Genomic DNA, 72,089 nt, shown 5'->3' on the forward strand with positions numbered 1-72,089 from the left:
CTGTAGGGAGTGGTGGATTGTGTTGTATGTTCTAGTCTGTAGGGAGTGGTGGATTGTGTTGTATGTTCTAGTCTGTAGGGAGTGGTGGATTGTGTTGTATGTTCTAGTCTGTAGGGAGTGGTGGATTGTGTTGTATGTTCTAGTCTGTAGGGCGTGGTGGATTGTGTTGTATGTTCTAGTCTGTAGGGAGTGGTGGATTGTGTTGTATGTTCTAGTCTGTAGGGAGTGGTGGATTGTGTTGTATGTTCTAGTCTGTAGGGAGTGGTGGATTGTGTTGTATGTTCTAGTCTGTAGGGAGTGGTGGATTGGGTTGCATGTTCTAGTCTGTAGGGAGTGGTGGATTGGGTTGTATGTTCTAGTCTGTAGGGAGTGGTGGATTGAGCACGGCTCAGCTACTGCACAAACAATGGTTCCATAGAAACTAGTGGCAGTAAGAAAGCCATTGTTCTGTATTGTGTCTTACACAGCCAATGAAGAAAGCAAGTCAATGAATATCAGTGGAGTGGATATCTGTTGAGAATGGATATCTGTTGAGAAATCACCTCACTGTCAGCAAGCTATTTCTTCAAAGGTAGAAAGCCACATGCTGTTAAAGTAGTACATCCTCAACATTGAACAGGAGCCATTGACAACACAGCTGAGGTTATTTTCCGGCCATAAAACACTGTTTGAGGAGAGAGGCTTTGCCTTCCATTCCTATGAACAGAGAGAGAGGAAGAGATAATCAGAGTAATATTCCAATCAGTAAATGTCCTAAAATATTCATGCTCCCCCCCAAACACACACACTTGTAGCACTCTCCCCTGGCTATGAGAGTCTACAGTAATGCAGCTCGTCAGATAGACTCTCCTGGTTTGATGTGACTTGATTTTAGGAGAAAATCTCCTCTTGGATGCAACTGATATTGACCCTCCTGTGGCATATTATGATTTGCAATTGGCAATTGCTTTGGCAATTGTGTGGTACATTCCTTTGCTGGAGCCCATGCAGGAAATCTGAAATGTCCCCTTTTTGGATCAACGAGGATGAGGAAGAAGTGCAAAGGGGGGAGAAAGGGTGTAGTGGCGTCATTGCTCACTAGGGGGAGCTCTTGGTCTCTGGCAGCCTGAACAGGGTCCCCTCTTATCACCTGTGTTCATCAGTCCATGCCTACTGAACACTTGGCTCTGGGTGGAATCAGCCCACAGGCACAGATCTAAGATCAGCTTACCGTGCCACATTCCTAACTTTAAAACATAGCAGGGAGAAATACAAAAATGAGCTCAGATCAGTGTCCAGGGGCGACTTTACCCCACTCCAAACACTGACCAACTCATTGGCTGTTTTTCAGTACAATCCTTAGAAACACAGACCTCTGAGGACCAGGCAAGGAATACTTTTATATGACATATTTATGAGGGCTTTATATGAGACAGAGAGAGAGAGAGAGAGAGAGAGAGAGAGAGAAAAGAGAGAGAGAGAGAGAGAGAGAGAGAGAGAGAAAGAGAGAGAGACAGAGAGAGAGAGAGAGAGAGAGAGAGAGAGAGAGAGAGAGAGAGAGAGAGAGAGAGACAGGGAGAGAGAGAGAGAGAGAGACCCCCATAGACTGCCAGCAATCTATCAAGTCCTTTCAAATCAGTGATAGCAAATAAAAACACAGAGGAAACGGCTGTTGTGTAAGAGTATTGGGATGAATCCATTTTATTCCATTAGAAGTAAAAGTACATCCAGAATAGTAACCAATGCCTCACAATATGTGATGCGTCATCAGTGTACCACTCACCACAATGGGCACTCTAAAGTTAGATCTCAGACATAGCACTCCATTCAGTCCATCCAGGCCAGTGTACATATAGCATTAGCATCTATACAGCCTTGTTCTTTTTTTTTCTTCATTAAATTAAATTAGATTTCAATAGAATTCCTACATTGATCATCTAATAATGCACTACACTTTAGATAAAGCATGTGCACTATTCCAGGCCAGAATCCACTTAAGTTACAATATATTTGTCTTGTGTATGAATCACTTTCTTTGTATGTCTTGCCTGTGAATGTGCGTTTTGGTACTGTCTGACGTCACGTACAGCTCCGCGGATGTGGGATCTTTTCCATCCAGCTTTATCAGCACATCGTAACAAAGGAAACAACACACAAAAAGGAAACTAAGATATGTGTAACCTATGTCATACTAGGCGAGATTTGAACCGGTGAACTGTGTTTGATGTTTCTCTCTTGGCCGCTAGGGGACGCGTAAGGTCTGTGGTTTACACCTTGTGTCGATAGAGGCTCAGAAATATTGCAAACAAGTATCCCTGTTTCGTGTGAGCGCAGTTTAAAAAAAGAGTAGGCGCAGAGGTTGTTGGCTGCATGAGGAATACTCACACTGTGGTGCGTACAAGCCTCATCAGAATATACGTGATTGACTCATATCTGGCCTATTCATCTTGCATGTCCATACATTATCCTCAAACAAATAGTCTACACATCAATCAATGACAAGCATCTAATTAACTATTGTGTTCCGTATTCCTAAAAAAAAAACAAGAAATGGTGTGTTGTGGTTTTGTTAAAAACAATAAAACCCCAACCCTCCTCCCCTCTTTCAAATGTATCTTCCTCGTTAGGTATTCAGCTCGATCCAGCAACTAGGCGGGGAGCGTCACATCACAGAGAGCGCTGTCCACTGTTAACAGACGTCCCAAACGTCCAATAAGGAGTGAGCTCTGCTGGTGCCCGAAGATCCCGTTGGCTGGTAGAGTAGGTGCGCTGCGGAAAAAGCGAATAGTTGAGTGAACAGCATTCAGTTGTCGGAGAGGAGACCGCAGCAGTGTGTGCGCTATAGGGAGCAGATATCAACGGAGAGAGAGAGAGAGAGAGAGAAAGTCAGACAACAGTGGCTGTTTGAGAATAGGCATAATTAGAAAAAGCTCATGACAAAATGCATCGATTACGTGCATGGTACGGATTATGATGTTTTAAAATTGATATATGCATTTAGAGTAATCTCCTCATCACTTAAATAGCACTCCGCATCATTGGAATGTGCACTGCTGCCATAAACGGACGCATCTGAAGTAGCCCAGAGCTTGTTGATTTGGCAGTGAAGACAGGCTTTAGGGTGTAATCAGACCTGCATTAACCATCACAAACAAGATGGTCCACGGTTGACGGGACTACTAAAATACAAATTTTTTTCTCCCAAAGCCTTATACATTTTGGGGACTTTCCTTGGACTAATGGTAATGGGAATTGACGCGTTAAATAAAAAAGGATAGAGATTTTTTTCCAAAGTACACTTGTTCTTTGGCGATGATTGTGCTATTCCTTCTTCTGTGTATTACAAATGGAGTGGTCTCGCAGATACGCTACTCTGTGCCGGAGGAGGCGGATCACGGCACGTTCGTAGGGAATATTGCCGAGGACCTTGGACTGGACATGACCAAAATCGCCTCGCGGCGCTTCCAGGTGGTGCCTAGCTCGCGGACGCCGTACCTGGAAGTGAACATGGAGAACGGGATTCTGTTCGTCAACGAAAGAATTGACCGGGAGCAGATCTGCAAGCAGAGTGCCAGCTGCCTATTACACCTTGAAGTGTTTCTGGAGAACCCACTTGAGCTGTTCCGCGTGGAGATAGAGGTCGTGGATATCAATGACAATCCGCCCAGCTTCCCCGAGACCGACATCACGGTGGAGATTTCAGAGAGCGCTACCCCTGGTACCCGGTTCCCTCTTGAGAGTGCATTCGATCCGGACGTGGGCTCCAACGCGCTGCGCACATACGACATCACCACCAATAACTACTTCTACCTGGATGTGCAGACGCAGACCGACGGGAACAAATTCGCAGAGCTGGTGCTGGAGAAGCCGCTGGACAGGGAGCAGCAGGCGGCCCACAGGTACGTGCTAACTGCTGTGGACGGGGGGCAGCCTCCACGGACAGGCACTGCTCTGCTGGTGGTCAAAGTGCTGGATTCTAACGACAACGTGCCCGTGTTTGACCAGCCGGTGTATTCGGTGAGCCTTCAGGAAAACGCACCGGTGGGGACCCTCGTTATCCAACTGAACGCCACCGACTTGGACGAGGGGCAGAACGGGGAGATAGTGTATTCATTCAGCAACCACATATCCAGCCGCGTCAAGGATCTGTTCGCCATAGATGCGCGCACTGGACGAATCGAGGTGTGCGGCGAGGTGGATTTTGAGGAGAGCAGCTTATATCAAATATTCGTTCAGGCGAAAGATCTTGGACCCAATGCAGTGGCTGCACACTGTAAAGTTCTGGTGAAAGTGACAGACGTAAATGATAATGCTCCTGATATCACCTTTAGCACCGTGACTGAGTCGGTGAGCGAGAGGGCAGCCCCAGGTACCGTTATAGCCCTGCTGAGCGTGACGGACAAAGATGCTGAGGAAAACGGAAAGATTCATGTTGAAATCCTCGGTGACGTCCCGTTCAAACTCAAACCCTCCTTTAGGAACTATTTCACCATTGTAACAGACGGACCTCTAAATAGGGAGAATGCTGACTCTTATTCAGTGACTGTAGTTGCCAAGGATACAGGGACCCCTTCCCTCGCAACCAGTAAATCAATCAAAGTGCAAGTGTCGGATGAAAATGACAATGCGCCAACGTTTACGCAGCCCATATATGATGTTTATGTGACTGAAAATAATGTGCCAGGTGCTTATATCCACGCTGTGACAGCTTTGGACCCAGACGTTGGACAGAACGCTCTAATTAGTTACTCCATAATGGATTGTGATATTCAGGGTATGTCTGTGAAAACATATGTGTCAATCAACGAGGAAACTGGCTACCTTTACGCACTCAGATCATTCGATTACGAGCAGCTTAAAGACTTCACTTTCATGGTTCAGGCGAAAGATGCAGGTAGCCCCGAGCTCTCCTCGAACGCGACGGTCAAAGTGATCATCGTAGACCAGAATGACAACCCTCCCTCAGTCATTGCTCCTCTGGGTAAAAATGGCACTGCGAGAGAGCCGCTGCCCCGCTCCGCCGAGCCTGGCTACCTGGTGACCCGTATCGTCGCCATGGACGCAGATGACGGCGAGAACGCACGGCTCTCCTACAGCATCCAGCGGGGGAACGAGAACGGCATGTTCCGTATGGACTGGAGGACAGGAGAGCTGCGCACTGCCCGGCGCGTCTCAACCAAGCGGGACCCGAACCAGATGTATGACCTGTTGATAGAGGTGAGGGACCACGGCCAGCCACCCCTCTCCTCCACCGCCAGTGTGTTCGTGGTGCTGGTGGACAGCGTGGTGGAGGACCACCGGGAGAGGGGCACCGCCAAGTCCAAGGAGACCACTCTGGACCTTACCCTCATCCTCATCATCGCCTTGGGCTCTGTCTCCTTCATCTTCCTCCTGGCTATGATCGTGCTGGCCGTGCGCTGCCAGAAGGACAAAAAGCTAAATATCTACACGTGCCTCACCAGTGATTGTTGCCTTGGGTGCGCCACATGCTGCAGCAGGCATGCGCGAGCCCGCAAGAAAAAGCTCAGCAAGTCTGATATCATGCTGGTGCAGAGCGCCAACGTCACCGGGGCCGGTACAGCCCAAGTGCCCGTGGAAGAGTCCGGGAGCTTCGGCTCTCACCACCAAAACCAGAACTATTGCTACCAGGTATGTCTGACACCGGAGTCTGCCAAAACCGACCTCATGTTCCTAAAGCCGTGTAGCCCATCTAGGAGCACAGACACGGAACACAACCCGTGCGGGGCCATAGTGACAGGGTACACTGACCAGCAGCCTGACATCATATCAAACGGCAGCATTTTATCAAGCGAGGTAAGAGTCCTCTCATACCTTCGAACCCCAAAAACCCACAGCGTGTAATTGCTATCAGTTTAATGCATATAGGTTGAGATAACCGCAAACATGCTTGTTTCAAAACATTCTCACTGCTGCAATTAGTATGTAGATAAAAATGTAATCAAAAATAAGATGCATCACGCATTGCCAGGGAATTTAATTAATTAAGCATCCCTAAAATTGACGATAACTTCCTGTATGTTGCATCACCCCATTGTTTAAACAGAGTCCTCTACAAATATGTTTGTTATTTTCCATGACACATAATCCTGCATATCCTGCCATTAATTTCCGGAACGGCAATTCAACCGAACATGATTGCTAGTTGCTGACATGTTGCGGTCGGCAGTCCTGCGGGAGATAGATTATCATTGCAATAGTCATGATTGCATGTTTATGTTTTGCTCAGAAGTGGTTTTGAAGTAGGCTGGATTTGGAATAAGATAAGCATAAATGAGGCTAATATATGGGCGCCTTGAAGGTGTGTGTGTGTGTGTGTGTGTGTGTGTGTGTGTGTGTTACTGTTGTCTGCGCAATGACCATGTCCCCTGTGAGAACACACACATTACGCACACCAGTCACGATCGTGCTGAGTCGCACTGAAACAAAGATCAGTCTATAGTTGCGCTAGCCTGAATAGGTGCACCACTTCATTTTCTCCCTGGCAGTAGGTATATCTATCTATGCTCTCGGTTAGGAGGCCTAAAACGCCACCTCTCAAAATATAGGCCAATATATATATATATATTCCTCTTTGATTTAGAGGGGTTGGGTTAAATGCGGAAGACGCATTTCAGTTGAATGCATTCAGTTGTACAATTGACTAGGTATCCCCCTTTCCCTTTACCAGATTTAATTGTTGTTATTTTGTGTTCTCATGAACATCCTGTTTTGATTATCAAATACCACCACGTCCCAAACACAGGAATGTCCCGCCTATCTCTTTCAGACCAAACATCAGCGAGCCGAACTCAGTTACCTGGTGGACAGACCTCGGCGTGTGAACAGGTAAGGAGCACGAGCACGCACACCTGGTGGCCTGCGGGTGATGTGATTGAGAGTGTTGTGGCCATTCAATGCCAGAGGGGAGGGACTCTACAAACCACAAGCATGCCAACAAGACTCAACACCTAGGAATGGTTGTCTTTCTGGCGCTGCCCACCTGTGAATACACTCACCATCAATGATGATGATAATGAAGTGCAGGATAATGAATGCATGATGATGATGAAGACTGTGATATTGACATTTCCTTCATTTTTTTTGCCAACTTTTTATTTGTTTATTTTTTTTTACATACGTTTGAAAATAAATGAGGCCTACCACTATCTTCAATACACTTCAGTCTTCAATGTTCTTTATTCTTCCCCTATTCTGTGCCCAGTTCGGCTTTCCAAGAAGCGGATCTCGTTAGCTCTAAAGACAGTGGTCACGGTGACAGCGAACAGGGCGACAGTGACCATGACGCCACCAATCGAGGTCACTCTACGGGTAAGTTCATCCACCACCGTCCCCTTTTCAGTTCTTGGCTGATTGTGCGGCTTGTTGCTCTCTCGTCATCCAGCTCCGGTGGCTGCGGTTTCTCTGCTATCACCACTGTAAGCGACTCACTCACTGTGCGCTGCACGAATATCGGCTGCTTTCGGAGTTCCTGACTAGTCGTGTCATACTCATTCTCTCCATCTCAAATATTGAAAATGCGCTTAGGACTTATAAAATATTGCCTATAGTGTTTTTCTAACTATTTTGGTTTAGACAACTATAACAGTGGGCTGTTATTCGTATATTTTAGTCGTCCTGTGAATGTGAATTCGCTCTCCTGGCTGTAGCTCAATCTCGTTCATGTTTTGAGACAATGACGTTATGCTGAATTTAAGCCTGTTGTTAGTAAAAATGCAAGGTCGTTAATGAGGGTGGGCCCGCTGCTAGGGACCACATGGCAGAAACGTGACGGAATTCACAACGAGGACCGGTTGGCTTGTCATTGGACGGTGCGGTGTGGTGTGGGAACGGGACCAAATAGGTTGCGGCCGCAGACAAACAAACGATTCATTAATTGACTGCGCTGGGTGCTGACGCCCGCCCTAGGCCCCTACCACCGCACTGACCGCATTCCTGATTGCCCGTCAGCTTTTATCTGCTCTACCTAAAGGATCACATTCCGGGTTTTTACAATTGGTCTTCTCAGCTATGAATTCCGTTATCTTTTCATTAATCCGTGCGATTGCTTTGGTCCAGCCGCGTGTGTGTGTGTGTGTGTGTGTGTGTGTGTGTGTGTGTGTGTGTGTGTGTGTGTGTGTCAATGCCCATGGTTTTTTGAATAGCAACATGGTCAGCCCCGAGGGTGAACCCACATCATGCGAAATGAGCCATTAATGCCACTATTGTAAGCCAGTGGATATACACAGACGTTTTAAGGAAGCATCCTGTTTTATTTAGCCTACTTTTCTTTTAAAATTGTATCTGGTTAGCTTGGACTTCTTTATAAAGTCACTTCTCAGATTGAACACCTTTGATGTTCAACCAAAAGGTATTTATTTAGGTGGTTGACGTCTACATACGTTTTAGCCATATTAGATGCTACAGGCTAGTATTAGCTTCTTCAATACAGAGACTACAGGAGCTATACTTCCTTATTCAGAGAACCCTTCTTTACTTCATGTAGGGCTTGACCAAGCTCCTAATGCTAAGTGTTGACTCCATGGTGTGGTATTGAGTGGACTTTGCTGTCTTTTGCTTTTGACTTTGAGTATCCTTGTATGGCAATAGGCTACTGTTGCTTTGTTATGGAATTATCGGAGAGCTTAATGTCTTTAAAGAGATTAATTGCTGTGCATTTAGTCTTTGTTTGATTAGGATAATTGATAGCGCGGCTTAGCATCGTCTGCTTGCACAACACTTGGAAATCACTGCGCTTATTTGATAAGTGATAATTGAGTTTGCTGACATGTCGAAACCTCACGGTTTTTCTTAATTACATGTTTTATTTTCCGTGAAACATTCCCAAATTTAATGAGGACAGGGTGAACCATAGGGTAACTATAGCACTGTGATTGTCATTGAAAATGGTGATCATTCAGTTGAATAAAGGTTTGTTGATATTGGATGGACTAAGTGGAGTACTATTCTGGTATCAGAGATGACATAGCTTATCTTATATAGACTGTTATTATGGATACATTGTCACCATACTGTTTTGGAACTTTGGAATTGGCATTCCTTCCCACCTCACTATCCCCCTCTCCATCTTTCCCCCTCCCCATTCCCCCAGTTGCCGTGGCGAATCCCTCCTTAGGCCTGCGGTTCACGTTATCGCTGTGGTAACAGCTCGCTGATCAGTAATTCATTTTCAGACCTCTGCATACCAATTACCAAATGAAGGTTATTATCAAGACTGCTGTTTGCCCTGCTCGAGAGCCATGCAGAATCAGAAGATGGAGACGTACACAATAAAGTAGGGGGTCAGTGCATTTACAGACAGTCTCTCTCTCCCTTGAACAATCTTAACCCCCCCCTCTCTCTCTCTCTCTCTCTCTCTGAATAAGGGAGAGACGTGTTGACACAGTGCTTTCAGTGCATATTAAAGTCAGACTGATGTACTATATAGCCTTCGACTGGGGCTGTAATTCTTTTCTCATGTTTGATCGGTAAAATCGTTAAAGTACCACGGCCCAGAATTAATGTGGATATTCATTCACATCTTTTAATAAACCTTCAGCTTTATGAGGACAGGTCAATTCAATACACAGTGGTGTTTTTCCTTTCGTAGTTTTTTCTTCTGAAGATACACCTCATTTCCTAAAATGTCAAGAAATATCAAAAAGTCTTGTTCTGGCTTTGTAGCGGAGACGTTTCCCTCGGAGTGTGTGTGTGTGTGCCTTATCACTTCTCCAGACTCTAAATGCCAGGGCACGGGCCCTATTTAAAATGCAAAAGAGATTCATATTCAAAAGCCTCGTCGTGTGAATGTTGGAGATGGAAATATATTCAGTATCCAGGGTCATAGGTTATTGTCTCATTGCTTTGGTGAATATCTAAAGAAGTGCAGGTACCACTTGTTGAAATGAGGGGTAAATATATGGTAGAAAACACAGCCACACTATTTGGAGAGTCTGGATAGTCCATCTGTAGATGCTCTACAGGTGGTCATACTATCTGTTGATAAGCAACTTCTGGCTAAGGTTAGGATTAGGGTTAGGTTTAGAATAAGGGTTAGGGTTAGGATAAGGGTTAGTAGATAGTTATTTGAAATGTTACTGATAGTCTGTAGAGCATCTACAGATGGACTATCCAAATGAAGTGTTACCGAAACCACTCATTGATCTATTGCGTATGGAGTCTCTATTAGTAGATACATAATGCCATAGGACAAACTTAACGTTCTGTGCTGACACTCAACGTGATGGTGTATTTATGGATGTTTGTTAATATTTAATAACAAACTCTCTCGTTAGGAGCCTCGGCATTTTCCCCAAGAGGTTAGCGACGCCGAGCGAAATTAATCCGCTTTGTAACAGCAAATTCTCCCTATGCTGACCCGTGGAAACACACCCACACACACATACACACAAACACAGCAGTCTGAAGCCTAATCAGTCTATGTCATAGGATTATCTGAGGATACTGTTGGTGAGCAGTTTGGGTTTTACTCAGACACACACAACAAAGGACTTACAGTATGTTTGACTTAAACACGTAGACTGAACCATGGACTACGACTGATACATATTAAGTTTGGAAAAACCCTGGTTTTGCTTAATCCCAAAATATTAGTATTTATCCGAATTGAATCATACATTGATTTGATTTGTTATTCACGGGCTCACTTGCACATTCATGAGGAATGACCTCAGAATGAACTTCCTTTTTGACAGAATGCTGATGGACTCAGCAGTTGTTGATCTTGCAATCATTCATTTGATGTAATTGCATGGCCAGTTTGAAAGGATGTGAATAACCGAGGTAATCCAATGATTTTGAGCCCGCGGTTTCCATGAACCAATACCTTGGTCACAATAAGCTCTGAGAGTGTAGTATGGTGTATTGCATGTACAACTTCACTGTGTATTTTAGAAGTCTTGGTTGGTTTTCACAAAGGGCTGTTTTTGCTTGAATCTCTCTAGTGTATCGGTGGAAAGACGCGGGTAGAAAGACCTTCTGACCTTTCCCTGTGCATGCTGGGCTTCCTAGGGTGTTTTTGCTGTGCAGCGAGGCTGAGAGTTTATCTCTCACCACGTACACTGCTGTTTCATTAGATGGGGGCTGGCTTTGATCTCATATGGTGAAAGAGAGAACCATGTGACGAGGAATAAGAGATCTGAGTCTGCATGCGCGCACACACACACAGCAGCTCGTGTTTGTGTGTGTGCGTGTGCGCTTGTTTCTCCTGCTTCTTTTTTACCTTGTTTGAACATGAACGAAGTGTGCTTTTATGACCACTAGCTCTCCTCTCTCCCTCCTTCCCCCCTCTTCTTCTCTCCTCCCTCACTTCCCAGGCGCTGATCTCTTCTCTAACTGCACAGAGGAGTGCAAGGCTCTGGGCCACTCCGACCGCTGCTGGATGCCCTCCTTCGTGCCCTCCGACGGGCGCCAGGCGGCAGACTACCGCAGCAACCTGCACGTGCCAGGCATGGACTCCGTGCCCGACACTGAGGTATTTGAAAGCCAAGAGCAAACGGGCGATAAGTCATTCTCTACCTTTGGCAAAGAGACGCCCCTCAGCCACCTCTACCAAAACCACTACCAAAACCACCACAAAAACCACCTCCACCTCAGCCACCACCATGCCACCCACGCCAACCAAGCCACGCTAGAGAGGAGAGAGTTTGAGGCGCTTCTGTCTAGCACGCGAGCGCCTTACAAACCTGCCTATGTGAGTGAGTATCCGATTTGCACGGCAGCTCTGTAGCTAACCCGCTCTACTCTCTCAACCAACCGACCCTGATCTGACGATTGACTTGAACAATACAAAAAAAAAATAATCCAATTACCTTGTTCCCCCATTGGCTCGAAGTGCCATGAAATTCTTTCATGTCCGCTGACCCGTCTAATTCACCCCCCCTTGTCAGACTTGAACTAACTCTCTTCCTTTCACACATCTTCATTATCACTCTCTCTATCTGTGACGATCTTATCCTCCGTCACAGTCTTCTATATCAATTCACTCCCTCCTTCCACCACCAGCAGCCCCATCTATGTGCCTTTTGAATGTAATGTGCCATGATCAATTAGAGTACAGTTTGGAATCCATAAGAGAGCTTTGACATCGCTGAGACGTTGACATGATGTATAGCTCTGTCTCATTAAGGGCGAGATGGATGTGTTCGCGTACAAGCTGCTTCCCTCGCTCAGAAAGGGAATGGAAAAAAAAGGAGTGTTTTTAATCTGTTTAAAAGAATAGAGGCTAAGAGATTACCCTCTCGTTCGTATTCATCTGATGGTATTGCTCTAGCTCCTAGGATTAAAACCGTTTTAGATAATTGAGGAAAGCAGATGGAAGAAGAGGCATATTTCCATAAGGAATTTCTGTCTCGAAACTCCCTTTTGAAAGGGCAGAAAGAGAAGCATACTCATCACTGCAATTTGGTGATAATGCTTAATTATAATTTTGTCAAGCGCCGCCTTAAGTGTTCCCCGTTTCTTTTATCTCCCGACACAACACACTCAAAATGTTCAAACTGCTGGAGTCGCTCTCTCACCTACCACCGCTTTACACAGCCGCGGCATGCGGCAAAAGGCAAAACATTTGACAGTCATACCAGCATTTATATTTGTATCAAAGCACTACCTCTGATGAATACAGATGAGGTAGAGACTCCGTAAAGATAAAGATGGTACCTTCCTCTCTGTCTAAACCCCCTCCTCCTCCTCTCTGTCTCGTCGACTAAACATGGTCGTGGAGTTAATCACCACAAGGCATTCCTTGTTTAGGGGATGTCTGTTAGGGGGTCTGGTAAGGGGATAACGGGTGGGAATAGGGGGTCTGGTAAGGGGATAACAGGTGGGAATAGGGGGGATTGTCTCATGATACTAAGAGGCTGTGTCTTTCTCTAATCTGATAAAGTAATCCGGACACACAGAGCCCCTTGTAGCCAGAGACGGCGGCCCAGGCGGGGCCCTGTGGCGGATACCGGGTCGGTCATTACCCTAATCAAACAGAGATGACATAGAGCCGCTGCTAGCTGGGGGATTGTTGAGCTGTCATGGGGAGGGGGAAAGGGGTGCGGGGGGCGGGGTAGCTCCATTTGTTCCTATGTCCGGCCGTGGCCCATTTTGAGTTAAGACTCATTGTTGCTATCCTAAATAAATTGGGCGTGCAATATATTCAGAGACGCAGACCCATATTCCCACGCATTATCCATGAGTGATTTCACTGAGCGGATTGAAATGATTCTACAAGAGAACGAATGAAAGGGCTTCCTAATCTTCCTAACCTTGTTTCCTTGACTGTCTTACAACACTGAGTAAATAAATGAAGGTAGCTGTAGATGCACTGTCTGTAATCCATTCTCTCTCAGCAGACAAACTTGACCCCTAATCAGCATGTGTTCTCTGCTTGCAGCGAGGAAAAGGGTTTGCTAGCTCCTTTCGCGTGGACATACCAGAGACTGCATGACTTTGCACAATCAGTCAAAACGACAAAAACTAAATAGAGCATCAAGTTCCATTTCCTTAGCTGTACCACGTCTGACTGACATTCCTCCTACGGAACACGGAACTCTGTGGACAACATTCCCTCCGGAATTCTATTGGAACACTGCCGGCCTTGGATATTACTATCTATGGGACTCTGGAGGGGTTGGAAGTGGTGGGGACGGACAGAGGGACACGGTTAAGAGACGGACAGACAGACGGCTCTACACGAGGACCCCACCGCTCTCAGCAGGACTGAGACAGAGTTGAAAACAGAACTAATAGAGGGGGAGGAGAACGAGGGAGGAGGAGGAGTGGAACGAGGGAGGAGGAGAACAAGGACAGAGGAGGACGAGGGAGGAGGAGGAGGAGGACGAGGGAGGAGATGGAGGAGGACGAGGATCTCTCCTCTCTGATCTGCGTGTGCCTGTTTACAGCACTAATGTACATCTTTTAAGAAGAAGAGAAAAAAAACAGAAAAAAGAACAAACAAAAAAAACAGGAAACGGAACAACGACGTCACTGAGCCCTTTAGATGTTTATACTCACAGCAGAAGCCAGTTGTACAGGAGATCTTTGTGCATTTTAAATGCAATACCACTGTTTTAGACTTGACTGTTTTTCTATTCAGTTTGTGTGGTCAGGTGTCTTCTCCTCAGATCTACAGTACTTCAACTTTATAAGGAAAGATTGTGATTTTTTTTTTAGTTCTGCTTTTGCTTTTTTCACAACATAGTGAGTCTGGACAGTGACGGGCTTTGCCTTTGAATTCTAAGCTGTTCAGTAGTTTATATAATGTGTGAGAAGTGTTAACTGTACTCTATTAAAAAGCTTCAAAATGAATATAAATCTATATAAATCTATCAATATATACTTTTTCTGAAGGTATGCTATCTATTCGGTCGGTTTTTTATTGTGTGTAGACAGAGGTCCATACGCTGCTTAAAGTGCTGTAGAAGGCTTGGGAGGATCTTACAGGTTGGTGGCGTTCTTACCATGAAAACAGAATAGCCTTATCTTTCATGTGAAACCAAGTTTTCATCCAGTTTGATTATTTAATTTTTCACCTTTGGATATTGAAAGTTGAAATTCATGTCTATAAATAAAAAAGTGGTAATAATTTAGATTGAATTCCATGGTAATTCTGTGTTATTGTAACCAAAAAAGGGTCAATTAAAAAGAACAAAACAAAAAGTGGCCAAATAATGAAAGGTGTTGTACACATGCAGTGTAAAATCTAATATACACACATACACACAGTCTTACACACAAACACACCATAATGCCAACAATAAACCGAAAAATGAGAAATGTACGGTCTGTCTCATGTGGTTGATTTTCTATGACTTGGGTATAGAAATACATGCACAACGTCCAATCACAGCAGAGGAAATGGCGGATATGATAACATCTACAGTAGTCCCGATGTACATTCATTGTGTGTCAGTGTCGTTAGATAACTTCAATTCATATTTTACTCTGTAAAGTGTCACCTGTTTTATAGGAAACGTTAAAGTTGTTTTCACATTCTCTATTTCTCTTGATTTTACATGCACCCCGCTGGTGATGTGTTCGTTCTAGTGACTGATGCACGGTGAGGACATGTTATAATTTTCACAGAGTCTGAATGGAGGAAGGATGAAACTCCAGATGCACTTTTATTATTTAAATGTTTTATTTGACCTTTATTTAACTAGGCAATTAAGTTAAGAACAAAGTCTTATTTTCAATGACGGCCTAGGAACAGTGGGTTAACTGCCTTGTTCAGGGGCGGAACGACAGATTTTTACCTTGTCCAACGCTCTAACCACTAGGCTACCTGCCGCCCCAGAGTACAGGCTGCAGTTCTGGAAAATCACACTTTTCAGTTGGACACAATGTTCATTGGATTTCAGTGGAGTTCAACGCTTTGACAACTGCTACAGAGAAATCATAGAAAATATGTGTTACCCCTTAGGTGCTATAACAGCCTCCACTCTCCTGGGAAGGCTTTCCACTAGATGTTGGAACATTGCTGCGGGGAATTGCTTCCATTCAGCCACAGGAGGATTTGTGAGGTTGGGCACTGATGTTGGGCGATAAGGCCTGGCTTGCAGTCGACGTTCCAATTCATCCCAAAGGTGTTCGATGGGTTTGAGGTCAGGGCTCTGTGCAGGCCAGTCAAGTTCTTCCACACCGATCTCGACAAACCATTTCTGTATGGACCTCGCTTTGTGCAAGGGGGCATTGACATGCTGAAACAGGAAAAGGCCTTCCCCAAACTGTTGCCACAAAGTTGGAAGCGCTAATAATCTAGATTGTCATTGTATGCTGTAGCGTTAAGATTTCCCTTCACTGGAACTAAGGGGCCTTAGTTGGCACTATGCATTGAAGCAAGTAGCGTTCTTCTGGCATCCGTCAAACCCAGTCTGACTGCCAGATGGTGAAGCATCATTCATCACTTCAGGGAACGCGTTTCCACTGCTCCGGAGTCCAATGGCGGCGAGTTTTACACCACACAAGCCGACGTTTGGCGTTGCGCATGGTGATCTTAGGCTTGTGTGCGGCTGCTCGACCACGGAAACCCATTTCATTAAACTCCCGACAAACAGTCATTGTGCTGACATTCCTTCCAGCGGCAGTTTGGAAGTGGATAGTGAGTGTTGCAACCGAGGACAGGCGATTTTTACACGTTATGCTCTTCAGCACTCGGCAGTCCTGTTCTGTGTGCCTGTGTGGCCTACCACTTCACAGCGCACGAAGAGAAGCACGAGATTGAACTTCACTCAACTTTCTAGATTTCCCCCCCTTAGTTAATTAACACTATCAACGTTGCCCTTTACTGTGGAAATTTTGATTAGTCCAGTTATAGATAATTTGTAGTCAGCAATGCAGGAGTGATTGCTTCCAACAAGAGCACAAAATGTCTGCATTTCTAGACATCTTTGAAAAGTGAGTCAGGTAAAGAGCTTTTTTTTTGTCTTAAAGGGACAGTGTTGTATTTTGAGACAGGCTTGAATAAGCTAAGTAGCCAATAGGCAGAGGGTAGCATAATTTGTCTGATTTTCTGGAATAATGGGAATAATGGTACATTTTATTTTGTAAAGGGGTTTCTTGCATCAAACAACACAACATTTTCCTTGTCTGAAGGACAAGTGGATTAACAGGTTCATGTCAAGTCTCAGAATGTCGGCCTACATTACATTGAACACCACACATTGGCTGCTACTGTAGGCTGAATGAGAGAACAGCTATTTCCATGGTAAAATGTTATGTGATCCATTTTCTCCATTGTTTTTGATGGTAGGCCACTCTGGTAGGCCTACATTATGATCAAATAGCCACAATAGCCTAGTTGACCACTGTCTAAAACTGTAAAATAAAGCGGGCACAGCCTCAGTGTTCACAGTAAATGCGTGCCGGAAGTTGCAATAGAATTTTCACAACATTCAAGTTTGCGCTCAGCAGACCTGAAATTGTCTCAGTGATGTTTTGTTGTTGTTGAGGGAACATTGTTTGCGGCTGAGCCATTGTTGTTCCTAGATGTTTGTAGTGCATTTTAACTAACAGGCTGTGGCCACACGCTGCTTTCAGTCATCTGTCGGTCTGTTGTGTTTCCTCTCTTAAACCTCATCTCAAAAGTTGACATTCTTTTATAATCTATTCATTTCACACAGGATAAGTACTAAAGAGGGAATGGATGTCTTAAATCATATGGTGCGTGTTTAATCTTTCTGAATTGGCAGAAACGAGACATAAACAAGGTGGAAAAGTCCCTACAGATGGTGATTAACCAATAGCACAGTCTAAACGAGAGACATAATTACGTGTAATCCGTTCTAATCTCACATATTTGAATATTCATTGATGTTTTTCACCAGAGGTGTTCAAACCTGATAAACGAGGTATTCAAATTTATATTAATCTTTGGCTCGTACTCCACATCAAAAACATAACATGCACAAAATAGTGAGACAATATTTATTGGATTCATATTCATTTTCATTTTAAGTCACAATTGGAAATCTACATTTAGAAGAACAAATATAAATGAAATGAGTTTCAATCGGACTTTTGACAAGCCTTTATTTCAGCTTAATGAGGGCAGAACTATCTGCTCTGTTTAGATTTAGAAGGAAACTTTGAAGAGAACAAATGCGGTATAATCATATCTCCTTTCTTCCTAATTGGAACCCATTATATTTGACCTTGCTCACTCATGTTCATCTCTTTCATATTCCAAAAGTTTTATTATCCACGTGTGGTTATGCACACGAGTTTTCAAATGAGAAAACCATTAGAGTATAATGAAAGATAATTTAAGAACAAAAATAAATTACTTACAATTCCCAAAACAAGACAGAAGACTTAGAAAGGGAAAGAGTGAGCAAGAGAGAGAAACAGAGAGAAAAAAGAGAGAGAAAGCGCAAGAAAGAGAGTGCAAGGGGGAATGGCAGAGCGACAGTGAGAAAGAGGCAGGGAGACAGACAGAGAGAGAGAGAGAGAGTGGAGCAAGAGAGAGAGAGATAAATAGAGAGAGAGGAGAGAGAAACTGACATGCTTTTATATTCCCGGGGCATGCCTTATTAACCAATAGTGAGTTTCAAAGTAATTTATTCCACAAAGTCAGAGAGGATTAGAGAGTGTTAACTTTTATGTTGGAGTGCTCCAGTTTTCACACACGGACCAAAGGACTCAACACAATAGCTAGCTCTCAAACCCCCGTTCATCAATGCTGGAGAAATAAAAGAAATGATGACTGTGAACAGTGGCCTCCACGTTAACTGAAGGTTGATTAGAGGTATTCACTGGGGTTTAAAGTGTTAATTTTTTTGGTCAGAGTTACCCCGCTTTAGTCTACCAAGAGCAAACACAACCAACTGTTTTTGAATTAGTAGAAATACAACAAAACTATGGATCAGCATTTACGAAGATGTAATAACTTTAACTTGTAAGAACAGTTACTCTGATACACGTTTACCTTCAACGTTTTCGTTCTCTCATCACCAGCTATTGAAGGTAGTAACAGCCTGATCCCAACAGATATCCCCACAGAACAAAACACATGTTCAGGGCCTTTCTTCTTCTATCTCTACTTCCTCTCCCTTATCTAAAACCTTTTAGTCTGTCATAGGTGTCGTCACTCCATTTCTCCTCTTAGAAGTGCCGTATTTTGCGGCAGGAGACAGCATGGCAGGAGGTGACGGACAAGGAGAAAAGAGGAGGGTGGTGGTCTTTCTCCCTCTTTTTCTCTTTCTCTGTCTCTGCTTCCCTCTCTCTGTCTCTCTCTCTCTCTCTCTCTCTCAAGGTGTTGTTCACAATCTCATTGTGCTCCCCTCCACTGGGAGATGTTTTTTGAAGGCCCCGGCTCTTCTGGCGTGACGGCGAGATAGCGCTCTGTCTTCTGTCAGGGGAGAGGGGGTGAGGCAGAGTGTGAGGAGGTGGGGTGGGTGTGTGGTGGGTGGGGGCCATTAGGGACCTGTCGGGAGTTGGGTCGGGTCATGGTGGGACTGATGAGGTGCTGAGACAGGGATAAAAGGAGTAGGATCGGTATGCAGTGGCGTGGAGGAGTTTGGAAGCCGTAATTCCCAGGGGTGGTGGGCTTTTTGAAAATCCTGCAGGGGAAGAAAAGGTTAGATAACAAACTGTTGAACAGAGAGGCCCAGTCTTGCTGTTGAAAATTATTTCACCTTCTACTGTGAACTCTGTACCCTTCATCACATGCTTCTAAAAATAGACATTAATTAGAAAATAAAATGAACCCTGTATAGTTTTCCATATACCTCCTGATATATCTACACAGCCCGCTGCTTTCTCACTCGCAACAGACAGCAGGACAATGGAATGCACACACACACACACACACACACACACACACACACACACACACACACACACACACACACACACACACACACACACACACACACACACACACACACACACACACACACACACACACAGCTAGGGGAGACAGCTATCAACATAGGATCTGTTTTGACCACAGAACAGCCTCCAGCTATGTGGATCTACAGACCATTAGCCCCGTCACTGCCCCTCTCCAGGCCTCGACCAGGCCCCCCACCAGGCCCCTCTGACCCCTCTCTGTCTCAGCATGCCCCTACCCTGGCTCCATCAGGGGTGCCCTGAGGCCGGGGACAGAGTCCAGGGATAGGGGCTGGTTAATGTCAACCCCACTACTGAAGAGACAAACCAACACAGAAAACTTTTACTGTGTATCATCGTCTCATTGTCTCCTACCCCCCCCCCCCCCCCCCCCGCTTATTACGACTATATGTCTGTACATTATCATCTAGTCTGAGTCAGTCAGAAAGAGAGAGAGAGGGAGCGAAAGAGAGAGAGAGACAGACAGAGAGAGCAAGAGAAACAGAGAGAGAGGGCAAGAAAAAGAGAGAGGGAGCAAGAGAGAGACAGAGAGAGAGGGAGCAAGCAAGAGAAAGAGAGAGAGAGAGGAGGTAGGGAGAGTTAGCGAGAGATGGAGTTAGAGTTAGAGAGTGAGAAACAGAGAGAAAGAAGGAGGTAGGGAGTGAGAGAGTGGGTGAGAGAGTGGGAGAGAGAAAAACAGAAAGAGAGATAAAGAGAGAGAGAGACCATTGCCTATGCCCCTTCTGCCCACCCCAAATCAAATCAGTGTATTTGTCACGTGCGCCGAATACAACAGGTGTAGACCTTACAGTGAAATGCTTACTTATAGGCTCTAACCAATTGTGCAAAAAAGGTATTAGGTAAACAATAGGTAAGTAAAGAAATAAAACAACAGTCAAATGACAGGCTATATTCAGTAGCGAGGCTATATACAGACACCGGTTAGTCAGGCTGATTGAGGTAGTATGTACATGTAGATATGATTAAAGTAACTTTGCATATATGATGAACAGAGAGTAGCAGTAGCGTAAAGAGGGGTTGGCGGGTGGTGGGTGGCGGGACACAATGCAGATAGCCCGGTTAGCCAATGTGCGGGAGCACTGGTTGGTCAGCCCAATTGAGGTAGTATGTACATGAATGTATAGTTAAAGTGACTATGCATATATGATAAACAGAGAGTAGCAGCAGCAGCGTAAAAAAAGGGGTTGGGGGGAGATGGGGGGGGGGGGGGGCGGGGCACACAATGCAAATAGTCCGGGTAGCAATTTGATTACCTGTTCAGGAGTCTTATGGCTTGGGGTTAAAAACTGTTGAGAAGCCTTTTGGTCCTAGACCTGGCACTCTGGTACCACTTGCCATGCGGTAGTAGAGAGAACAGTCTATGACTGGGGTGGCTGGGGTCTTTGACAGTTTTTTAGGGCCTTCCTCTGACACTGCCTGGTGTAGAGGTCCTGGATGGCAGGCAGGGCTACCCTCTGTAGTGCCTTGCGGCCGAGCAAATGTAGTGCCTTGCGGCCGAGCAATTGCCGTACCAGGCAGTGATGCAACCAGTCAGGATGCTCTCAATGTTGCAGCTGTAGAACCTTTTGAGGATCTCAGGACCCATGCCAAAACTTTTTAGATTCCTGAGGGGTAATAGGCTTTGTCGTGCCCTCTTCACGACTGTCTTGGTGTGTTTGGACCATTCTAGTTTGTTGTTGATGTGGACACCAAGGAACTTGAAGCTCTCAACCTGCGCCACTACAGCCCCGTCGATGAGAATGGGGGCGTGCTCGGTCCTCCTTTTCCTGTAGTCCACAATCATGCCCCCCGCCCTTGTGGCAAGGTCCTGAACATAACAGCAGGATATATGCAATCAAGCAAAGTTAACAAACAGATCACCGACCACTTCGAATCCCACCGTACCTTCTCCGCTATGCAATCTGGTTTCCGAGCAGATCATGGGTGCACCTCAGCCACGCTCAAGGTCCTAAACGATATCATAACCTCCATCAATAAAAGACAATACTGTGCAGCCGTCTTCATCGACCTGGCCAAGGCTTTCGACTCTGTCAATCATCGCATTCTTATCGGCCAACTCAACAGCCAGGGTTTCTCAAATGACTGCCTCACCTGGTTCACCAACTATTTCTCAGATAGAGTTCAGTGTGTCAAATTGGAGGGCCTGTTTTCTGGACCTCTGGCAGTCTCTATGGGGGTGCCACAGGGTTCAATTCTCAGGCCGACTCTTTTCTCTGTCTATATCAATGATGTCGCTCTTGCTGCTGGTGATTCTCTGATTCACCTCTACATAGACAACAACATTCTGTATACTTCTTGCCCTTCTTTGGACACTGTTACAAACCTCCAGACGAGTTTCAATGCCATACAACACTCCTTCCGTGGCTTCCAACTGCTTTTAAATGCAAGTAAAACTAAATGCATTCTCAACCGATCGCTGCCCGCACCCGCCCGCCTGTCTAGCATGACTACTCTGGACGGTTCTGACTTAGAATATGTGGACAACTACAAATACCTAGGTGTCTGGTTAGAATATAAACTCTCCATCCAGACTCACATTAAGCATCTCCAATCCAAAATTAAATCTAGAATCGGCTTATTATTTCTTAACAAATCATCCTTCACTCATGCTGCCAAACATACCCTCGTAAAACGGACTATCCTACCGATCCTACCGACCATAGCAGCACCTGCCCATAGCACGCGCTCCAGCAGGTATATTTCACTGGTCACCCCCAAATCCAACTCCCCCTTTGGCCGCCTTTCCTTCCAGTTCTCTGCTGCCAATGACTGGAACGAATTGCAAAAATCACTGAAGCTGGAGTCTTATATCTCCCTCACTAACTTCAAGCATCAGCTCTCCAAGCAGCTTACGATCATTGCACCTGTACACAGACCATCTGTAAATATCCCACCCAATTACCTCATCCCCATATTGTTATTTTTTATTTTATGCTCCTTTGCACCCCAGTCTCTACTTGCACATTGTCACGATTCCCACCGACGGTGGCGCCCCCTCCTGCTCGGGTGGCGCTCGGCGGTCGTCGTCACCGGCCTATTAGCTACTACCGATCCCTTTTTGGTTTTCCCTTTTTTTGGTTTTGGGCACCTGTGGCCAATTAGCTATTAGAGGGGGTATTTAGTTCAGCTGGCCCGTCTGTTGTTTGTGCGGGATTAATTTGTGTGCATTGACGAAGTGTTGTTCGTCGGCTTTACCTGGTCGTCTATTTTGTATTTTATTCCCTATGGTTGGGAACTTTTGTTTATCCTGTGTGATTAAAAACACCACTCCCTGTGTTCGCTGCTTCCTGCGCCTCATTCCTCCTACCCGACTACTGAAGCCGTTACACACATTCATCTTCTGGAAATCTATCAACCCACTATTTAATTGCTAAATTGTAATTACTTCGCCACTACGGCCTATTTATTGCCTTACCTCCCTAATCTTACCTCATTTGCACACTGTATATCGATCTTTCTATTGTGTTATTGACAGTACGTTTGTTTATTCCATGTGTAACTCTGTGTTGTTGTTTGTGTCGCACTGCTTTGCTTTATCTTGGCCATGTCGCAGTTGTAAATGAGAACTTGTTTCAACTGGCCTACCTGGTTAAATAAATGTGAAAGAAAAATATTAATTATTTTTTTGGCTAATGTAACTTTAAATCAATGAGCCTCCACACAGTCAGTCAGTGCGGAAATTTGATCATTGCACCCAAGATGGAGCTACAACTGGCTTCAACATATATATCAACGAATTGGCGAGGGCACTAGAACAGTCAAATGTCTACTGTTTGCTGATGATCAGGTGCTTCTGTCCACAACCAAGGAGGGCCTACAGCAGCACCTAGATCTTCTGCACATATACTGCCAGACCTGGGCCCTGACAGTAAATCTCAGTAAGACAAAAATAATGGTGTTCCAAAAAAGGTCCAGTTGCCAGGACCATGAATACAAATTCCATCTAGACACCGTTGCCCTAGAGCACACAAAAAACTATACAGGCTCGGCCTAAACATCAGCGCCACAGGTAACCTCCACAAAGCTGTGAACGATCTGAGAGACAAGGCAAGAAGGGCCTTCTATTCCATCAAAAGGAACATAAAATTTTACATACCAATTAGGATCTGGCAAAAAATAATTGAATCAGTTATAGAACCCATTGCCCTTTATGGAAGTAAGGTCTGGGGTCCACTCACCAGCCAAGAATTCACTAAATGGGACAATCACCAATTTGAGACTCTGCATGCAGAATTCTGCAAAAATATCCTCTCTGTACAACGTAAAACACCAAATAATGCAAGCAGAGCAGAATTAGGCCAACACCCACTAATTATCAAAATCCAGAAAAGAGACCTTAAATTCTACTAATCACTTAAAAGGAAGCGTTCCCAAACCTTCCATAACAAAACCGTCACCTACAGAAAAATGAACCCGGAGAAGAGAATCCTAAGCAAGCTGGTCCTGGGGATCTGTTTTCACAAACATGAACAGACCCCACAGAGCCCCAGGACAGCAACACAGTTAGACCCAACCAAATCATGAGATATATAAAAGATAATTACTTGACACATTGGAAATTGGAAAGAAATTACAAAAAAAACAGAGCAAACTAGAATGCTATTTGGCCCTAAACAGAGAGTACACAGTGGCAGAATACCTGACCACTGTGACTGACCCAAAATTAAGGACATCTTTGACTATGTGTAGTACAGACTCAGTGAGCATTGCCTTGCTATTGAGAAAGGCAGACCTGATTCTTAAGAGAAGGAAACTGAGCCTCAATTTTAACCTCCTGCTTTATTTATCACCATATTAGAGACATAAATGTCCCTCAGATTATACAGACCCATAAAGAATTCTAAAACAAATCCCATTTTGATAATCTCCCATATCGAGAGAAACCCAATTTTGAAACTGCCATATCTACTGGGTGATATACCACAGTGTGCAATCACATCAACAAGATGTGTGACCTGTTGCCACAAGAAAAGGGCAACTGGTGAAGAACAAACCCCATTGTAAATACAACCTATATTTACATTTCTTTATTTTCCCTTTTGTACATTAACTATTTTAACATCATTACAACACTGTAGATATACAGTTGAAATTGGAAGTTTACATACACTTAGGTCATTAAAACTTGTTTTTCAACCATTCCACAAATATCTTGTTTTTTTTCCAGCAATTGTTTACAGACAGATTATTTCACTTATAATTCACTGTATCACAATTGCAGTGGGTCAGAAGTTTACATACACTAAGTTGACTGTGCCTTTAAACAGCTTGGAAAATTCCAGAAAATGATGTCATGGTTTTAGAAGCTACTGATAGGCTAATTGACATAATCTGAGTCAATTGGAGGTGTACCTGTGGATGTATTTCAAGACCTACCTTCAAACTCAGTGTCTCTTTGCTTGACATCATGGGAAAATCAAAAGAAATCAGCTAAGACCTCAGAAAAAAAATGGTAGACCTCCACAAGTTTGGTTCATCCTTGGGAGCAGTTTCCAAATGTCAGAAGGTACCACGTTCATCTGTATAAACAATAGTAAGCAAGTATAAACACCATGGGACCACGCAGCCGTCATACTGCTCAGGAAGGAGACACGTTCTGTCTCCTAGAGATGAAAGTACTTTGGTGCAAAAAGTGCAAATCAATCCCAGAACAACAGCAAAGGACCTTGTGAAGATGCTGGAGGAAACAGGTACAAAAGTATCTATATCAACAGTAAAACGAGTCTTATATCGACATAACCTGAAAGGCCACTCAGCAAGGAAGAAGCCACTGCTCCAAAACTGCCATAAAAAAAGACTACGGTTTGCAACTGCACATGGGGACAAAGATCGTACTTTTTTGAGAAATGTCCTCTGGTGTGATGAATTTTTTTTAACTGTTTGGGCATAATGACCATCGTTATGTTTGGAGGAAAATGGGGGAGGCTTGCAAGCCGAAGAACACCATTCCAACCGTGAAGCACGGTAGTGGCAGCATCATGTTGTGGGGATGCTTTGCTGCAGGAGGGACTGGTGCTCTTCACAAAATAGATGGCATCGTGAGGAAAGAAAATGATGTGGATATATTGAAGCAACATCTCAAGACATCAGTCAGGAAGGTAAAGCTTGGTCACAAATGCGTCTTCCAAATAGACAATGACCCCAAGCATACTTCCAAAGTTGTGGCAAAATGACGTAAGGACAACAAAGTCAAGGTTTTGGAGTGGCCATCACAAAGCCCTGACCTCAATCCTATAGAACATTTGTGGGGAGAACTAAAAATGTGTGTGTGAGCAAGGAGGTCTATAAACCTGACTCAGTTACACCAGCTCTGTCAGGAGGAATGGGCCAAAATTCACCCAACTTATTGTGGGAAGCTTGTGGAAGGTTACCCGAAATGTTTGACCCAAGTTAAACAATTTAAATGCAATGCCACAAAATACTAATTGAGTGTATGTAAACTTTTGACCCACTGGTAATGCGACGAAAGAAATAATAGCTGAAATAAGTCTTTCTCTCCACTATTGTTCTGACATTTCACATTCTTAAAATAAAGTGGGGATCCTAACTGACCTAAAACAGGGCATTTTTACTAGGATTAAATGTCAGGAATTGTGAAAAACTGAGTTTAAATGTATTTGGCTAAGGTGTATGTAAACCTCCGACTTTAACTGTACATAATATGACATTTGAAATGCCTTTATTCTTTTGAAACTTTTGTGAGTGTAATGTTTATTGTACATTTTTTGGGCTTTTATTTCACTTTTGTGTATTATCTATTTCACTTGCTTTGGCAATTTAAACATATATTTCCCATCCCAATGAAGCCCCTTAAATTGAAATGGAATTGAAATTAAGAGAGAGACTGTGTGGGGACATGGTTCAACAAAATGACAGGGAGAGAGTGGATGAGATGAGGAGAACAAGAAAAGAGGAAGAGAAAACCCAGCAGTCTGATTCCTTGGTGAAATATTGAATACTGGCCTGAGGGGATTGTGGTTGTTTTGAAAGTCTAATTCTCTGTCTTTAGACTCCTTGTCTTCTCCACTATTACTGTCTTTTCTGTCTTCTGGATAGGTTCAAATGTGAAGTCCAAAATGAAGGAAATGAATGATAATAAAAGGATATAAGTTGGAGGATGGTTGAAGTAAGTTAATAAAAGTTTTGGACAGTAGTACTTGCTCACACTCGAAAAAGGGAACAGTTATTTTACCACGTTGTTCTCTGAATGGAATTTAACTCGCTCGTTAGTCTCTCAGTAAAATTATCTATGTAATTCAATCCCCACCTATAGCCATATTGTCACGATCGTCGTACAGAGCGGACCAAGGTGCAGCGTGAGTTGAGTTCCACATAATTTTAATTCACAGTGAAACAAAAACAACAAAACATCCAACAAACATGAAGTACAGCGCGCACATAGGCACTAACTGAAACAATATCCCACAAAGCAGGTGGGAGAAAGGGCTTCCTAAATATGATCCCCAATTAGAGGCAACGATTACCAGCTGCCTCCAATTGGGAACCATACAACTCACCAACATAGAAATAAAATGACTAGAACACCCCCCTAGTCACGCTCTGACCTAAACACCATAGAGAACCAAGGGCTCTCTATGGTCAGGGTGTGACAGTACCCATCCCCCCAAAGGTGCGGACTCTGGCCACAAAACCTGAAACCAAATAGGGAGGGTAGGGGGGTGACTAGTGTCGGTGGCGGCTCCGGTGCAGGTCGTAGGCCCCGCCCAGACCACGGATCCGGCCATGGAGTTGGGCTGGACGCAGCGCCCGGACTGGGCACCGGCACAGAGGAGGGCTCCGGCCATGGAGCTGGGTTGGACGCCATGCCTGGACTGGGCACCGGCGCAGAGGAAGGCTCCGGCCTTGGAGCGGGACTGGACGCCGTGTCTGGACTGGACACCGGCGCAGAGGAAGGCTACGGCCTTGGAGCGGGACTGGACACCGGCGCAGAGGAAGGCTCCGGCCTTGGAGCGGGACTGGACACCGGCGCAGAGGAAGGCTCCGGCCTTGGAGCGGGACTGGACACCGTGCCTGGACTGGGCACCAGCGCAGAGGAAGACACCTGCCATGGAGGCGGGACTGGACGCCGTGCCTGGACTGGGCACCGGCGCAGAGGAAGGCTCCTACCAGGGAGCAGGACTGGACACCGTGCCTGGACTGGGCATCGGCACAGGTTGCACCGGACTGATGACACGCACTTCAGAGAGGGTGCGGGGAGCTGTCACAGGACGTACCGGACTGGGGAGGCGCACTGGCGGCCTGGTGCATGGAGCCGGCACAGGTGGCACCGGACTGTTGACCCGCTCCTCCAAACGCCTGCATTGCAGCATACTCCTAGCCAACATCTCTCTCCGATATCCCTCCTCACATTGCTCCATCGACTCCCAGGCGGGCTCTGGCACTCCCCGCTGCTCAGCCGACCACCCCATGTGCCCCCCCCCCCAATTTTTTTTAAAAATAAATCTTGGGGTTTCTGTGGCCGCGGTCCCCGTCTTCGTCGCTGTCCCCCTATACTCCTTGGCGACTCCCGCCAAGGAAGGGTCTCGTGTCCTCCCATGATTTCTTCCCAGGTCTAAAACTCCTTTACCTCCGTTACACACGCTGCTTGGTCCTTGCTTGGTGGGATATTCTGTCACGATCGTCGTAACAGAGCGGACCAAGGCGCAGCATGAGTTGAGTTCCACATAATTTTAATTCACAGTAAAACAACAAAACAGCCAACGAACGTGAAGTACAGCGCGCACATAGGCACTAACTGAAACAATATCCCACAAAGCAGGTGGGAGAAAGGGCTTCCTACCAAGGGCTCTCTATGGTCAGGGCGTGGCACATATAGGGTACATTTCCTACAGGGTTAAACTGAAATACTGTCATCAAAGCTAAAATATAAACTCTCTCTAGAGAATGGTAAGTTCTCTGTAAAGTATGATACGTTCACTTGTTAATTTCCACAATTTCTCTCTCTCTCAATTCAACTAAATTCAATGTAAGGGCTTTATTGGCATGGGAAGCATATGTTAACATTGCCAAAGCAAGTAGATAATAAACAGAAGTTAAATAAACAATACAAATGAACAGTAAACATTACACTCACAAAAGTTCCAAAATAATACAAACATTTAAAATGTCATATTATGTGTAAATAGTTAAAGTACAAAAGGGAAAATAAATAAACATAGATATTTGTTGTATATACAATGGTGTTTGTGCTTCACTAGTTGCCATTTTCTTATGGCAACAGGTCACAAATCTTGCTGCTGTGATTGCAGACTGTGGTATTTCACCCAGTAGATATGGGAGTTTCAAAATTGGGTTTGTTTTAAAATTCTTTGTGGGTCTGTGTTATCTGAGGGAAATATGTATCTCTAATATGGTCATACATTTTGCAGGAGGTTAGTAATTGCAGCTCCATTTCCACCTGATTTTGTGGGCAGTGTGCCACATAGCCTGTCTTCTCTTGAGAGCCAGGTCTTTGAGACCCAAAGCTTTCCTTAAGTTTGGGTCCAGTCACAGTGGTCAGGTATTCTGCCAATGTGTTCTCACTGTTTAGGGCCAAATAGCATTCTAGTCTCTCTCTCTCTCTCTCTCTCTCTCTTCTCTCTCTCTCTTCCTCTCTCTCTCTCTCTCTCTCTCTCTCTCGCTCTCCTCTCTCTCTCTCTCTCGCTCTCTCGCCTCTCTCTCTCTCTCTCGCTCCTCTCTCTCTCTCTCCTCTCTCTCTCCTCTCTCTCTCTCTCTCTCTCTCTCTCTCTCTCTCTCTCTCTCTCTCTCTCTCTCTCTCTCTCTCTCTCTCTTCTCTCTCTCCTCTCTCTCTCTCTCTCTCTCTCTCTCTCTCTCTCTCTCTCTCTCTCTCTTCCCCCCCCCCCCCCCAGTGGGGTGGACATGACCTTCCTAATGTTTTCTCTTTCTCTCTGAGAGCGCTTCTATCTTCTCTCTTCCTCTGACAGAATTGCAGTGACCTGTGGCAGTCATCAGCAGCGTTGCAGCAGAGTGTGCAATTCTCGTCTTGCTCACACACTCCCGCACGTTCACACACACTTAGCCTGATTCACGAGATATGTGAAACCAGTCCAGTTGTTGATATAGGATGTTCAGACAAGCCCTTGATCCTCTGCCCAGCCCACTTGGATTTCTTGAAGCAGAGAGACGGTTGGTCTTTATCAAAGGTCTGAATATAAGTATAATATTTCACCGCCTTAAAACTCCAAACCAGTAATTTACAGACATTCCTCACCTCTCTGTGTGTGTGTGTGTGTGTGTCGCCTACATGTCAGGTCCAGCTGCCTGCCAATCAACAGGACAACCCTTGACTGGCAGTGGCTAGACCGCCAGTCAAGGGTCAGTAGTGCTGGTCGATGTGTGTGCTGTGTTATCTCTCACTTCACTCCTCAGGACTGACCACCATGTTTGGAGGGCATCTTGCCAGGAACAGACTTCAAGGAGGAAGGAAGGGAACGTCTGAATATCAGAGCTCAAATAAACCAGGAAAAAAACAACTACCTTCACCACCAGGGATGCCACTCACTCTACTAACTAAACAGAGTATAATAGTTTTACTTACTTCCTTAATCCTCTTTGTCCCTGTTGGGAATTGAGACATACAGCCAAATTCATAATAGCTACCCCATAATAATTTAGGGTGTAAAAATACTACCTCTATTCTTCCCCATGTAACATGATCCATCCCTTTAATACGTGAACAATGAGAGGTGAGAACGAAGCACAGAAAGAACGCAGAGGTCTAGGGACAACAATTAGCTTGGGTTAGTTCATGCCTGACAGATAGGGAATCAACACCTAGACAACAGATTTACTGTATATAGAAGTCCGAAACACACTAGGTTAGAAAAACAACTCATTTATGGCGTCTGGCTGGACAGAAGGCACATATTGCTACAGAAAAATATCAGTCAGTTCTAACCATCAATCCTTTGTCACATGACCTAACTGGTCTTTGACAAGATCTCAATCGTTTAGCAGGAGATTTTATATTCAAATGGACAAAACATGACTTGACTTGAGCTGTAACCCAGGCAGGACTATTTGGAGGGTCGGCCGACACGCACACACCGCACGCACACACGCACGCACACACGCACTCACACACGCACACACGCACGCACACACGCACTCACAAACGCACGCACGCACGCACGCATGCATGCACGCACGCACACACACACGTACGCACACACGTACGCACACACGCACACACACGCACACACGCTATCAGAGCCATCTGTTCCTAAACAGGATCTAAAGACGATGCAGCTCAACCAACAACAAACACACCAGGAGGCCTGTTAAGGGGGCTGCGTGGGGTGCATGGATCAGTCAGGGAAGCTGGGAAGGGGTCTTTGAGGGGGGCATGGATCAGTCAGGGAGGCTGTGGAGGGGGTGGAGAGCAAACCACCATTTGCTGCTAATTGCTCAACAGGCTGCAATCAATATGTACTGGTTGTGTGAAAACACAGAAACGCACGCAAATGATTTTGCTGCAAAACCAGTGTTCAATTAAGAGATATGAACCATTTTTGATACTATCGCTAATAGCAATTTAATAGATCTTTAATAGATGTTTTTCATTTTTAATTCCTGGATGACAATGAGGTGAGTGTAGGGCCAAAGTCACAATAACATACACAATAACATACACCATTGATTTAGATAAATCCAATCTACAGATAATCAGTCCATCAACAGCTGTGACCCATAACATGTGTGTGTTGTACTATACTGTTCTGGTCATCTCTGTGGTTCTCTAAGGTCCTCGTGAACGATCAATTTTATCTGCCGCCCCGTCGACTGCACCTCGCCGTGCGTATCCCCGATCATTAGCCACAGATATTTGTGGAACACGTTCAGAGTTGTTGCTGTGAATTGATATCGACATCTCCCTCTGTCTGCCACACGGTGGATTCAATAGATAATGACATTCATCACCAGTTTCCATCCCCTCTCTGTACTGGGTGATATACTGTATGATATATCCTATAATGTTACCATGTTTACTAAACCACAGTCAGGCTTGTCAGTTTCTGAATATTGATATTAGGAGGTCAGGATGTGAAGAAAGTATTTTTCATTTATCACAACTTTTCAAACATGATAAATTGGTGTGAACAAATCATTTTCCATATACAGTACCTGTTTTATAACGACATCATTTAAAATTTACCCAAACTTCCGTCAACTCATATGAACATAGGTAAACTTGCACTACGGTCTAATACACAAAGTAAATAACAACTGTTGTCAAGCAGCACAGTGGTAAAGACAACCAGAGATAACAGATCAGGACAGAGCAGGAAAAGCCACAGCTATACCAGCAGAGTGGAACCCAGATGAAAATACAGCCGAGATAAAGCGAGATGGGACTGACTCTGGCCTGGCCCATTGGCCCTAGCAGTGGACGCTGAGTGGGCAGACAGGCGTTCTCCTTTATTCAGCCCTTCCAATCAGATACCGGAGACATATTTAAACTGGCAGCCTTCAGTCAATCAGATTCAAGGAGATACAGATTCAGTAGAGGAAATAGGGTTTATAGGCTAATCATACTATACACTATATTTCTTCCGAAATTCTTAAGTTTCAAAAGGTACGTTTTGGACTGATAACACACAGCTGGTGATATTTCGAGGCCTATTTGTAAATAGAAAAAAAGAACTAAGACGTTCCAAGCTCAAATCAAACGTATGATTTCTGTAAACACCCGAGAACAACATCTATATACATTTATAGAGTTATGTGTTCGCTAGGGAAGCAGAGAACACACAGGTGAGTCCATACCTGAGCCCAGGTGAAGCAGGTTATGGTGAGCTGCAGCCAAATGCCATGACTCAGCAACATGAAAGAACTCAATTTAAACCAAACAAGGCTAAGTCAACGACAGGTGTTCTAGCAGTGTCTGAACACAGATGAAAAAGAGATGCTGGTTCGGCGCCCGAGAATAGAGCCCCTCCAAAACAAATTGCTGCAACCTTGATCTTAATTTGGTTGATGGTTACTAACCAACTCCACTTGCGCGAATCAAAGCCCTCTTCCATTTTATTTATTCAGATCTCTCCATTGATATTCATCTACAAAATATGGCTGCCATCAGATTCCGCTGGGACAATAATTTGGCAAAAGAGTTACTTGTTTATCTTGTTTTCATCAAAACTACTTTTGACTTCACACTAAACTCTAATTCTGAGTTTAAATGCAATGAGGAATTCACTTGTATCTAACCGATGATATATTGAATCCTTTGAACTATATTTTAACAAACCTAAGGCAATGGTAAACGTAAGCACTGGCGGTCAGAAATACCGGTGCTATTTTCACAGCCGTTATTATGAACGCAATAGCTGACGGTGGCTTGAAAGGGATGGGTTTGGATGAGTAAACAAGTTGTAGGTGTGATGAGGGCTTGGCCACTCACTGGCCAGTCTAGGCGTTGTATATCTTAATACTGCATGCGTTTGTCTCAAGTTCCGTAGGTTATTGACGGTCTTACTCCAATTCAGCTGCAGACATGGAACATTATCTTCCTAGTCCATTGTGGATTGATAATAAAGTTTATTAAAAAGCATAGGCTACAGTAATGAGTGATAGCAACAGTAAAAATAACACATCCAGTGTTTGCTCAATATGCTTGGAGTGTTGACAGTCAACATTGTTGTAATTGGCTTCAATGAGTATAGGCCTTTACGCATCGCACTTCTCCTCAAGTACAAATACAAGGTATAGCCTAGGACAACCATTGATATGCCATTATAGGACTGAAAGTTTTGAGTAGCTTATGTTTGGAGGAGCGCATCTTTGGTAACTGGACAAGAGGCACTCTTTGGAAATGGGGATGAATACAAGCCCAGTGGAGGATATGCTTCAGCTAGGCCTATGTGAATTGTGAATAATGCAAAAGCATGTTGGCAAAACTCATGAGTAGACCATTTAGAAACATTTTATGGATAGACTACTTGGCTAATGCATGGCCAGGATAAAAGAAAAGACACCACAGCATTGCTGTTGAACCAGGTTTTGTTATGGTAGGGTAAGGGTAGCTTGCCAAGCTTGTTTTTTAATCAAACGAAACAGAAAAAATTGTTCCAGGAAAATAAATAACTGAAATGTCACCAGATTATCTCATCTCTTGTTCCATGATGGGCATATAGCCTACATGGAGTTTTTTTTAAACACATCCACAATAACAACAGGGGCTGGCTAAAATAATGCCATAGCCTACATAGATAAAAAAGGGGATGTCCGCTCACTGTTTTTCTGCTGCCAAACGTGATCTTTTAATAAAGCTTTGGTGATTAAGATGTATTTCAAAGCGGTCTCATGAGCCAAACTCTTTATCGATAGTCTTGAGTACTTGGCGAATGCATTGGGCATGACAAAAAAAACAGCCTTCATTGAGAGGAGGGGAAGCTGTGCTTGGTTTAAATTAAGTGAAACTAAATGGGAAAAAAGACATTCACTTTTTCTGCTTCTAAACACAAGGTTTAGATAGGCTGTGCTTCAGTTGTCAAAATCCATGCCATAACCAACTGCATTACCACTAAGACTAGCTTTCTGTTGGTCTTAAATATGTATCCCCAACAGCGCATTCCGAGATTGGCACTTTGGCGCACGTATTTCAGGACACACCTCAAACATTGCCACCCCTCCCAACTCAGAGCAAGTGAGCTCATATATGAAGGTAAATGATCAACCCTGGCGCCTGGGTTTTAAAATGGAAGAGTGACGGCTTTAACAGGTTGAAATCGCGTGCTTTTGAAATCGCGTGCTTTTGTGCTGGAAATAGAGCCCTGAATGTTTTAATACAGTCCTACAACTACAGCAACAACACATGCCCTTTTAAGTTTTCCCTATTCCTTATACCCACACACACCACACACACACACACACACACACACACACACACACACACACACACACACACACACACACACACACACACACACACACACACACACACACACACACACACTACTATCCTTGTGGGAACCAAACAATTGATTCCCATTCAAAATCCTATTTTCCCTAACACCTAACCCTATCCCTAATCCTATCTCTAACCGTAACCCTAATTGTAACCCTAACCCTAAACCTAACCCCTAACCCTAATTCTAACCGCAACCCTAATTGCAACCCTAACCCCAAACCTAACCCCTAAGCCTAAAATAGTAATTTTCAATGTTGGGATCAGCAAATGTCCCCAATGATAGTAAAAACCGAACACACACACACCCTGAAAAACCTCCTCACATACACCCTGAAAAACCTCCTCACATACACCCTGAAAAACCTCCTCACACACACCCTGAAAAACCTCCTCACATACACCCTGAAAAACCTCCTCACATACACCCTGAAAAAACATTAGATTAATTTGCTTGAGAGGAAACCATTATGGTAAGAACAATTGGATTGTCTATCCCCCTGAAGTACACCATCCGTCACTGTCTGATATCCTTATTACGACTCAACTATATAGTAGACCCTAATTCCAAACCTGAATAGAAAACAAGTATTACTTCCTTTTTACATTATGCAACACGGACACACACACATGCACACAAATGCCATCAGGGAGACAGGTGGACAGGTATGCACATGCACAAACGATCACACACACACACACACACAGGCAACCACTTCACAGCCACAACGATGCTCAACACCTTGTCCAAGTTCTCATTAGTCCCTCATTAGACCAGGAAGTAAACATAAAGCTGAACAGTGAGTTTATAAGCAACACGCGGCACTGTGCTGCTCCTACACTTCAGAGACATTGTAATGTTGATGAACACGCACAGATAGGCAGCCGTTACCGCTTACTCCTCTCGCTAAACAACCTGTTCACAGCGCGTGCCGTGCCAAACTGGCAACTGGTACACACACTTGGCACAGGTAAACAGGCTGCTCTCAAGTAAAAAGAGAAACGCCTTGACTTGGCTGTTCCTGAAGACTGTAGGAGTCATGGTTAGAGAGAACGCAGGATTGATGTGTACTGTAGGTTGCTGAAACTGTTGGGATATCTGAGGTTATTCTCTTTTTCAAGAAGCAGAATGCCCAAAGCAGTTAGCATGAATGTATGATGATCTGTACCCAGTTGCAGTTGGTGAGTGCAGCCCGTAAGTGCAGTGTGTGAGTGCAGTCTGTGAGTGCAGTCTGTGGCTTGAATAGATACCCTGCAGTGAATCAACCAACGCATTATGAAGTCCACAACATCATCAGCTAGCGTAACCATCACTTCAAAATTAAGCTCATATTCTAACACTTGATTATGCCTGTGCATTCATCATTACACCTTTATTAATACAATATCACTTAAACTTGCTACTGTATATGAAGCCATTCCCTATCTCTCCTGAATCATATATCCATTAGTCTTTTGGCAACTGCTCGGACTCTGACCGCAAGGCACTACAGAGGGCAGTGCCTACGGCCCAGTACATCACTGGGGCCAAGCTTCCTGCCATCCAGGACCTCTATACCAAGTGGTGTTAGAGGAACGCCCTAAAAATGGTCAAAGACTCCAGCCACCCTAGTCATAGACTGTTCTCTCTGCTGCTAGGTCCAAGAGGCTTCTAAACAGTTTCTACCCCCAAGCCACAAGACTACTGAACACCTAATCAAATGGCTACCCAGACTACTTGCGTTGCCCCCCCCCCCCCTTTTAAGTTGCTGCTGCTACTCTCTGTTATTATCTATGCAAAAGTCACTTTAATAACTCTACCCACATGTATATATTACCTCAATTACCTCGATTAACCGGTGCCCCCCGCACATTGACTCTGTACCAGTACGCCCTGTATATAGCCTCACTATTGTTATTATACACCTGCTCTTGAATTATTTGTTACTTTATTTATTTCTTTTTTTTATGTATTTTTCTTAAAACTGCAATGTTGGTTAAGGGCTTGTAAGTAAGCATTCCACTGTTGTATTCGGCGCAGATTTGATTTGAAAAGGGTATTCAAAAACTTTGTCAAATGTTTTCATACCTTGGGAGTGTTCTTACGTTGAACTGTGTCCATTTCCCATTGCATTTATTCCATATATTCATTACAATCTCTGCAGTCTTGAATCCCAGAAGGAATGTAAAAAGCTACATCTAACACAATTGCTCCAAAAAACTACTTCAAACTACTTCAAAAACAACAACAAAAATCTGGTAGCAAATGATAGGTTAAAGGTGAACTCCTAAGCTAGCTATACGTTTCTTGTTCTCCGTCCTGGAATTACATCAGTTTAATTTAATCTATTTAGCGTTTGCTTCCTGTTTTTATTGAGTTCCTGCGAGTTCACAGCGAGCACATTTTTTACGATTGGCACGCACTCAGAGAAAAATGCAACCATTAGCAAAATCATGCTAAAGACTCAAACGAAATGAGGTGGTGTTTTTTGTCTGACAGTAACATTATACTATGCTATTATATTCAGTTGTATTATGTACAATACAATCATTATGTGATCTTGCTTTGATCTAACTTTATTAAAGCAGCACCATTCTCCAGAGTAGCCGGTTCTCTGGGCAGCCAAACGAGTAGAGCAGAGACTGCGTAATGGAGAGAATCCTGCACAAGGACATAAGCTTCTGGTCTTTAGCTATGGGGAAGAGGCTTCCTGAGAATTCGGAAATGTAGCCACTCCCTATTCAAAGATTAGAAACCTAGCAAATTACCAATGCTAAATAGATCAAATGAAATAGATAGATGAATTCCAGAATTGAAAGCACGTACAATCCAGCAACTTCAGGAGTTCACCTTGAAATGCATGTAATGAGACATTAGACCCAGCTCGATTTGAGAACACTCCTAAGCTGTTATAAACGATAGGGCCTACTCAAAGCGAGGCCATGAATCTCTGTTCCCTGCTGTGGTAAAAGCACATCATGTTCCAAGTTGTTCCAAATATCCTACCATGGGTAGCTATTACTCCCTATAAAACATTCATATACTGATCATTAATTCAACCTCGAGGCTAGTGCGTCCCTGTTATGAGAGGCTCTTGAAGTTATTCTCTCTGGTGGATTTATAAAATAGACATAGATTGGGGCGAAAAGAGTGTTTGTGTGTGTTGGCAGTACTCCCCCCCTCTCATCTCTATGACCAGTGGCACATACTAACTGGGGTTACTACATGCTCTAAGGTACATTTCATTCTCACCACCTCAGGAGATGAATAGTACATTTACAAAATCACCAAACCACATATGGATTCATTACTCTGCGTTGTAACTTGAGAAAGTAGACGCATACGTCTGAATGCTTGAAAGCCTCATCCAGCAACACTGCACGGAGTGCACTTTCTTCACATAATGAAACAGGCAGAGGTACCAAGGGAACAGTCTCATGAACCTCAATAATATCACTAATAAAGGAAGTAGCCTATATAGCATATTCCAGAAGAGAAAAACAAATGTACATGTCCAAATATTAGACTGTCATAAGCAGGGTTAAAGTGGTTGATGGTGACACAGATAGTTCCATAGTCTGGGCAGGGAGAGCCCAGAAAAACACAAGCGACTCCTTGACAATACAATCACACACCTTATCTTAATGCTTGGCTTTCCACCGAGACCGTTTATAACAAGCCGCTGCAGGTGAGAGTCAGTGTCAGCCCTCCCCCCTGTGAGAGGAGACAGTGCCTGGGCTTCAGTGCCTCAGCACCTCCCTGTAAAGAGCATTCCTGGAGCCCCGGAGCCCTGTCTGGGCTGGATGATGAAGTGGCTAGGCAGGAGGTCTGTCAGCTCAGCGACCTGCATAGAGGCCTCTCTCCTGGGGACAGAAAGGGAGGGCAGGGCTCCCCCGGCTGGAGGTGCAGTGACAGACGCTCATCCGAACCGCAGCGAAGAGGGCCAGTCCTTCCTGTACCCTCCCTTTGAGACCCTATCTTTCTCTGTTTATCTCTTTCAGATGATTTTTCTCTCACCCCCTTGTCTCTCTCTTTTTCTCTCTCCCCCTCCCCTCCCTCTACCCATTCTCCATTTCTCTCCCCTCTCTTTCTCCCTCCTTCCTTCTCTTTCAGCAGTGAGGTGTGGTCTGAGGAATCCTCTCTCCTCTCACAGGAAGAAGAAAGAGAGGGAGAGAGACAGAGAAAAATAGAGAGAGACTGAAAATAGAAAAAAAGCCACACATCATTACCCCGCTAAATAACGTGGTCCCACCGTCCCACCACGGCTGCCTGCCGTTCTGTTCTCTCTGATGAATTAGACTCCCTCTGTCCTTCCTCACCCTGTTCCTCAGCTGCCACAGAGAGTCTCAGGGGTCAGGCGTTCATCGATGAAGCCGCTGATAGCACAGGCTAAAAGGGTTTCTTGTGTCTTGCACCTGCCCCGTGGGCTCAACAGTTATAGATGACTTGGATGAGACTTGGATGTGCTCTGAACTCCAATGAAATAAACACCTGGCCTGGAAGAGAAGGATTCCGTAAATCATGCTTAAGGATGAACACACTTGATGAAAAAAGCTGCATCCGGTTTTCATGTAAAAAACCTGTGGGCCCGGAGATACAGGATCCATCCTCCACTGGCATGATGATACTGTATGTCTGATGTTAGTATTGAACCTGATGAATGTCTCATACCTTGTGAGAATACCCTCTTGCTCCATGTTAGATTTTCTTTGATTGCTGCTCATCCCACGACGGCTGGGTTTTGATAGTCAGAGCACCAATAGCAGATCTTCAAAGAGATTCAAACTGTCCAAAGCAATGACACCGTCCATACATTTCATGGGATCATACCATCTAATGTTCAAGGTAAGCTCATATAAAGGTAATGCTACATTCCCATGGCACATATAACCGACAGAATTCCAGAAAGTCAAATTTTTTTCCAAGCAGCGGTGAGTGGTAACAGCAGTCGCCTTCCGCCTGGAACATTCATCACTGGCAGAAACAGCACGTTCCCAACTAAAATGCCAGAAACATCCAGGAAAATACAGAAACACAACCAATTATGTTCTTAGTGTTGCCGAGTAGGTAATTAAAACAGCAGATTCTTTCTGAGCAACAAAAGACACAGCCCACAGCCCACAGCTGCACATTATACACATTACAGAGCCAGGCGCGGAACCTTCTATTATCTCTACTATTACACTCCAGTGCCATAATGATATTTCTGAACAACACATTTACCATTACTACCCCCCAATCCAACAGGAAAGTCTATAATTTCCCCCCCCCCCCAATTTGCATTTTTATATTTGGCTGCTGTTCAGACTCATTATTCCATACCTGTGTGAGCATCTGACAAATCTACAATTAGGACCAGACACTAACACAGATAAGCTATTATTTCCCTGGTGAAGTATCTGATGATATCTATCCACTATATCAAGAGTCTTACTCTGCTCTGATCTCTGAGAGCCCTAATGACTCAACTGTTTCCCATCAGTGGATAATCACCTGGAAGACACTGAGAGGCACAGGGCTTTAACACAGACCTGTTCTTCATTAACACTATGATGTAAGCCCAGGCAAGGCAGCTAGCTAGCTCCCAGCCCCATGTAGCCAGCCTGAGGTCTGATAACACAAGCTAATCACTCTTCATCCCCCAGGTTCACTCAGTTCACTCTCTCATTTACTCAGTCTCTTACTCTCCTAATCTCTTACTTTCCACCATTCCCTATACAGAACCAAAATGGCACGGAGTGTATTTTACAGGTCCGAGCATTATCCGGTGCTAACGTTTGCAGCGTCTTGCATCAGCGTTAGAGCGGGGGAGCAGGGATCAGCTGGTGAGGGTGTTTGCGACAAACAGAGAGTCTCGTGAACCCAGAGGTGGTGGAGCCCGCGTCCCGAAGTCCCATGGGGTGTCGTTACCTACCTGTACCCTCCGTCTGCCTCCTACTTGGAACTTACCTGTTGTGGAAAAAACACACAAGAAACCTCCAAGACATGGCTGCAACCTCCAGGGAACATTACACAATCAAATAGTAATGTGTGCAATGCTAGGAAACCTCTAGAATAGCTAAAAGTAATAATGACAGCTTTGATAGACTCAGAAAGCCCCCAGTAACGTTTGCAGCCATCAAGTGAATGGCCAAAATAATATTAGGGATCCCAGAATCAGATTACTCGACTCTCTCTGTCTGTGAATTGCCTGGATACAATTCAATCAATTCCCGTAGAGAGCTTTACAATTTTATACAGCTTTCTCTCAAAAGCTATTTGTCACTGAACACTTAAAAAAAGGTCCAGACCGGAACTGGCAAAAAGAAGAAGAGGAAGAAGAGGGTGAGAAGAACAACATGAAAAGAAAAGATATGGTATTTTAGTGAGGACAGAACTAAGCCTAGGGGGACTAGACTTTTGCAGGGGAGCCTGTAGTCTCATGGGCGACACTGACCTCTACCAATGTACTGTATATCCAGTCATCATCTCTGTTACATATATAGACAGTGCTATGCATTGCATCTGACCTGATTAAAAATAATCTGTCACATACTGATGCTAATTGATTGCACATAGCTCTAGCACATTATTAAGGAAATATTCTGTATACATTTCTGCATTATTACCTTCTGTGATAGGCAGCTTTCAGCAACTCAAGTCACAACAATTAGCAAAACGTGGGGAAAAGACAGTAAATGCTCTGAGGGTAGTCTTCAGCAAGATGTTATGGTTTGAAACAGGTCATTTCCATGTAAAAGGACCCATGAGCACCAACATGAAAAGTTCATAGGAGCTTATCAAATTGGTGTCAAATGAAATCTAAGAGGTTATCTTTTTGAGAAATGAAGGCATATATAAATTTTTCAATCATTTGCCATCCTAAAAATGTGGAACAATCAAATGCAAACATTGAAAAGTTACCAGAAAACGTTTTAAAGGGTATTAGAAATACACCAAAACACAATAATGCTGAAGTAAAGGCCCCTGCCGCCTAATATCAATACATATTTTAGTTTTGGAGAAATTGTTGATCTTCTGTAAGTTTAAGAAACATTGCCAAAAAACCCACATACAGTATCTTGAAGATATTTTATAATTTCTCTCCTCACGAGGAGGGAGGATAATGAAAGTTCACAGAAGTAACAAGTAATGGTTGACCTACCAATTAGTGAATATTGATTTACTAATATAGATTTTGTTTATGAATTATTAAGTGACTAAAACTCTTAATTCCATTACAAAATTGGCCTTGATGTTAACGTCCACAGACGGACCAGACTGGACCAAATATATACCTGTAAGAGACATATGTTTCACAAGTTAGGATCGCACAGTGCAATACAATACTATACAGTGAGTAGAGCACAGTAGATTACAGCCCAGTACCGTACAGTAGTACTGTACAGTACAGTAAAGAAAAGTAGAGTATAGTACAGTGCAGTAGAGCAGGGTACAGTATAATGTAATGCCGTCTACTGTACTGAACTATGCTCTACCGTACTATATTGAACGTTATTGTACTGCTGTATTGTACTGCACTGCACTCTACTGTGCTCTGCTGTGTTGCACTGTGATGTCTAAAATTGTGAAACATGAAGAGAATAACATTCAAATTCCATGATTATGCATTTCTGTGTAGTACAGATCAGGGACCCATGATGTAATTCTGTTACCGTAATTCCATTACCGGGTGTAAATCCACTTCACTTACTGTAGTTCCATAACCAAAAGAGATTTTTCAAAATCAATGAGTCATGTCATAGCTGACTCCCCATTGTTTCTGCAGTCATCTTTGAAACTATATTCAGAGCAGATATTTAAGAGTTTTTGGAAAATGTGGTCACATAAAAACCTGAGGGAGATTTTACCATAATTACGTTTCCAAAGTTTGCATCTGCAGTTCTTCCACTAAATTAGGTTTTGTAAATGTTTCAGTGGAAATTGTTAAAAGTAGTCCTTGTGAGTTGAATGGTTTCTTAAACTTTAAAATTAATGGGTTTTTTTTGGCATTCATTTTAAAATGAAATGAAGTCAGTGTAATTCCGTAACCGTGGAATTGCCTCAAAAATGTAACTGATCGATTGAACAAAGTCATCACGGTAAGGTTGAATAGAGCATGCACATACACACACAGTACGTTTTCAATGCAATATTGTATAAATCCTGTTAAATGTAACTAAATGTAATCGGAATTGTAATCTACATAATCCGCAAAAGTATTTATTTATAATGAGAGGGCTATAAACAATAACTAGTAATGCTGCATATTCCAAGAAAGGTTAAAGTCTCACCTTTCTGGTAAAAAATAGTTGCTTAGGTGTAGTCACTTTTGAGGACACAAGCTTAAGAACACAGTACAAATATGAGAAAAATATGAGAATATTAAGTATTTCCTATTCAACAAAACTGTATGAATAAGCCTTGAAATGACTTATATGCTTTCTAAATATAGTAGAATCAAATTTAAAATGACTAACTATAAGATTTCACCTTCCTCACAAGTGTAAAATACAAATTTGTATGTTTAGTGTTTGAGAAAATGTGCATATTTTCTAAAGGTGTCTCTTGATCAAAATGTCTGCCCTAATGGCTGTGAACGTCTCCCAGAGCTATAGCTTGGCTTCCTGAACTCATTAGGAACTGGCATTTCATCGCATAATAATATTGTCCATCTATGCCAAAGAGAAAGTGTGTTTTGTTTAAAATCTATAAAAAAATTGACTATAAATCGATCTCTGAATGTGCTACAGTGATGACGCCACTTTCTCCTGCTGAGCTACAATGTATGGATTGCAGGCATGTGCTTTGTCAGTGACTGGGAAGTAGGGTTCAGCCAGGAGTTAATGGACAATCGGAAGAGCCAATTGAATGGTAGGAGGGACATTCCAGCTTCAAGTGGTTTCGGATTTCACATCCTATGTCACACAGGCTCAGAAAATATACCACTCTGTCCGTGGGAACCAGGGCTATCACCTCATTTCCATCTACGGTATCCACAGATCGATTTATAAGCAAAAATATCGGTCGGAACCGGTACCAGAACCACAAAGTTCACCTAAACAGGGGGCTTCACATTTAAAAGGTGTATGAGGAAGTTTTTCCACAAAATGTTTTATGTCAGGGACAAGCAAGCTAGGGTGCTTCCTCCTTTTGGGACGGCTTACATTAAAACTAGCAATTCAAAAGCAAAACAAATGTGTCAGTTAGAGGTGCAAAATCCCGTTATTGTTGACACATTTCCCAGGTTTTATTAGAAATCCTGATTGGAGGATTCCAAATTTCTTGCTTATTCCCTCTTGATTACAGGAATCTTCCAAACGGGATTTTTGTGTATTTGGGAAATGGGTTTCAGGATTTTGGGGAATTTTGCAACCTTAGTGTCAGTTACCCATCTCAAGGATCAATAAGCATCATCCCAGATTTGGAGATCGAGAAACACTGATAGAAGACAGTCAAGCTTTGTACGCTATTAGTGCTAGTTATACAGTGGCTTGTGAAAGTATTCATTCCACTTGGTATTTTTCCTGGATTTTTGGAGGGGTTTGTATCATTTGATTTACACAACATACCTACCACTTTGAAGATGCAAAATATATTTTTGTTGTGAAACAACAAGAAATAAGATAAAAAAACAGAAAACTTGAGCGTGCATAACTGTTCACCCCCCCAAAAGTGAAAACTTTGTAGAGCCACCTTTTGCAGCAATTACAGCTGCAAGTCTCTTGGGGTATGTCTCTATAAGCTTGGCACATCTAGCCACTGGGATTTTTGCCCATTCTTCAAGGCAAAACTGCTCAAGCTCCTTCAAGTTGGATGGGTTCTGCTCGTGTACAGCAATCTTTAAGCCATACCACAGACTCTCAATTGGACTGAGGTCAGGGCTTTGACTAGGCCATTCCAAGACATTTACAGTTGAAGTCGGAAGTTTACATACACCTTAGCCAAATACATTTAAACTCAGTTTTTCACAATTCCTGACATTTAATCCTAGTAAAAATTCCCTGTCTTAGGTCAGTCAGGATCACCACTTTATTTGAAGAATGTGAAATGTCAGAATAACAGTAGAGAGAATGATTTATTTCAGCTTTTATTTCTTTCATCACATTCCCAGTGGGTCAGAAGTTTACATGCAATCAATTAGTATTTGGTAGCATTGCCTATAAAATGTTTAACTTGGGTCAAACATTTCGGGTAGCCTTCCACAAGCTTCCCACAATAAGTTGAGTGAGATTTGGTCCATTCCTCCTGACAGAGCTGGTGTAACTGAGTCAGGTTTGTAGGCCTCCTTGCTCGCACACACTTTTTCAGTTCAGCCTACAAATTTTCTAAAGGATTGAGGTCAGGACTTTGTAATGGCCACTCCAATACCTTGACTTTGTTGTCCTTAAGCCATTTTGCCACAACTTTGGAAGTATGCTTAGGATCAATGTCCATTTGGAAGACCCATTTGCAACCAAGCTTTAACTTCTTGACTGATTTCTTGAGATGTTGCTTCAATACATTCACATAATTTTCTTTCCTCATGATGTCATCTATTTTCTGAAGTGCAGCAGTCCCTCCTGCAGCAAAGCACCCCCACAAAATGATGCTGCCACCACCGTGCTTCACGGTCGGGATGGTATTCTTCGGCTTGCAAGCATCCCCCTTTTTCCACCAAACATAACGATGGTCATGATGGCCAAACAGTTCTATTTTTGTTTCATCAGACCAGAGGACATTTCTCAAAAAAGTACGATCTTTGTCCCCATGTGCAGTTGCAAATCGTAGTCTGGCTTTTTATGGCGGTTTTGGAGCAGTGGCTTCTTCCTTGCTGAGCGGCCTTTCAGGTTATGTTGATATAGGACTTGTTTCCCTGTGGATATAGATACTTTTGTACCTGTTTCCTCCAGCAACTTCACAAGGCCCTTTGTTGTTGTTCTGGGATTGATTTGCACTTTTCGCACCAAAGTAAGTTCATCTCTAGGAGACAAAACGCGTCTCCTTCCTGAGTGGTATGACGTCTGCGTGGTCCCATGGTGTTTATACTTGAATACTATTGTTTGTACAGATGAACGTGGTACCTTCAGGCGTTTGGAAATTGCTCCCAAGGATGAACCAGACTTGTGGAGGTCTACCATTTTTTTCTGAGGTCTTGGCTGATTTCTTTTGATTTTCCCATGATGTCAAGCAAACAGGCACTGAGGTTGAAGGTAATCCACAGGTACACGTCCAATTGACTCAAATTATGTCAATTAGCCTATCAGAAGCTTCTAAAACCATGACATCAATTTATGGATTTTTCCAAGCTGTTTAAATGCACAGTCAACTTTTCACCCACTGGAATTGTGATACAATGAATTATAAGTGAAATAATCTGTCTGTAAACAATTGTTGTGTCATGCACAAAGTAGATGTCCCAACCGACTTGCCAAAACTATAGTTTGTTAACAAGAAATTTGTGGAGTGGTTGAAAACTCCAACCTAAGTTTATCCTCTCTGGGCTAGGTGGGACACTTGCGTCCCACCTACTCAACAGCCAGTGTAATCCCGTGGCGCGATATTCAAATACCTCATAAATGCAAAAACTTCAATTTCTCAAACATATGACTATTTTACACCATTTTAAAGACAAGACTCTCGTTAATCTAACCACACTGTCCGATTTCAAAAAGGCTTTACCATGAAAGCAAAACATTAGATTATGTCAGCAGAGTACCCAGCCAGAAATAATCAGACACCCATTTTTCAAGCTAGCATATAATGTCACATAAACCCAAACCACAGCTAAATGCAGCACTAACCTTTGATGATCTTCATCAGATGACAACCCTAGGACATTATGTTATACAATACATGCATGTTTTGTTCAATCAAGTTCATATTTATATCAAAAAACAGCTTTTTACATTAGCATGTGACTAGCATGTGACTATCATTCCCACCGAACACTGCCGGTGAATTTACTAAATTACTCACGATAAACGTTCACAAAAAACATAACAATTATTTTAAGAATTATAGATACAGAACTCCTCTATGCACTCGCTATGTCCGATTTTAAAATAGCTTTTCGGTGAAAGCACATTTTGCAATATTCTCAGTAGATAGCCCGGCATCACAGGCTAGCTATTTAGACACCCAGCAAGTTTAGCACTCACCAAAGTCAGATTTACTATAAGAAAAATGTTATTACCTTTGCTGTTCTTCGTCAGAATGCACTCCCAGGACTTCTACTTCAATAACAAATGTTGGTTTGGTCCCAAATAATCCATTGTTATATCCAAATAGCGGCGTTTTGTTCGTGCGTTCAAGACACTATCCGAATGGTAAAGAAGGGTGACGAGCACGGCGCATTTCGTGACAAAAAAAATCGAAATATTCCATTACTGTACTTCGAAGCATGTCAACCGCTGTTTAAAATCAATTTTTATGCCATTTTTCTCGTAAAAAAGCGATAATATTCCGACCGGGAGTTGTGGTTTTCGTTCAAAGAGAGGGAAAATAAAAACATCTCGTGCCCTCGTGCACGAGCCCCAGTCTAATGGTCCTCTGACAGGCCACTATCCAAACGCGCTAATGTGTTTCAGCCTGGGGCTGCCTCGATATCATTCAGCTTTTTCCCGGGTTCTGAGAGCCTATGGGAGCCGTAGGAAGTGTCACGTTACATCAAAGATCCTCAGTCTTCAATAAAAAGAGCCAAGATGAACAACAACTTGTCAGACAGGCCACTTCCTGTTCAGAATCTTCTCAGGTTTTTGCCTGCCATATGAGTTCTGTTATACTCACAGACACCATTCAAACAGTTTTAGAAACTGTAGGGTGTTTTCTATCCAAAATTATATGCATATTCTAGTTACTGGGCAGGAGTAGTAACCAGATTAAATCGTGTACGTTTTTTATCCGGCCGTGTAAATACTGCCCCCTATCCCCAACAGGTTAAGTAAACTTCCGACTTCAACTGTAAATGTTTCCCCTTAAACCACTTGAGTATTGCTTTAGCAGTATGCTTAGGGTCATTGTCCTGCTGAAAGGGGAACCTCCATCCCAGTCTAAAATCTCTGGAAGACTGAAACAGGCTTCCCTCCAAAATGTCCCTGTATTTAGTGCCATCCATCATTCCTTCAGTTCTGACCAGTTTCCCTGTCCCTACCGATGAAAAACGTCGCCAAAGCATGATGCTGTTCATTGACTATAGCACAGCATTCAACACCATAGTACCCTCAAAGCTCATCACTAAGCTAAGGATCCTGGGACTAAACACCTCCCTCTGCAACTGGATCCTGGACTTCCTGATGGGCCGCCCCCAGGTGGTGAGGGTAGGCAACAACACATCTGCCATGCTGATCCTCAACACTGGAGCCCCTCAGGGGTGCGTGCTATGTCCCCTCCTGTACTCCCTGTTCACCCACGACTGCATGGTCAGGCACTACTCCAACACCATCATTAAGTTTGCAGATGACACAACAGTGATAGGCCTGATCACCGACAATGACGAGACAGCCTATAGGGAGGAGGTCAGAGACCTGGCCGGGTGGTGCCAGAATAACAACCTATCCCTTAACGTAACCAAGACTAAGGAGATGATTGTGGACTACAGGACTGAGCACGCCCCCATTCTCATCAGCCGGGCTATAGTGGAGCAGGTTGAGAGCTTCAAGTTCCTTGGTATCCACATCACCAACAAACTAGAATGGTCCGAACACACCAAGACAGTCATAAAGAGGGCACGACAAAGCCTATTCCCCTCTGGAAACTAAAAAGATTTGGCATGGGTCCTCATATCCTCAAAAGGTTCTACAGCTGCAATTCGGCGCACGTGACAAATAAACTTTGATTTCATTTGATGCTGCCACCACCATGCTTCACTGTGGGGATGGTGTTCTCGGGGGGGATGAGAGGTGTTGGGTTTGCGCCAGACATAGCATATTACTTGATGGCCAAAAAGCTCAATTTTAGTCTCATCTGACCAGAGTACCTTCTTCCTTAAATTTGGGGAGTCTGCCACGTCTTTCGGCAAACACCAAATGTGTTTGCTTATTTTTTTCTTTAAGCAATGCTTTTTTCTTACCACTCTTCTGTAAAGCCCATCTCTGTGTAATGTACGACTTAATGTGGTCCTATGGACAGATACTCCAATCTCCGCTGTGGAGCTTTGCAGCTCCTTCAGGGTTATCTTTGGTCTCTTTGTTGCCTCTCTGATTACTGCCCTCCTTGCCTGGTCCGTGAGTTTTGGTGGGCGGCACTCTCTTGGCAGGTTTGTTGTGGTGCCGTTTTCTTTCCCTTTTTAATAATGGGTTTAATGGTGCTCCGTGAGATGTTTTTTTATAACCCAACCCTGATCTGTACTTCTCCACAACTTTGTCCCTGACCTGTTTGGAGAGCTCCTTGGTCTTCATGGTGCCGCTTGCTTGGTGGTGCCCCTTGCTTATTGCTGTTGCAGATGCTGGGGCCTTTCAGAACAGATGTATATACACTGAGATGATGTGACAGATCATGTGACACTTAGATTGCACACAGGTGTACTTTATTTAACTAATTATGTGACTTCTGAAGGTAATTGGTTGCACCAGATCGTATTTAGGGGCTCCATAGCAAAGGGGGTGAATACATATGCACGCACCACTTTTCCGTTTTGTATATCTTTTTTTTTTCTAAAACAAGTAATTTTTTTCACTTCACCAATTTGGATTATTTTGTGTATGTCCATTACATGAAATCCAAATAAAAATCCATTTAAATTACAGGTTGTAATGCACCAAAATAGTAAAAACTCCAAGGGGGATGAATACTTTTGCAAGGCACTGTAAACCCAGGGAAAGGAAGGGGATATCGTTTTAAACCATGTGCTGCTGAATCACACAGATCAGAACACACAACACACCTACCAGCTTGTTTGGCATCTGTTGCACCAAATTACATCACCACTGTGTGTGTGTTTATGTGTGTGTGTGTGTGCATGTGTGTGTGTATGTGAGCGAGTGAGTGAGCGAGTGAATGAGTGAGTGAGTGAGTGAGTGAGTGAGTGAGTGAGTGAGTGAGTGAGTGAGTGAGAGAGTGAGAGAGAGTGAGTGAGTGAGTGAGAGAGTGAGTGAGTGCGAGAGCGAGAAAGAGAAAGAGAGAGAGCGATGTGCTCAGTGAAGTTCAACAGCCACCCCCTCTACTGTATGGACCAGGGAACACAGGTGTCTGAATATGTATGTGTGTGTCAGTGTGAAAATGTCAGTGTGATAATTAACACACTACGCACAATCTGTGGTGACATCTATGAGCATGTTAACTCTCCTTTAAGTCTGTCATAAACTTACTCATAGGTCTTTCAAAAAGCCTATTTTGGCATCCATTTCAGACATGAGGGAGTTTTATCCTTTACTGATTAATGTATCACAAAACAATTCAGCAAACAGTGTAATACACTAGCTAATTGCTCAACTGAAAAATTGCGCTTGTTGCTAAATACCAGCATTACAATATTGCTTACAAATCATTCCAATCTAGCTGACTACATTATGATGATGAATCACATTCATGATGTTAAGGGAGAAGGTCTGGTATTAGGCCATAATGAACAGAATCAGTAGCAGCAGTAGCCACCCTGGGTAAAGGCATGGACCAGGGAGCGGAGGAGCACCAGGGCCAGGGACCCATCGAAGGACCTGAGGCCCAGCCCAAGGCCAGTTTTGTGGGCATGTGGGCTTGAGTGGGACCCCGCGAGGCCCTGTTCGAGCACCCTCTCAGCCTTCAGTCAAGGACGCTGACACCACGGACTCTCTAAGACTGCTTTCATACGCTCCGGAGGGATACAGAGAGGAAGGAGAGGAAGGACGGGAGGAAAATACAACACTTAGTCTACTGCACGAGTGCACACAACACAGCCCTGTCTGGCTACAGTGCAATACACCCCCTGACTTACAGTAAGAGGCAAAGTCGAAGCGGGGGACTTGACAGCCAAAGTCATAGCAAAGAGTGTCTTAAAGTCAACTTCTTGGATGAAGGACTAAGAGATGGCTAAAATTAAACCACCAGGCAACCTTCAGTCATGCACAAAGGACATCGTCTTTCTCCACAAGGCCACGGTTATCACAGCAAATCACTTAAAGTCAGAGAGACAGAATATATTAAAAAGGGAAGTTAAATGACTTGGTATTAATATACTGGCTATGTATTGAAATAGCCATCTAGTACCTTGTGAGGACACATATCACCTCTAATGGACCGCAGTACAACGACCATAAACCCATACAATATGTTGTTTTGTTGCATGGCTTTAGCTTAGATGCGATAAAAGTATACCATGTATCCCAAGCGCTCGAATAAAAAACGAAATGTGTCGTCTCAGTTGACCCTGTTGGCTAAAGGTTGCTGGTGTTTACCAGAAGGCGGCACGGACACTCCATCACTCATTAACCCCTAGGCCCTGCTAACGAGCTCTGGCCCAGACTGGGAATCTCTCCTCATTAAGGGAACACTAACCACTGTGGAAAAGACAGGGCCAGGGAAGCGAATAATACACTCCACCTAACACCAGCCTAACACTACCCACTAGCCTCTCTTCATTCAATTAGGACATGTGCTAAGGTCACAGTCTCTGGGGGTGGAGAAAAGAAATAAGGCTGTTTTGAATGCTTGGTTCAATACACCATCAGGGGGATCAGTGTGTGTGTGGGTGTGTGTGTGTGTGTGTGTGTGTTACATTTTGTTCCTACCTGTATTACGAGAGAACACTTTGCACTAGGGTGTAAATGATTCATGAGGGCTCGGGTGAATAGAGGCCCTGAGTTAGTCACCTATTTGTAATTAATGATAATGTCTTACTTAGATTCTCCTGCAGTCCCAGCCAGGCTACAAACCATTCTCTCTTTCTGACACCTTTACTTACTCTGGGCCCTAAGCATCAAAGAATGACCAACATCAATACAGCCACTCTAACTGATAAAAGGGTCTGGTTAGCTTGTGGGATAATGCCAAAACACTCTGGGGATAATGCTGAAACATTCGGAACATAAAGTAAGCCACGTTGACTGAAGTGAAAGTGTCCGCTCACGGAGCGCAGTATGTAAATCCTGGACTTTCTACCGCAGAGGTCAAACCGAACATGCTCTGACATGTTAAAAATGAACCCACTCTCTCAAATGGCATATACTTCAGGTCAGAGGTAACTTGTGTGGTAGTTAAGAGACAATGACATCTTCCCTTCTTTGATACAGTCAGGCCTAAAGCCGGTGAGGAGTGGTGCAGTGCTGGGAGCTGAGAGGGAGTGGGGACTGGGGCGTGCTCTGCAAATGGACCATCTGTTGGCCTGTTATAGCTCTTGAGGAATACGACTGACCATCATTTTTTACCCCAACGCTGTATTTCTATATTGAGACCTTCCATGAAAAAAAGCATTTTGCTCATTACGGCTTTTCAAAGATGAAAAACTACAGTGCTATAAACAGTGCCTTACATTTCTAATGGGGGAAATTACATTAGATTAAATGAATGGGTATTTATATTACAACCTGCATGTGATGACATAATCTATTGCTTTGATTTGCAGTTAGAGGGAGGTTTTAGCTTTGTGAAGAAAGTCAAAAAGGGAATCTGATCTTCCCTTCAAAGAAAAATTAGTTGGACTATAGAAGTTATTTAAGTCTGACAAGAAAGGTTTTGAATTATAGCCTGCACAGGTATTTTGGGGTCTGAACATGCTTTTTTCCCTCTCTTCTGAAAGGTTTTGGCCATTTGAATAAGGCATTTGGTTTCACTCCGCCTAGCTCCGATTGTGTGCCATCTAATATTAGTATTTGTATTAATTATCTTAAATGAACTGTCACAGCGGTTAATTAGCATTATTAATGTTGTGTGGCAACAGTGCTGAGTGGAATTTGAAAAATGTAATAACACCTCAATAGTAAAATGTCAAAAATACATAATTACCCTAATTAATGAAACGTTGGCAGAGAAACTATCATCTTTATAATAAAGACAGAGGCAAGAATGCAGAAGGAGAGACTCAGGCCGTCTGAATTAAACACCTTAATATTCAACAATATGCAAATCAACATCTTTCAACGATATTTTTAAGAAGACTTTAAGTGGACCACTTAGTCAATCCTCAGTCCCGTGAATCTGTCATATCTCTGTTCCAAAATGTCTTTGATAATGACTATATAAGGGCAGTTAGGCCACTAGTGAAGTCTTTGTCTGGAGTAGTGATTTCAGACTCTCTTAGAGCAAATACTGCTCTAGGCATCTTTCTGGCTGTCACACCCTGACCTTAGAGAGCCTTTTTTATTCTCTATTTTGTTAGGTCAGGGTGTGATTTGGGTGGGCATAATCTATGTTTTGTATTTCTATGTTGGCCTGATATGGTTCCCAATCAGAGGCAGCTGTCATTCGTTGTCTCTGATTGGGGATCATATTTAGGCAGCCTTTTCCCACTGGGTTTTTGTGGGATCTTGTTTTTGTTAGATACTGTGCAGCCTGCAGAACTTTACGTTCATTCTTGTATTCTGTTGTTTTGACGGTGTTCATTTTAATAAAGGAAAAATGTTCGCCTACCACGCTGCACCTTGGTCTCATCCTTCAGACGAACGTAACACTGGCATCTTTTCAGTTTTGATCTATCTTTAACATGGCAGGGCAATATTGTTAGCCGAGACAGAATCATGGCTGACTTGACTGTGGCTTAACATGTTTGCTGAGGTTCCCTACATTTGTCCTCTGATTCAAAACATCCTGACTCCCCTGTTCTTGCAGAGTCTGTGATTAAATATTAATGTTGTGTTGCATAACAGCCAGATCTTACAGATGCATAGCGGGGCCATTTATCTGGGCACGCCTGATCAGCCACTGCAAAGACAAGAGCCGGAATGACAGGCTGAGAGTGGGACCCCTCAAGGGAAGTTGAACTGCATAAGGGCTAAGATGGCTTGGTGTGGGAAAACAAAATAGTCAATGTGATTTGTTCATGCGAATCCAATGTTAATCAGTACTAACTTTTAATCATGTTGCTGTGCAAAATACTCTGGTGATGTACACGATCCAGAAATAAGACTGTCTGAAATAGTATCTGCATATTCTCTACGCTGTTTGAAAGATCCAATCCTTTTATTTAACTATCTTCTCTGTTGCTCACCAGCAAAACATACTGTATGGTGGCCTTATGCGGCCAATTTCTTACCATTTCCAGTCACTGGTATGGTCTCTTCCTAGCCCATATGAAATGCAAAGTAGGGTATTTGTGGTCTATTTTCTGTTTCGCTCAATGTGACTGTCAATGGCCGTGCTTCAGTGGCCGAGGAGGTAGCGTTCACTTTCCACTGACTGTGATCTGTGATTTGCCTTATCATCCACAGCAGTTCATTATTTTTCCTTTTATTTCAATTCAGATTTCCTATCACAAAACACTGGCTCCGTGGGAGCCATCATTGTACCACGGGGGGACCCAATCACCTCCTTGCATATAACGCTCTTTCATCTAGCGGCTTAGCTTCTCTCAACCCAGCTCCATATTTTCTCTCTCTCTCTCTCTCTCTCTCTCACACACACACACTTTTTCTCTCTCTCTCACTCTCTCTCTCTCTCTCTCTCTCTCTCTCTCTCTGTCATTGTATTGTCACCTCCTCATAGTAAATACAGCCACACATTTCAAGTTCATATTCTCACTGATCGTTGTGCTATAGCATATTAAGTGAATGTCTACGTGTGAGTGTGTGTGGCGGTGCGAGTGTTTATTTATAAATTATTTTTTACAGAGAATACAAATATAATAGAATCAGTTTACCAATGAAAGAAACAATGTGGTGTTTTTGCGCTTAGCCTCGGCATCAGATGGGAATAATAGGCTTACAAGCACTAAGCCCATGTCCAAATAGATTTAGGTCTACGCCCCGGGGCATGGGGATCACTTAACAAACCGCTCCCCTCAATCCAGACTACTTAAGCGCTTTATAGCACAAACATTCAAATGAATGCAAAACACATGGCTAACAATGCTGACATTTTGGTGGGTAACCAATAGAAATAATAAGTTGGTCTCCTGTTGGATTTGTCTGCTTGGCGAGACTCCTGTTCAGTCACTGTAGGCCTCCCACTGTGGGAAGGGGGAGTTGGTTCAAAGATAGGATTTGGACTCAGTAATTAATACACAGTAACATTTCCAGAACACAATCCAATACCACAGGTTAACCTAGTGCGAGAACTGCATGTTCTTGACGACAGTACACCGGATACAGAGAGCTTTTGCAGCTTGTTCTCAGAGTTGTGTCTTTCTTGCGTACACATAGAGCAATCCATACCTTCGTCAAGTAAAAAAATTGGTAACCTTTTGACACAGCCTGTCCTCCGCAATACTATCAGTGTGTTATGGGTCCCTGTATGTCGCTGCAGTCACTAGGGAAACATGTCATCCCCATGTCATACATCACTTTACAGATGACCAATATCTCCCGGCAGACAGACAGTAGGAATAGAGCATGTCCTCGTTCTCCTCTCCTCCCTCTGGCTTTGCTCGGCACTCTATACTTCTGTCAAGTCCCCGCCCGGCGGGGACATTTTCATCAGTCTACTCTCCACCACTGTATGTTTCCCTGTAGATTCCTCATAAAGCCGAGAATAACTTGTTGACAGGATGATCAATAATGTTTGCCATGAGCGAGTCCCTTGTTTCCACACCGGGAATCGCTCTAACTACCAATTTTAATATGTAAACGTCAGCATCGATAGCTTTTTAATACAGAATCACTGGGGCTGCAGATCATCGCTATGGGAACCCAACATCAATCATGTCTGGGTGAGAGCAGGCGTGACAAATAGCTTAAGTCCTAGAATCAGCTTTCTGGGGCAGAATCTCTCTCTCTCTCCCACTACAGAATGAGAGAACTCAGTCATCTACTAAGGCACGGCAAAGGGAAAGCCAGAGCCAGAGTCTAGGCTACACACTGCTCACCTTTGGACCTTCTGACCTGTTCATATTGAAGTTATTGAATGGTATGCATTGTTGTCACGAGTCACAGATAGAACTCTGTGACTGTCTGGCTCAATGGTCGGACAGACTGGTGGACAGATGGAGAGGACAGAGACTAATTATTAATAATCGTAAAACATTTGTCATCTCAAAGTGACCTTTGACCTCACTGGGCTATAATGATTCATGTTCAAGAATGGCAGCGACCTGTCTCACTGACACATTAAGCTAAAAGGTTAACTCATCACTGTGATCCTTCAGAGCATCTTCTAAATATAGTTATACACTGAATGTACAGCCTGAAATTCGTCGCGGCATGGACTCTACAAGGTGTCAAAAGCATTCCACAGGGATGCTGGCCCATGTTGACTCCAATACTTCCACAGTTGTGTCAAGTTGACTGGATGTCCTTTGGGTGGTGGACCATTCTTGATACACATGGGAAACTGTTGACCCAGCAGCATTGCAGTTCTTGACACAAACTGGTGCGCCTGGTATCTACTACCATATCCTGTTCAAAGGCACTAACACCTTTTGTCTTGCCCGTTTACCCTCTGAATGGCACACATACACATATCTCAATTGTCTCTAGGTTTAAAAATCCTTCTTTAAACTTCTTCAGGCTAGGGTTTATTTTATGCATATAATTGATACCATTGGATAGAAAACACTTTGAAGTTTGTAGAAATGTTAAAATAATGAATGAGACTATAACACAATTTATATGGTAGGAGAAAATCCAAAGAAAAACCAACCATTTTTAATTTTTTGAAAGCCCATGCTCTTCCAATGGAATGTATAGGGTCAAATCCAAATCCTGCTCCCAGATTGCAATTCCTATGGCTTCCACTAGATGTCAACAGTCTTTGTTCAAGGTTTCAGGCTTGTTTCTTCCCAAACAAGGAAGAATTTTGAGTTTTTGTCCTGGGTTTTTGTCCTTTCCGATTTGGTCCTGCAGTACATACCTACACGTACGCTACGGTCACAAGACGCAGGCCTCCTAATTGTCCCTAGAATTTCTAAGCAAACGGCTGGAGGTAGGGCTTTCTCCTATAGAGCTCCATTTTTATGGAATGGTCTGCCTACCAATGTGAGAGACGCAGACTCAGTCTCAACCTTTAAGTCTTTACTGAAGACTTATCTCTTCAGTAGGTCCTATGATTAAGTATAGTCTGGCCCAGGAGTGTGAAGGTGAACGGAAAGGCTGGAGCAACGAACCGCCCTTGCTGTCTCTGCCTTGCCGGTTCCCCTCTTTCCACTGGGATTCTCTGCCTCTAACCCTTTTACAGGGGCTGAGTCACTGGCCTACTGGTGTTCTTCCATGCCGTCCATGGGAGGGGTGCGTCACTTGAGTGGGTTGAGTCACTGACGTGGTCTTCCTGTCTGGGTTGGCGCCCCCCCCTTGGGTTGTGCCGTGGCGGAGATCGTTGTGGGCTATACTCGGCCTTGTCTTAGGACGGTAAGTTGGTGGTTGGAGACATCCCTCTAGTGGTGTGGGGGCTGTGCTTTGGCAAAGTGGGTGGGGTTATATCCTGCCTGTTTGGCCCTGTCCGGGGGTATCATCGGATGGGGCCACAGTGTCTTCTGATCCCTCCTGTCTCAGCCTCCAGTATTTATGCTGCAGTAGTTTATGTGTCGGGGGGCTAGGGTCAGTCTGTTACATCTGGAGTATTTCTCTTGTCTTATCCGGTGTCCTGTGTGTATTTAAATATGCTCTCTCTAATTCTCTCTTTCTCTCTTTCTGTCTTTCTCTCGGAGGACCTGAGCCCTAGGACCATGCCTCAGGACTACCTGGTATGATGACTCCTTGCTGTCCCCAGTCCACCTGGCCGTGCTGCTGCTCCAGTTTCAACTGTTCTGCCTGCGGCTATGGAACCCTGACCTGTTCACCGGACGTGCTTGTTGCACCCTCGACAACTACTATGATTATTATTATTTGACCATGCTGGTCATTTATGAACATTTTAACATTTTAACATTTTGACCATGTTCTGTTATAATATCCACCCTGCACAGCCAGAAGAGGACTGGCCACCCCTCATAGCCTGGTTCCTCTCTAGGTTTCTTCCTAGGTTTTTGGCCTTTCTAGGGAGTTTTTCCTAGGGAGTTTTTCCTAGCCACCGTGCTTCTTTCACATGCTTTGCTTGCTGTTTGGGGTTTTAGGCTGGGTTTCTGTACAGCACTTTGAGAATATCAGCTGATGTACGAAGGGCTATATAAAAATATATTTGATTTGAGTTGGAAATCAGTCTGTGCACGAAGAGGACGCGCACTTGCTTATTTTGCTTTTCTATTGAACATACTTCTTTCCGTATGAAATATTATAGTTTAGTTACATTTTAGGCTACCTGAGGATTACATAGAAACGTATTTTGACTTGTTTTAACAAAGTTTAGCGGTAGCGATTTGGATTCCTTTCTCTGCATGTTGAACGAGTGGATTACTCAAATCGATGGCGTCAACTAAATGGACATTTTGGGATCTAAAGAAGGATTTTATCTAACAAAACCACCATGCATGTTGTAGCTGGGACCCTTTGAATTGCAAATTAGAGGAAGATTTCCAAAAAGTAAGTGAATATTTAATAGCTATTTGTGATTTTATGAAACCTGTGCTGGTTGAAAAATATTTTGATGTGGGGCACCATGGCATGCTTTGCTGTAAAGCCTATTGTAAATCGGACAATGCAGTTAGATGAACAAGACTTAAAGCTTTTAATCGACATAAGACACTTGTATGTACCTAAATGTTTAATATCCATAATTTTCACCAGAAGTTGTCGACAGGTGTCCCTCTGGCGGGACGCCTAGCCCTATTTAACCTGTCTCCTCCCCTTCATTTACACTGATTGAAGTGGATCAATAAGGGATCATAGGGGTGGGGGTGTGTATCTATTTGTCAATAACAGCTGGTGTGCAATGTCTAACAATAAAGAAGTCTCTAGGTATTGCTCACATGAGGTAGAGTACCTTATGATAAGCTGTAGACCACACTATCTACCAAGAGAGATCTCATCTATTTTATTCGTAGCCGTCTATTTACCACCACAGAACGAAGCTGTCACTTAAGTTGGCACTGAAACCGCTCTCAACCAACTCTCAGCAAAGAAGAAAATGCTCATGCAGAAGCGGCACACCTAGTGACCGGGGACTTTAATGCAGTGAAACTTAAATCAGTTTTACCAAATGTTTGCCAGCATGTCACATGTGCAACCAGAGAAAAGAAACATCCTAGACCACCTTTACTCCACACACAGAGATGCATGCAAAGCTCTCCCCCACCCTCCATTTGGCAAATCTGACCATAATTCTATCCTCCTGATTCCTGCTTACAAGCAAAAACTAAAGCAGGAAGTACCAGTGACTCGCTCAATACAGAAGTGGTCAGATGACACGGATGCTACACTACAGGACTGTTTTGCTAGCACAGACTGGAATATGTTCCGGGATTCAGCCAATGGCATTGAGGAGTACACCAATTAAGTAATCGGCTTCATCAATAAGTGCATTGACCACGTCATCCCCACAGTGACTGTACGTACATATCCCAACCAGAAGCCATGGATTACAGGCAACATTCGCATCGAGCTAAAGGCTAGAGCAGTCGCTTTCAAGGAGTGGGAGACTAATCCGGATGCTTATAAGAAATCCTGCTATGCCGTCAGACGAACCATCAAACAAGCAAAGCGTCAATACAGGATTAAGATTGAATCCTACTACACCGGCTCTGACGCTCGTTGGATGTGGCAGGGCTTGACGGATTACAAAGGGAAACCCAGACGTGAGCTGCCCAGTGATGCGAGCCTACCAGATGAGCTAAATGCCTTTTACGCTTGCTTCAAGGCAAGCAACACTGAAGCATACACGAGAGCACCAACTGTTCTGGATGACTGTGTGATAATGCTCTCGGTAGCCAAAACCTTTAAACTGGTCAACATTCACCAAGCCGCTGGGCCAGACGGATTACTAGGATGTGTACTCAAAGCATGCACTGACATTTTCAACCTCTCCCTGACCGAGTTTGTAATACCTACATGTTTCAAGCAGACCACCATAGTCCCTGTGCCCAAGGAAGCAAAGGTAACCTGCCGAAATGGTAACCCGCCTCGTGGCACTCAAGTTGGTAGCCATCAACAGCATCCTCCCATTTTTTTATTAAAAAAAAACATTTTTTGTCATTTAGCAGACACTCTTCTCCAGAGCAACTTACAGTAGTGAATGCATACATTTCAAACATTTCATACATTTTCTTTTTCCGTCCGGGCCCCCGTGGAAATCAAACCCACAACCCTGGCATTGCAAACACCATGCTCTACCAACTGAGCCACACGGACACCCTAGACCCACTCAAATTTGCATACTGCCCCAACAGATCCATAGATGTCGCAATCTCAATCGCACTCCACACTACCCTTTCTCACCTGGACAAAAGGAACACCTATGTGAAAATGCTGTTCATTGACTACAGCTCAGCGTTCAACACCATAGTACCCATGAAGCTCATCACTAAGCTAAGGACTCTGGAACTAAACACCTCCCTCTGCAAGTGGATCCTAGACTTCCTGACAGGCCGCCCCCAGGTGGTAAGAGTAGGCAACAACACGTCTGCCAAGCTGATCCTTAACACTGGGCCCCCTCAGGGGTGTGTACTTAGTCCCCTCCTGTATTCCCTATTCACCCACGACTGCATGGCCAAACACAACTCCAACACCATCATTCAGTTTGCTGACGACACAACAGTGGTAGGCCGGATCACCGACAACGATGAGACGGCCTATAGGGAGGAGGTCAGAGAACTGGCAGTGTGGTGCCAGGACAACGACCTCTCCCTCAATGTGAGCAAGACAAAGGAGCTGATCGTGGACTACAGGAAAAGGTGGGCCGAACAGGCCCCCATTGACATCAACGGGGCTGTAGTGGAGCGGGTTGAGAGTTTCAAGTTCCTTGGTGTCCACATCACCAATGAACTATCATGGTCCAAACATATCAAGACAGTCATGAAGAGGGTACGACAAAACCCTTTCCCCCTCAGGAGACTGAAAAGATTTGGCATGGGTCCCCAGATCCTCAAAAGGTTCTACAGCTGCACCATTGAGAGCATTGTGACCGGTTGCATCACCGCCTGGTATGGCAACTACTCGGCATCTGACCGTAAGGCGCTACAGAGGGTAGTGCGAACGGCCCAGTACATCACTGGGGCCAAGCTTCCTGCCATCCAGGACCTATACAATAGACGGTGTCAGAGAAAAGCCCATAAAATTGTCAGAGACTCCAGTCACCCAAGTTATAGACTGTTTTCTCTGCTACCGCACGGCAAGCGGTACCGGAGCGCCAAGTCTAGGACCAAAAGGCTCCTCAACAGCTTCTACCCCCAAGCCATAAGACTGCTGAACAATTAATAAAATGGCCACCGGACTATTTACATTGACCCCCCGCCTGCCTTTTTGTACACTACTGCTACTCGCTGTTTATTATCTATGCATAGTCACTTCACCCCTACCTACATATACAAATTACCTCAACTTACCTGCACCTGCGCACACTGACTCGATACCAGTGCCCCCTGTATATAGCCTCGTTATTGTTATTTTTATTGTGTTACTTTTTATTATTACTTTTTATTTTATTCTACTTGGTAAATATTTTCTTAACTCTTCTTGAACTGCACTGTTGGTTAAGGGCTTGTAAGTAAGCATTTCACGGTGTTGTATTCGGAGCATGTTTGATTTGATATTTTTCACATGGATTTACCTGGTCAGGTGTCCTTGTACACTCAGTGTATATTGTCCTGGGTCAGTTCTCTGGGTCACCCACTAAAACAGGGACAGTCACTCATCGTAGCAACTTTCCTAACCCTATGCGACCAACACACAACTAATTACAGCCAATCCATCCAGGACTAAACAGCCCAGAAGCACAACACGCCATGAGCCTGTCTGAATACAAAGCAGCCTAAATGCCTCATCTTCCCCCTGTATTCAACAAAGCCTAGAACATCTATCTCCCTGACAACAATTTATGCACCGGTAAGTGCATTTCCGCCCAACACCAGCAAATTGAGTTCTGTGGGTTTAGGCTGGGTCAAGTTATTGTCATTGAAAAGAAAATTCATGCACAAACAACTAGGCAATTACCCATTTTTCTTCTGTTTTTTTCTTCTAAATTTGTCTTCTTCCCTTTGTCGTCTTGAGAAAGACAACATATGGTGTCTTGCTTTGAGAATGAGGCCAAGTGATCTGGTAACTAGAAAGAGGTGGTACACACACAGATAGACACACACACACACACACACACACACACACACACACACACACACACACACACACACACACACACACACACACACACACACACAGGCATGCATGCTCTCATAGGCACATACACTCACCCGCACACACACACACACACCTGCTTCAGCGATAGTTGGTATATCAGAGCCCTTTTGTAGATGTATCGAAACAGGACTAAATGAGAAGAAAGCGTCTGACCTATTTGCAAGGTAAATGTAGCCTAGTTATAGGGAACCATGAAAACCAGCTCTGCCACCGACACAGATGAAAGACTCTATTGTTCCTCCTCTAGATGAAGAGACATTTTTTCATTTTTTTCATTGTGAAACCCTTGTTCCATGAGCCTTTTATTTTAACAAAAGACAAACAGTGTCTGATTCTTATTCAGGTCTGTCTCTCACTCTGCGGTGCTGGGTAAAAACCCTGTCACTTGCTGAATATGTGACGGGCTTTGAAGTAATCAGGTAGTAGGATCTTTTTCAATTTGACTTTATTATCCTCCAATGTCATTTGTAAATGTGCTTAAAAAAATGGGTGCAGGGAGACGGCGGCTGCAGTGGTTTTTATTAGCTCTACTTTATGTTTGGCTTGTAGAGATAATTATCCACATTAGCGGTATATAGTTCTCTCTTCCAGGGTGTCTTACTATAATGATGGATGATCTCTAAGGATTACAAACCGAGGTACTACACAAAAATGCATTATCTTGTTTTAAGTATCATCTTGTACAAACAGTCATTTATTTTCGGTGGATTGTTTGTTTGTGTTCACGTACAACTGTCCATTGCGTGAAAAGATAACAACAGATATTCAAGAGAGATCATTACCAGAAAGGAGAAGGTACCTTAGGAGAAGGAGTTTGATTGACATTTGTCAGACTAAACTCCCGTTCAGGCTTGTGCCTTAACTTCCTAAAATACCCACAGTAGTGTGAGTAGATCACATGCTTACTGAAGCCATGTAAATCAATAGCGCTAACTGGGTAGCTAGCTAACCACGAAGAATTAACAGGTAACGTTAGCCATCTCATGTTAATGTTACCTTGCACTGTGCGCTATGCACATTAAACAATATGGCTAGCTGCATATAGCTGGAGGAATAATTCTGAAGTTTGCTTTATGTATATCCTGTTTGTTTGTATTGCCATGTTTTGAAACTGTACATATGTACAGTACCAGTCAAAAGTTAGGACACACCTACCCATTCCAAGGTTTTTCTTTATTTTTACTATTTTCTACATTGTAGAATAATAGTGAAGACGTCAAAACAATGAAATAACACATATGGAATCAAGTAGTAACCAGTTTCACCTGGAATGCTTTTCCAACAGTCTTGAAGGAGTTCCCACATATGCTGAGCACTTGTGGGCTAATTTTCCTTCACTCAGCGATCCCAAACCATCTCAAGAAGGTTGGGTGATTGTGGAGGCCAGGTCATCTGATGCAGCACTCCATCACTCTCCTTCTTGGTCAAATAGCCCTTACACAGTCTGGATGTGTGTTGGGTCATTGTCCTGTTGAAAAACAAATGATAGTTCCACTAAGCGCAAACCAGATGGGAGGGAGTGTCACTGCAAAATGCTATGGTAGCCATGCTGGTTAAGTGTGCCTTGAGTTCTAAATAAATCACTGACGGTGTCAGGAATAATAATGCGACGGTTCTCTAAAAATAAATCAAATCAAGCGTGAGTAATAAGTAATAAAGAAGAGTATAAAGTAATAAAGAAGTAGCTAGCCAGTAGTTTTCAATGAGCGATATTCAAACAGTCTAAATGTAGAGAACGCAATATACAACTACATTGTAATGTGTTGTTAGCTGCTTGTGTCGGCCGGAGTAACGTTAGGATCGATACTGCCAGTTGACTAACTAGGTGCTGCCTGGCTCAGTGAGAAGAGAAGGCAAGTTTGATAATTTTGATTAGTTGTAGGGTACTTTAGAATGTTGAAATTATACATATACTAAAATGTCCCCCTCCCCCCCACAAAATGATTGAAGTCATATCATGGTCATTTCTTCATACTTAATTTATTAAATTTATTATTTTTTGGACAATGGAAGCACTTCCCACCTTCTTTGTATTATTAAGTACAATCATTAATTTATTATCAATATTCCACCTTTACAGCACGCAAAAGTAGAGAGCCCTGTGTGAAAGTCACATCAGACACCAACACCTTTCACCAACTGCAGCTCAGCATGCCAGCTACAGAAACGCTCTGTGGTGCAGCATCGGAGCCAATAATACCTGCAGGTTAATAAGGGAGAAAGGAAAGGGGGATACCTAGTCAGTTGTACAACTGAATGCATTCAACTGAAATGTGTCTTCCGCAATTAACCCAACCCCTCTGAATCAGAGAGGTGCGGGGGACTGCCATAATCGACGTCCACGTCTTCGACGCCTGGGGAACAGTGTGTTAACTTGCTCAGGGGCAGAACGACAGATTTTTACCTTGTCAGCTCGGCGATAAGATCCAGCAACCTTTCGGTTACTGGCCCAACGCTCTAAACACTAGGCAACCTACCACCCCCGGTGCATGTGTGTGTGCGTGTGCATGTTATAGTACTGACTGTGTTGTCCTGTTGTGGATCTATGGCAGTGTCGAGGCTGGTAGCGTTGAACAAGGAGACTGTGGGAGTGGTCAGCTTTCTGGTGATCTACCCCCTCTACCTGCCACTCTTTATTCTCTTCCGGATGAGCCATAGCAAGGTGACTCACACACACCTTTATAACTCAAACATACCTTTTTAACTCAAACACACCTTTATAACTCACAAACACCTTTATAACTCAAACATACCTTTATAACTCCCACACACCTTTATAACTCAAACACACCTTTACAACTCAAACATACCTTTATAACTCAAACATACCTTTATAACTCACAAACACCTTTGTAACTCACGCATACCTTTATAACTCAAACATACCTTTATAACTCACAAACACCTTTATAACTCACACATACCTTTATAACTCACACATACCTTTATAACTCACACATACCTTTATAACTCAAACATACCTTTATAATTCACACATACCTTTATAACTCAAACATTCCTTTATAACTCACACATACCTTTATAACTCACACATACCTTTATAACTCACACATACCTTTATAACTCACACATACCTTTATAACTCAAACATATCTTTATAACTCAAACACACCTTTATAACTCAAACATACCTTTATAACTCAAACATACCTTTATAACTCACAAACACCTTTGTAACTCACGCATACCTTTATAACTCAAACATACCTTTATAACTCACAAACACCTTTATAACTCACACATACCTTTATAACTCACACATACCTTTATAACTCACACATACCTTTATAACTCAAACATACCTTTATAATTCACACATACCTTTATAACTCAAACATTCCTTTATAACTCACACATACCTTTATAACTCACACATACCTTTATAACTCACACATACCTTTATAACTCACACATACCTTTATAACTCAAACATATCTTTATAACTCACTAACACCTTTATAACTCAAACATACCTTTATAACTCACAAACACATCTATAACTCAAACACACCTTTATAACTCAAACATACCTTTATAACTCAAACACATGTATAACTCAAACACACCTTTATAACTCAAACATACCTTTATAACTCAAACATACCTTTATAACTCACAAACACCTTTGTAACTCACACATACCTTTATAACTCAAACATACCATTATAATTCACAAACACCTTTATAACTCACACATACCTTTATAACTCAAACATACCTTTATAACTCAAACATACTTTTATAACTCACAAACACACCTTTATAACTCAAACATACCTTTATAACTCACAAACATACCTTTATAACTCACACATACCTTTATAACTCACACATACCTTTATAACTCACACATACCTTTATAACTCAAACATACCTTTATAACTCACACATACCTTTATAACTCAAACATTCCTTTATAACTCAAACATACCTTTATAACTCAAGCACACCTTTATAACTCACACACACCCACCCTTGCATCCATCTAGACACTCGTCACATCTCCACCAAAATGCACTTGAATCCCTGAACACATCCTAACGAGTGTGTTTGTGTGTGTCGTCCCTGCGTGTGTGTTCATCAGTGTGACAGTAGAGCAGGTGTCCTCCCAGGTGGATTAAGAGTCAGGGGAGATCGATTACTTCCTGGATAAATCCATGGCAGGAAGCTCCTTCCTCATCTACAAAGGGATTCCTGGAGAGGTACGTGTGTGTAATGTACACACACTTTTCCTCTCTCTAATAGTTGTCCTCTGTTTTCTTTTTTCCTCTGTTTCTGGCTGTTCAAAATGTGTTTTCAGGTTTAAGCAGAGTTCATGCAGATAACTAACTTGCCTCTGCAAACAAAGCTCATGGCACAACGGGACCAGTATTCGGATAACCTGAGGAAGGCAGTCCGCACCAAAGGAGGAGTTGCATGAATGAAGATCGGCAACATTACGGCAGCCACAGCTGAGGTGTTCATTTGGTGTTAGAAATTCTAATTCAAGGTCTTCTCTTTGCAATCTGAGTAGCTATTATAACTTAGTCCATTTGTGATTGTATCATCTATAACTATATACTTGTACATTGTAAAGAAAGGACCCAGCAAACAGTTCCATCTGGACACGTTTAGTCTTATTTCAGAGTGATGACATTAACATCAAGAGAGACTGCATCCTGAAATGCCTGTCTGTCTACCTCAAAGAGGACGAGAAGTTTGTCAAGTAGTACTTGGTTTGTATTGTGGATATGTCAACACGCTTTCTATGCAATCTAATGACAATTATAACAATGCTGAGGTGAAGTTTTACAAAATCGAGTGTCTAAAAAAATGCACGTCAAAACCTTGAATAAAACAGAAGCCTTCGATTAATATCTGATCAGTGCTTAATTTGGTGTTTTCTTTGTGTTTGTGTTGCATGTTCTTCAGAACTGCGACATGGCTGAGTCTGAGAAGGAGATAGCGTAGACTGTCATGGGGATTTACGTCATCCGAGGAAGATCCAGATGACGTCAGAATTGTGATTGAGGGTGTGAGGTTCTCATCGACCTGGGAAGCGGAGCCTTAGGATGTGCCATGTTGTTTGGTTGATCTATGCACTCAACCTGAGCTACACACAGCACCTCAAATGCACTTTGATGTGTTCCAGAAGATTCTAATTAACTTGGATGGAAACAAGCTTTCACCAAACATCCAACCACTCAAGACCAACATTTTTCAGTGATCAACTAAAAGGAGAAAGTGACAGTTTGCAGTCAACTGACAGAGTTTGCCCTTGTCTAGACATTGTTTAGGGCAAATGTCTGAACAGAGATGTTTATTTAACCATTATTTCACTCTTTTATGGCAGCTTTGGAGCAGTGGCTTCTTCCTTGCTGAGCAGCCTTTCAGGTTAGGTCGACATAGGACTTGTTTTACTGTGGATATAGATACTTTTGTACCTGTTTCCTCCAGCATCTTTTTTTACCTTTATTTAACTAGGCAAGTCAGTTAAGAACAAATTGTTATTTTCAATGATGGCCTAGGAACAGTGGGTTAACTGCCTTGTTCAGTGGCAGAACGACAGATTTGTACCTTGTCAGCTCGGTGATTCGATCTTGCCACCTTTCAACTACTAGTCAAACGCTTGAACCACTAGGCTATGCTGCCACCCCAAGGTCCTTCGCTGTTGTTCTGGGATTGATTTCCACTTTTCACACCAAAGTGCCTTCATCTCTAGGAGACAGAACATGTCTCCTTCCTGAGCGGTATGACGGCTGCGTGGTCCCATGGTGTTTATACTTGCATACTATTGTTTGTACAGATGAACGTGGTACCTTCAGGCGTTTAGAAATTCCTCCCAAGGATGAACCAGACTTGTGGAGGTCTACAATTATTTTTCTGAGGTCTTGGCTGATTTCTTTTGATTTTCCCATGATGTCAAGCAAAGAGGCACTGAGTTTGAAGGTAGGCCTTGAAATACATCCACAGGTTCACCTCCAATTGACTCAAATTATATCAATTAGCCTATCAGAAGCTTCTAAAGCCATGACATTGTTTTCTGGAATTTTCCAAGCTGTTTAGAGGCACAGTCAACTTAGTGTATGTAAACTTCTGACCCATTGGAATTGTGATACATTGAATTATAAGTGAAATAATCTGTCTGTAAACAATTGTTGGAAAAATGACTTGTGTCATGCACATAGTAGATGTCCTAACCGACTTGCCAAAACTATAATTTGTTAACAAGAAAATTGTGGAGTGGGTGAAAAAATGAGTTTTAATGACTCCAACCTAAGTGTATGTAAACTTCCGACTTCAACTGTAGGTAAGGATAAAGTGACTAGATAGTGGGATAGATAATAAACAGTAACAGCAGCGTATGTTAAGAGTCAAAAGAGATTAGTGCAAAAAGGGTCAATGCAGATGTTTCGGGTAGCTATTGGTTAACTATTTAACTTACTATTTAGCAGTCATAGCTTGGGGGTAGAAGCTGTTCAGGGACCTGTTGATTGCAGACTTGGTGCATCGGTACAGCTAGCCGTGCGGTAGCAGAGGGAACAGCCTATGACATTGGTGGCTGGAGAATTAGACAATCTTTAGGGCCTTCCTCTGACACCGCCTGGAATAGTCTTGGATGGCAGGGAGCTCGGCCATAATTATTTTATGTTCATTACAGCTCATTCAGAAGAACCAGTTGATATTCTATTTAGATTTTGTTGTTTTACAATTTCAGAACACCATTGTGTCTTGGCACAGTGCAATCTTCAAGTTTGTTATTTGGTTTACTTGATATACTTTCTGTCTTAAAGGTTGGTAATTGAGAAAAAACACTGTCTTTTAAACATTGCACAGCTTTGTTCACTTGTAAAGTATTTCATGTACAGTGGCTTGCGAAAGTATTCACCCCCTTGGCATTTTTCCTATTTTGTTGCCTTACAACCTGGAATTAAAATTGATTTTTTTTGCGGTTTGTATCATTTCATTTACACAACATGCCTACCACTTTGAAGATTCAAAATCATTTTTATTGTGAAACAAGAAATAAGACAAAAAAACGGACAACTTGAGCATCCATAACTATTCACCCCCACAAAGTCAGTACTTTGTAGAGCCACCTTTTGCAGCAATTACAACTAAAAGTCTCTTGGGGTATGTGTCTATAAGCTTGGCACATCTAGCCACTGGGATTTTTAACCATTATTTAAGGCAAAACTGCTCCAGCTACTTCAAGTTGGTTGGGTTCTGCTGGTGTACAGCAATCTCTAAGTCATACCACAGATTCTCAATTGGATTCAGGTCTGGGCTTTGACTAGGCCATTCCAAGACATTAAATGTTTCCCCTTAAACCACTTGAGTGTTGCTTTAGCAGTATGTTTAGGGTCAGTGTCCTGCTGGAAGGTGAACCTCCATCCCTGTCTCAAATCTCTGGAAGACTGAAACAGGTTTCCCTCAAGAATGTCCCTGTATTTAGCGCCATCCATCATTCCTTCAGTTCTGACCAAAACATCCCCACAGCATGATACTGACACCATCATGCTTCACTGTGGGGATGATGTTCTTGGGGTGATGTGAAGTTTTGGGTTTACGTCAGACATAGCATTTTACTTGATGGCCAAAAAGCTAAATTTTAGTCTCATCTGACCAGAGTACCTTCTTCCATATGTTTGGGGAGTCTCCCACATGCCTTTTGGCGAACACCAAACGTGTTTGCTTATTTTTTTCTTAAAGAAATTGCTTTTTTCTGGCCACTCTTCCGTAAAGCCCAGCTCTGTGGAGAGTGCGGTTTAAAGTGGTCCTATAGACAGATACTCCAATCTCCGCTGTGGAGCTTTGCAGCTCCTTCAGGGTTATCTTTGGTCTCTTTGTTGCCTCTCTGATTAATACCCTCCTTGCCCGGTCCGTGGGTTTTGGTGGGCGGCCTTCTCTTGGCAGGTTTGTTTTGGTGCCATATTCTTTCTATTTTTTTATAATGGATTTAATGGTGCTCCATGGGATGTTCAATTATATGCATATCCTAGCTTCTGGGCCTGAGTAACAGGCAGTTTACTTTGGGTACGTCTTTCATCCGAACTTCCGAACAAATTTTAAATTAATGGTGCTCCGTGGGATGTTCAAAGTTATATTTTTTTATAACCCAATCCTGATCTGTACTTCTCCACAACTTTGTCCCTGACCTGTTTGGTGAGCTCCTTGGTCTTCATGGTGCCGCTTGCTTGGTGGTGCCCCTTGCTTAGTGGTGTTGCAGACTCTGGGGCCTTTCAGAACAGGTGTATATATACTGAGATGATGTGACAGATCATGTGACACTTAGATTGCACACAAGTGTACTTTATTTAACTAATTATGTGACTTCTGAAGGTAATTGGTTGCACCAGATCTTATTTAGGGGCTATAATAAAAAAGGGGGTGTACACATATCCACGCACCACTTTTCTGATTTTTTTCATTTAACCCCTGGTCGGGCTATCGCCATTAGCATAACAAAATGTAATATATATTTTTTTCAAATATAGGACTATGTTATATCGTTTTATAGATACACCTCTCCTGAATCGAACCACGTTGTCCAATTTCAAAAAGGCTTTACAGCAAAAGCAAAACATTAGATTATGTTAGAGGAGTATATCGTAAAAGTAGCCACATAGCCATTTTCCGACCAACCACATGCATCACAAATAACCAAAAAACAGCTAAATGCAGCACTAACCTTTGACAATCTTCATCAGATGACACTCCTAGGACATCATGTTACACAATACATGCATTCTTTTGTTCGATAAAGTTCATATTTATATATAAAAACAGCATTTTACATCGGCGCGTAACGTTGACTAACTATTTTCCCTCAAATACGTCCGGTGAAACAGAGCTACAATTTACTAAATTACTATTCGAAAACATTTTTAAAATGTAATATTGTCATTCTAAGATTTATAGATTAGCACATCTCTTGAAAGCACCTGCAATGCCAGATTTAAAAATAACTTTACTGGGTAATCACACTTTGCGATAAAAGGGGATGCGATACTCAGAAAAATAGGCTACCGTTACAGGTCAGCGCCATCTTGGAACAATCGCATATCAAATCTACTCTTGTATACTATTGTCAATAATCCCTTACCTTTGATTATCTTCATCAGAAAGCACTTCCAGGTATCCCAGGTCCACAACAAATGTATTTTCGTTCGAAAAAGTTAATCCTTTACGTCCCAATAGCTTGTTCTTGTTAGTGCGTTCTGAAGGCTGCACCAAAAACTCCATCGGCTGCGGGACTCCTCTTTCAATAAAATGCATTTTTTTTTTTTTTAGGTTCGTTCAAACATGTCAAACGTTGTATAACATAAATCTTTAGGGCCTTTTTCAACCAGAGCTCCAATAAGATTCAAGGGGGACGATTGCATTGTCTTTCTAAACGTTTCGAAAGGGGAGGGTAGCCAGGGGCGCGGCGTCATAATGGTGATGGCCCTCCTCATGTGACCACTTTCCACAGCGTCTCATTCAGTCAGTTTTCACAGTAGGAGACTCAAACCACTTTGTAAAGACTGGGGACATCTAGTGGAAGCAATAGGAAGTGCTCAATTAACCATTGCTCACGGTGTGATTTATAGGCAAAGTGATGAAGTTGAGTCCGCAATTCAGAATTCCACATCCTGTTACGATCGGTCTCGGGGTTTTGACTGCCATATGAGTTCTGTTACATTTACATTTACATTTAAGTCATTTAGTAGACGCTCTTATCCAGAGCGACTTACAAATTGGTGCATTCACCTTATGATATCCAGTGGAACAACCACTTTACAATAGTGCATCTAAATCTTTTAAGGGGGGGTTAGAAGGATTACTTTATCCTATCCTAGGTATTCCTTAACCTCTATGGGCTAGGTGGGACGCTAGCGTGCCACCCGTGGTGCACTCCATCAACAGCAGGTGCATTTCAAGAGCGGCAAATTTGAATCCAAATAAATGTCAAAATTCAAATTTTTCAAACATACAACTATTTTACACCCTTTGAAAGATAAACATCTCCTTAATCTAACCACGTTTTACGATTTCAAAAAGGTTTTACGGCGAAAGCATAAATTTAGAGTATGTTAGGACAGTACATTTACAAGAGTTGTGTGTAATGTTTTGTCAAGTCAAAGACAGGGTCACCAAAACCATAAAACCAGCTAAAATGATGCACTAACCTTTTACAATCTCCATCAGATGACACTCCTAGGACATTATGTTAGACAATGCATGCATTTTTAGTTCTATCAAGTTCATATTTATATCCAAAAACAGCGTTTTACTATGGCATTGATGTTGAGGAAATCGTTTCCCTCCAATAACCGGCAGTCAAGTCAGCGTCACAAATTAAATAATTAAAATTAGAAAACATTGGTAAAATATTATATTGTCATTTAAAGAATTATAGATTTACATCTCTTGAACGCAATCAACTTGCCAGATTTAAAAATAACCTTACTGGGAAATCACACTTTGCAATAATCTGAGCACTGCGCCCAGAAAAATACGCGTTGCGATACAGACTAGACGTCATGTTGGGGAGATCTAAAATCGAAAATACTATGTAAATAATCCATTACCTTTGATTCTCTTCATCAGATGTCACTTCCAG

At 43.2% G+C, this 72,089-nt stretch overlaps 1 protein-coding gene across 4 annotated transcripts; it reads left to right on the top strand.

Annotated features, from left to right (window-relative positions):
- The first annotated feature begins 2,760 nt into the window (after positions 1 to 2,760).
- On the top strand, positions 2,761 to 14,764 carry LOC106611784 (protocadherin-10). 4 transcript variants are annotated; one of them, XM_014212365.3, is made up of 5 exons: positions 2,761 to 5,628; positions 6,767 to 6,825; positions 7,202 to 7,308; positions 11,313 to 11,689; positions 13,379 to 14,764. In XM_014212365.3, the coding sequence occupies exons 1-5, from the start codon at positions 3,292 to 3,294 to the stop codon at positions 13,430 to 13,432; spliced, it is 2,934 nt and encodes a 977-aa protein (XP_014067840.1). In that variant the 5' UTR covers positions 2,761 to 3,291; the 3' UTR covers positions 13,433 to 14,764. The 4 variants fall into 4 exon arrangements, with proteins under 4 accessions (XP_014067840.1, XP_014067839.1, XP_014067838.1 ...); XM_014212364.3 differs by having other exon boundaries at positions 2,762 to 5,793; positions 11,313 to 11,693; XM_014212363.3 differs by having other exon boundaries at positions 2,762 to 5,793.
- The last annotated feature ends 57,325 nt before the right edge of the window (positions 14,765 to 72,089 follow it).

This window comes from Salmo salar, chromosome 09 (genome assembly GCF_965601325.2).
Source record: "Salmo salar chromosome 09, fSalSal1, whole genome shotgun sequence".
Lineage (NCBI taxonomy): Eukaryota > Metazoa > Chordata > Actinopteri > Salmoniformes > Salmonidae > Salmo > Salmo salar.

What these genes read in the sequence shown, in the direction of transcription:
- LOC106611784 (XM_014212363.3), top strand. Translation starts at nt 3,292, where the DNA reads ATGATTGTGCTATTCCTTCTTCTGTGTATTACAAATGGAGTGGTCTCG. An exon ending in AGACCTCGGCGTGTGAACAG is followed by an intron (nt 6,826 to 7,201) that starts GTAAGGAGCACG and finishes TTCTGTGCCCAG; the next exon opens with TTCGGCTTTCCAAGAAGCGG. An exon ending in CAATCGAGGTCACTCTACGG is followed by an intron (nt 7,309 to 11,312) that starts GTAAGTTCATCC and finishes CTCACTTCCCAG; the next exon opens with GCGCTGATCTCTTCTCTAAC.